General features: G+C 40.4%; 1 protein-coding gene across 2 annotated transcripts; it reads right to left on the bottom strand.

Moving 5' to 3' along the window:
• Nucleotides 1-4,394: 4,394 nt before the first annotated feature.
• Nucleotides 4,395-50,896, bottom strand: LOC149469250 (carboxypeptidase B-like). Of its 2 annotated transcripts, XM_089669548.1 has the most exons (12): nt 50,880-50,896; nt 27,477-27,515; nt 27,305-27,380; nt 20,278-20,402; nt 16,604-16,700; nt 16,422-16,523; nt 14,269-14,370; nt 12,308-12,418; nt 12,132-12,222; nt 10,613-10,815; nt 8,301-8,385; nt 4,395-4,755 (listed from the first exon to the last, which is right to left on the bottom strand). In XM_089669548.1, exons 3-12 carry the CDS (start codon nt 27,362-27,364, stop codon nt 4,571-4,573), a joined length of 1,161 nt encoding a protein of 386 aa, XP_089525674.1. In that variant the 5' UTR covers nt 27,365-27,380; nt 27,477-27,515; nt 50,880-50,896; the 3' UTR covers nt 4,395-4,570. The 2 variants fall into 2 exon arrangements, with proteins under 2 accessions (XP_089525674.1, XP_089525673.1); XM_089669547.1 differs by lacking the exon at nt 50,880-50,896 and having other exon boundaries at nt 27,477-27,571.
• Between the last annotated feature and the right edge of the window lie 1,704 nt (nt 50,897-52,600).

The following is a 52,600-nucleotide window of genomic DNA, read 5'->3' on the forward strand; positions in this document are numbered from 1 at the left end:
CCCCTAGCTTTGTTGGGTTTTCTTGGTTCGGCCCATCTGTGTCTTTGCCTACATTGTTCTGTAACAACTCATTAAAGGGTCTAGAAATTTTTGCTAAATTCTATATGAATCTTTGGTAGTAGGAACAGAACCCCAAGAAAGATCTCAACTCTGTAACAGTTCTTGGCCAGGAGATGACAGCCTGCAGCTTCTTAGGGTCAATTGCCACCCCTTCGGCTGAGACCACATGTCCCTGCAGCATTCAGTTAAGAACCCTAACGAGCTAATGACAGCCGTCTTCTCTTGATCATGGGGGGGGGGGGGGGGGTGAATTGCTATCTGATAATACTCACTCTTCAAGCCCAAAATGGTTTGCTCTGGACAAGCATTGAAGGGCATCTTTCAGAGTTCTGTAACTGATGTACATCCAAATAGACCCATTTTTCTTTCGCACAATGACTATGGGGAATGTAAAGGGGCTTTTGAATTCTCTGATTCCAGACTTCTTCATTTTTGCCAACTGTTCTCAAAGGTCTTTGAGGTCTTTTAAGGGTATCCTTCAAGCTCTCTCCCAGAAATGTTTATCTTTGCTGTTCCGAATTTGGGTGTTGTACACTCTGCACAACCCACATCAAACTCATTCTTAGAAAACATCTCTTCCCATTCAAACAGCTGCTTTTTTTACCCTCTCTTCCTACCGTTGAGTCAAGGTGGGATACTGGGCCTAGGATCCTCCTCAGTGGTCTCCACTGTCCCCCTCTACCTGTAGTGAGATGATGGGGGACAGGCCTACAAAGTGTTTTGGTAGGCCATTCGTCTTGGGTTTGGCCACTTGGACCTTTGCTAGCTTAATTGATTGTTGCAGTGACTTGTCAGTAGTTTCAGGGGAAGGTGGTGCATTGACTTTCCGTGTCCTCCTTCCTGACACGAGTGGCTCAGAGCTAGTCACAGGTAAAGGGCTGGGGGAATATGTGGAAGACCTTGTTTGGTATTTAAGTTTGGGATCTCCCAGATGTTTGGAGCTCTGATTCTTCTTTGGGCCCTTGGTTGGCTGCTTCACTGAGGGCACGCACCTGACGATCTCCGTGATTGCTGTGTCCTACGGACACAGATGATCCTGTGATGTGGTAAAAGGCCAATCACAGCAGCCTTTTACCACTTGATCAGCTGTGTACAATGACACAGCAGATCACCTGGTAAGTTCAGATGTCGGTTATCGGCTGCACTTTCCTCACGCTGTCACTGTACTGCCGATAACCGGCAATTGCCAGAGGACGTATCGGCACAGATCATCAGTGCCCTGATGATCCGTGCCCAGCAGTGCCAGCCACCAGTGCCACCCACCTGTGCCCAGCAGTGCCACTCACAAGTGCCCAGAAGTGCCACCCACCTGTGCCCATCAGTGCTGCCCATCAGTGCTGCCCAGCAATGCCACCCATCAGTGCCGCCTATCAGTGCCCATCATTGTTGAATATCAGTGCAGCATCATCAGTGTCGGCTCATCAGTGCTGCATATTAGTGCCCATCAGTGCTACCTATCAGTGCAGCCTCATCAACGCACATCAGTGAAGGAGAAAAATTACCTTTTTGCAAAATTGTACAATCGGAACTAAGAAAAACTTTTTTTTTTTTTTTTACTTTTTTTGCTCTTTTTTTGTTTATAGTGCAAAAAATAAAACACCCAGCTGCGAGTAAACAAGAATTTACCAGCAAAAGAAAGCTCTATTTGTGTGAAACAAATTATAAAATTTTCATATGGGTACAGAGTTGCATGACCACGCAATTGTCATTGAAAGTGTGACAGTGCTGAAAGCTGAAAATTGGCCTGGGCAGGAAGGGGGTATAAGTGCCCAGTAGGCAAGTGGTTAACAATACTCAAGTACAGTCCAGTGTAAGCTCTGCCCTTGTATTCAGAATATATGCTTTCTGTTCTGGCACTAGAGCCCTTGAACTTGTTTCTCACTCGGTAGGTCACCGACAGAAATAGAAGACAAGTCCACCTTGCTTTAACTCTTAACTTGCTGCATCACTGTTCATTCTCTGCTTGCCACTCCAGAGTGGCTGTCAGCACTTTCTCATTATGGGTATACTTTTGTCCTATCCCTATACTCAATGGAGAGCAGTTGAACCCCAAGACATTCTCCAGCTGGGGAATGCCAATCATTAAGGGACTACATGGCTGGAAGAAAGGTTCCACTGTGTCCTAAGGGTGCCAGACTTGAGTTCTCTCTTCACATAGGAGAATAGAAGATGGTGATAAAACTGGAGCGTTGTGGAAAAACTGGGCTTCTGGCTGAACAGAACTCTGCCACTTCTGGCCACAATTGGGAGAGACTGCTCATCACACATTTTGATGCCTGGCAGGATCAGACTGTACTATAGAGCACTCCCACCACTTGTAGGGAAGGAAAAGAGAGACTCATTCAGCAAGATTGAAAGAGAGAGATCACAGCAACTTCTATACCTGTCTGACTTTTACTGAATCAGAGAAAGTGTCCAGAGATGTCGGACGAGAAGGCCTGACTCAGAATCTCTGCTCTAATTCATCCCAAAGGTGTTCTAGTTCAGGACTCTGTGCAGGCCAGTCAAGTTTCTCCACCCCAAACTCGCTCATCCATGTTTTTATTGACCTTGCTTTGTGAACTGGTGCTCAGTAATGTTGGAACAGGAAGGGGCCATCCCAAAACTGTTCCAACAAAGTTGGGAGCTTGAAATTGTCCAAAATGTCTTGGTATGCTGACGCCTTAAGAGTTCCCTTCACTGGAACTAAGGGGCCAAGCCCAACCCCTGAAAAACAACCCCATACCATAATCCCCCCTCCAACAAACTATACACTTGGCACAATGCAGTCAGGCAAGTACCGTTTTGGCAACCGTCAAACCCAGACACATCCAGCAGATTGCCAGAAAGAGAAGCGTGCTTTTTCCCTCCAAAGAACACGTCTCTACTGCTCTAGAGTCCAGTGGTGGCGTGCTTTACACCACTGCATCCAATGCATTGCATTGCGCTTGGTGATGAAAGGCTTGGATGCAGCTGCTCAGCCATGGAAACCAATTCTATGAAGCACTCTATGCACTGTTGTTGTGCTAATCTGAAGGCCACACGAAGTTTGGAGGTCTTTAGCTAATGACTCTGCAGACAGTTGGTGACTGTGCGCTTCAGCATGCGCTGACCCTGCTCTGTCATTTTACATGGCCTACCACTTTGTGGCTGAGTTGCTGTTGTTCCCAGTTGCTTCCACTTTGTTATAAAACTACTAACAGTTAACTGTGGAATATTTAGTAGTAAGTAAATTTCACAGATGGACTTATTGCACAGGTGGCAACCTATCACGGTACCATGCTTGAATTCACTAAGCTCCTGAGAGCAACCCATTCTTTCACAAATGTTTGTAGAAGCAGTCTGCATGCCTAGGTGCTTGATTTTATACACCTGTGGCCATGGAGTTGATTGGAACACTTGAGTCCAATGATTTGGAGGGGTGTTCCAATACTTTTGACAGTATAGTGTATATGCATAATCCAAATCATCTGTGGGAGAGATTTCTTTGTAGAAAGCACATTCTTTGTATTGTGGCAAATCAGAAAGCACAACTTTTGGTTTTATGGGTTATAAATATAGATTGGGTTTGCTGTTATCATGGGTTCTCAGCAAATCTCTGGGATTTGTGAAGTTCACAAATTGGAAACGTTTGGCTGAAAGGTTTGCAGGCTCATGCATGAACTTATAATGCAGTGCATAACATATGCCTTAGTAAGATGAATCACAAGAGCCACAATTTTGAAGCAGTGGATAACTCACCCCTCTTTTCATAAAAGGGTGGTTTCACAGCAGACATTGTCAATGTGTGTGTTGGCTATTACAGAAAGCTGACATATTTGTTTAAGGGTGACATAAGGGATTTTTTTTAAATGTTGGTATTGGTACATGTCCCATGGTAGTGCTGAATCACTTTGCCTTTTGTTCAACAATACAAATGATCAAAACTGAATAACAAGATTCATCCACCCCTCACATAGCTTTCAATGGTATTTGCAGCAAAGTTTGCAAAACTGTTCACGAAATGAAAGTAGGCAGATTGGCTCATCTCTATTTATAGCTGTAGGTGATAATGTAGGCTATGTCTCCTATCCACAGTATACTTTAAAAATACATTTTTAGTGGGCAGAAATTAAAATGTACTGAATGTATACTTTAGTTTCCTTTATATTTATACTTTTCCTTGATGGTCTGCTTTAAAACAAGTGATTGCAATTTTGTCAGCTTTAATCATTTGTAGTTTTCATTTCAAAATAAGTGGACATTTGGAAAATGCTAACAATGTCAAATGCTTGACATCAGAACTATTCATACTGTGTATATAAAGTGTGTGTGGTTAATCAACAATATAAAATAAATGATCAAATATATCCATATTTGCACTAAATATCCTTTAATGTTATTTTCTTTCCTTATCAATAGATGTTACATTTATGTTATTCTTATCACTTTGCCTAGTCAAAAATGATTGGTATGAAATCTTTAGATAAAAATGGAGCTTTACAATTCTTATTGGCTGTATGGCATTTGGCCCCATTGGTAAGTTGTTTTTTTATGCGTTGTTCATTACGTAATTGGCAATGTATTTGACGGCAAGCATAGTTTCCTCGCAAGTGGGTTTGATCTGACTTTCGGGAAGAGCAAATCCATATCTTCCTTTGTCACGCAGCTCGAATGTGTAGGAATATTTCACACCAGCATCATAAGCCCAGTCATCGGAGCCTCCAGAAGCAGGGTCTGCAGCAAAAATACATTATTTTTTTAAAAGGTATTTATAATAGATATAGTTTAAAAAGTTGGTTCACCCAAAAGTCATATTTTAGTTATACCTTGATTCTAAAGCCAAATGAGCTAACTTGGAAACTTCAGGAGAAACATTTTTGAGCTGTAGTCCATGTCAATTTATCTGCCCCTCTGTCTATTTTACGGACTTCTTCATGTAAAAGAATAGAACAGTCCTTGCCTCCCTTAGTTCTCATCTCCTTTTTGCACCTTTTTGCACTGAATTCTATCCAAATCACAATAATGGCACAATTCAGAGCCATTATAGGCTCTATTCAATAATGGATCTATTTACAAGCATTATATTCTCCATAGTATAAAGTAAATAAAAAACAAGTAAGGGGATGTTGGGCTGAGTTTAAGCACAGAGATCTCAAATTAACCGAGATATATAAGAAACTGGTAAATGGTATAGTTCGGCGGCATCTATAAAAAGTCAAAATGTGAGTTATGGATGGATTCTTCCTTTCACAAATGTATTTTCAAAAAAATACTGTTTGTGTTGAATCAGAATAAACAGCCAGCTTCCAAAAAGATGTATTTTCATTTTGAAAAATAAGAGACTTTGAAGATTGCCAATGCATATTACCTTTCTGCAAAAGCTAATTAATTGGCTTTCTGGCTTCCATATTTGAGATGTATTTATTCAAAACATTCAAAGCAATTCACCCAATGAAAGTGCACATATATTTGTTCTTTGCTATTGGGTAAAAAATTATTATTAGGCTATTTTGTGTGCTAGCAGAATGTTTTCATTGTTTTAAAACAGAAAAAGTGCATTTGGTCACTAGATAGTGCTTAGCATCACAAGACTTTCTTATGACAATTAGCTCAATCTAGTATTATTATATGTATATAATTATACACAGAAAATACATAATTATATAATTACTATAAATGGGGCTGCACTTACTAGAAAGTAAAGTGCTACTATGTGCTTTAAAGTGCTATTTGTGTAATAAAAATTCATAGCTGTCACCACAAAATTCTATATAAATGTGTGACCAAAAACAAAATAACTAAAAACTTAACATAGATACTAGGGAAAAAATGTAAATCATAACATAGGGACATACAAGATTACAGTGTACACAAAGTGTACAAGTAGCAAGAGGACCAGGAGGTTGAAGCTTCCCAGGAATCCTCAGTAGAGAGGGAGATTGTCCCACAGGAAGTAAGGGAGCAATTGATTAAAGATAGAACCCTTGGTGGATAATGCAAAAACTAGGAAATATGACTGAAAAGAGAACTGGATCCCATTACCAACAGTATCATTGGGAACATGGAAGCCTGGAGATTAGAGGATGTCAAGGTCCTTCTAATTTTAGTATACTGACTTACAATCAGTCTATACCTTTAGGGGAAGTAACATCAGGGGCATACAACAGAGGATGCCCACACAGGAATAGATATACCTTCCCTACACGATCGATTAAGGGTCCCATCCAAGAGAGGGAATGGTGGAGGAGGGTACCCACCAAACTACAGACTACCCTATCAGCGAGGGGAGGGGAATGGAGAGTGGAAGGCTCCATACAGAATGGGATCCCCCGAGTTACTGAAACGTAGATGGGCTAGAAAGAAAGGATGTGGAGGTGGTAAGAAAAAGGAAAAGAGAATCCTACAGGAGGGGATTTTTAATTTGAGTAATGTCACATTCACAAAGGAAGAGATAAACATTTTACACCTAGGGTTAAATTTGCTCCAGGCAAGGTTTTTAACAAATTTGAAACATACATTGATTTGCAAAAATTTGTCAGCAAGCTTAATATTGAAAAACATTTTGCTCTGAATAAAGATGAACAGAATGATCTGGCTTCTAAGAATAAGTTGGTGCTTAAACCAAAACCAACCATATATGGCTGAGTATACAAGTATGGTGGAACATGATACCAAGCCATAGAAACTATCGAAATCGAAAAATGTATCCATGGTTTAGAAAAAAGAAAAGATAATGATATCCACCCTGTGGACAAAAGAGGGGGCATAGTAATATTGAGCAAAGAGGATTATGATCATGGAATGGAAAGGATTCTGGGAGATGGAAATACTTGCCAAAAATGTAAGTTAGACCCAAGTAAGAAATTTAAAGAGACATTTGGTAAATTGGTGAAAAAAGAGAAATATCCAAGGTGCTAAACAAGAAAGAAGCAAGATACCTAGTACCTAAGGCCCCACAAATCCCTATAATTTATCAGGTGCCCGAAGTCCACAAATAAAAATGCAAACTTCCTGGCCTATTGTAAGTGGGGTGGATTCCCTAAATACAAGGATTGGAGAAAATATGGATGTCTATTTGCATCCCTTAGTGAAAAAACGTCTCTTCGTATGTAAAAGATAGCAAAGATGTTATTACACAGTTAAAGGACTTGCCATTGAATGAGTGGTGTATTCTGGTGACCGTAGATATTGAATCATTATACTCTAACATAAAACAGGTAGGTGCCCTGGAGGCTGTAAAATTGACCTTAAGAGATCAAACTAATCTGGAAAGAGCACAGATGAAGTTTATTATGGAAGCCTTGCAAATGGCAATTTTAAACCAGATTAAAGGATTTAATATGGGGGCTAAATATGGATAATATTTTCTTTTAATAAATGGGAGGACATACCAGTATATAGCAAAAATTGGCCTCAACTGAAGGTGAACAAAAAGTAAATCAATGATATCTTGTTTATTTGGGAGGGCTCGTATGAAGAATTGGATGGATTCATGCAATATATTAATAATAAAAGTATGACATTCAATTCACTGAAAATAAACACACAGAGTATATTAGCTTATTAGATTTGGTTATTTCTAATCATGAAGGAACCTGCATACAAAGATCCATTTCAAGGACTCTGATAGAAATGGGTACATTCCCTCTAACATTTACCACCCTAAGTGGATCAGTGGCATACCCAGATGGCAGTATACTAGAATAAAACACATTTGTGATATGGAGGCAAATTATGATATCAAAACCTGGGTACTTACCAATAGGTTTTTAGATAAAGGCTATAACAGGAAATTGTTGGAAGATACTAGAAGAATGGTGGGTGAATTGGATAGAGAAGGGCTACTGGTAACTAAAGAGAGGGATACCAAAACTCTAGATGTGCTCTTTTCAAGATGTCATTGCTCCTCCTCCAATACTTCCATCTAGGATTTCTCCAGAGCCTCTCATATCCTTTGGAACTCCTTACCTCAACTTGTATGGCTATCTCCTACGCTATCTGCCTTTAAAGGATCCCTGAAAACTTATATTTAAGTGAAGCCTATCCAGCCTCTATCTAACAATTGGAATTGTATTTCTCGAACAACCCATCCCCACATAGTTATTCCCTTTTGTTTCACTTGTCCTTCCCTTTAGATTGCAAGCTCTCACAAGCAGCCCCCCAACCCTCTTGTCTTTTCATAAATTATATTGTAACTCTACCGTCTCCCTTTATTTGGTAAAGCACTGTGCAAACTGTTGACACTATATAAATTGTGTACAATAGTAATAATAACTCACAAATTGTAGATGCACCAGGACCATAAGTGTATTGAGTTCCATAGAGGGAAGTCAAAGCAGAAACGGCACCCTTGGCAACAGTATTCTGAAAGAACATGGAGGCACAAATGTATTAAAGAGAAGAATAAACATCCCTGTGAATGTTTCAGACTGTCATAGATACTGTTCTGGTGGTAAGTGTGATTTAAAATGGGTGTAATTTTAAATATTTGTATCATTGCTCAAACAACAGCCAACTGCCAAAATTATATTTATAACTTCTGTATAAATAAAATAAAGCTTTTGTTCACCTGCAACATGTTTGTGCTAGCTCAGTTTTTACAGTATAACAAGGATAGATAGTGAAAGAAAAAATATTATACGCTCCAACAAAGAACAGCCTATGTTCATGTATCTATAAATCCCATGCCCGGGGCGGAATTTATACTCTCTGCCTCACGGCCAGTCGAAATGTGTCACACCTTAACTGCCTTTGTGGGTTGATGAAAGAGAGGATGAAAGATTGCTCACCTACTCTGCATCAGTTCATTCAGAACCAATCTACTAGTAGAGTAGTGAAAACTATTTTATTGGCAGTTCTATCAGATCCTGAGTCATGGAGAGGCAATAGAAAGCACATAAATACCCTTCCGGTTCAATATCTGATGCCAACTAAGAGTTCAGTCCTGGGTTCAGTTCAGTCTGCTACTGAAAAGCGATCCAGTGGCTAATGAGCCACTTGGACCACTGTAATCAGAAAGCCAGCTGTCAGCTGAAAAAAAAAAAGATACCGGATTTAAAGCTGATATCTTCAGCCATGATCCTTGGAAACCACTTGAAAACCACAATGTTTATATATGTATCGTGGTCAAGTCAAGTGGTTAAACATTTGCTTTAGATATAAGTTAGTGTTCATGATCTGGCTACTTTTCTGTAATTTCATGCCCATATATTTATTTTACACTTTGGTATCTGCTATTTTGAAATAGTAATTTTACAATGGGGTTGATTTACTAAAACTGGAGCTTGCAAAATCTGGTGCAGTTGTGCATGGTAGGCAATCAGCTTCTAACTTCAGCTGTTCAATTAAGCTTTGACAAAAAACTGGAAGCTGATTGGTTTCTATTCAGAGCTGCACCAGATTGTGCACTTTCCAGCTTTACTAAGTCGAACCCAACGTCTCTGCATTTGTGCCTTTATTTTTATGTGTAAACCAAACTTATAAGGAAAACATTTAAGAATATGACACCTATACTAACAGCTGTGATGTGTAAAGTGGTTGCTATTGGGTTTATTTGCTAAAGTAAAAAAGGTTTTTTCACAGCTTTTTTTGCTGTTAGGTGGAAAATGTCACAAGTTCATCCAGTTCTACCAATAGAAAAAACAAATAAACAGAATAAATACATAGAAAACCACATATACAAAATTCTATACCCACTGTTGAAAAGAAAAACCCCTATATAAAGCATGGTCTAATTTGCTCCAGCAGGGGGAAATTAAATTCCTTCCTGATCCCCCAAAAGGTAATTGAATATTTCTTGGACTGACAATCCCTGGTATTTTTACTAATAAATTATTCCTCTGGGAAACTTCCCTTGCAAATGCAACTTCCCTTGCAAAGTGAACAATTTATTTGCCTTTAGCAAATCAATCCCAGTGTGTTCTAACGATATTCCATCAGGAGGCAAGCAGAACCATTGCTTGTTAACAAGCCAGGTAGGATAAGACAAGGAACGGGAAGATTGTTTTATGGTTTCCAGTGAAAAATATTTCCTCCAGGAACTCACATAGTTTCTAAAAGCAAACTTATTAAAATCATGATTTATCAGTAATTGGTAGACTTGCCTTTTATACACTTTCAAATATAATTTAACACAGTGTATTGGTAATGCACTGGGAATTATTTAATAAGGGAGTAGAGTATGTCATCTGATTCCTCCTGTATTGAATTGTATTATAACTGTACTGTCTTCCTTCATGTTGTAAAGCGCCGCGCAAACTGACGGCACTATGTAAATCCTGTATAGTAATAAAATTAATAATAATGTTCAGTTTGCAAAGTGTATTTTCACTTAGCTGAGGGAATGAGGTGAGGGTAAGCAAAAACTCAATTTGCAAAGAAAGACCAATCATGTGCAAGGAAAATTATAGTAATAATTGTACATAAAAAAAAACACATAATAAAAACAGGATTTTTGCTTGCATGTGATTAGGTGATTGGATTCAGCACAGCTCCACTTTATTCTCGAATTTATTTTGCTAAGTAAACAGCTTATTGTCTTTTTGTAAATCAACCCCACCATCTGGAAAACAATATGTGTTGACAAACTCACCAATTCATTGTGATCTTTAGCAAGAGATTTGGTATAAGAGTAAGGGAACAGCAGCATCTGGAGATAAGAGTGGATAGTCAGGTAAGCCTTGATGGAGCCAATGTTGGAACGTATAAAGTCAGCCAGAGCTTTAGTTTCTTTTTCAGATTCAGGAGCAGTACCGCAGTATGTGTCATCACAAGGGTTTTTAGAAGTTCCGGTTGCTTAAAAGGTAAGTATTAAACATAAAATCAGATTATAGCAGATGGGTTCATGAGTATGTAAAATGCACTAATGTATTCATTCAAAAACACTAATAGGATGTCTTTTAGACAATTTCATGTATCAAGCGCACAAGTGAATGGTATGTCATCCAGATTTGATATCTAACTGAACATAGCATCTCACTTCCTTAAATTAATAGCACATACATTTGCACAGCATTTCCAGTTACTAAATTCAAGCACTTTTTGATGGAATTCAGTGGAAGCTACAATCAGGGCTGCTGTTAGAAACTAACACCCCCCCCCCCCTGCAAAAAAACCCTCACAGCTTACTATTTATTTATTTCAGGTACTTATATAGTGCCGTCAATTTATGCAGCGCTTTACATATACGTATTGTACACTCACATCAGTCCCTAACCCTCAAGGGGTGTACCATCTAAGGTCCCTAACTCACTTTCATACATACTAGGATCAATTTAGACAGAAGCCAAGTAACCTACCAGCATGTCTTTGGAGTGTGGGAGGAAACCGGAATACCCGGAGGAAACCCACGCAGGCACAAGGAGAACATGCAATATGCTGAAATTAGGAATGAATGCGAGTGTTCAGTACTGATCGCTCACTGTGTTCATTCATGAAAGGAAGGGGCTGGTAAATGGGATGTATTTACTGGAACCTTTCCCCACTCTCCATCCTGAAGGATCCTATTGTCCTAGTGCAGCTGCCAGTGGAAAGGAAAGGAGGGAAGCTGACAGCACTGTGGGGGCCTGGGCAGCAGGGGAAAATGGGGAAATGTATGGTGCACAAGAAGGGTGATGTGGAGCAATTACTGGAACCGATCCCCTGTATGGCTCCCTCTGCAGCAGCTGAAAGCCGACAGGAAGGAGAGGAGAAGAAGTCAGCTGCTGCAGAAAGAGCCATACAGGGGATCGGTTCAAGTAATTGCCCCTCCGCTGTTCTGATCAACCTTCCTGCATACATCTGATTCACCCAGCTGCCTGGGCCCCCCTGCTGTCCTGGGCCCCCTACAGGAGGACTAGTGGTACCCCCTTATCCATGGCCCTGGCTGCAATAGTGTAATTTCACTGAGATGTCATTAGATAACTTGCATAGCTACATGTTAGACAATCTGCACATCTTCAGCTGTGGAGGAACTACACCCATATTATCAAAGCCTGTCGAGACTTACGAATATTCAAACACTGGGACATTCTTTATTTCCTATAGCTGGTCTACACACTTTACATGACTTTAAGAAATAATGCCATTTTAGGATGTTTTAAAATATTTTGGAAAAACATGAAGCCACTTACTGCACCATCCAGCATTGAAGTTTCTGTTTAGATCGGTTCCAAGGCAGGCAGAATTCTTGTTAACAGAGAGAGTCTTTCTCCACATGCGGTACTACGGTGAACATCATCATGGTTAGAGAGTTTAGCTACACTATAATATTAGCTCTTTTTGTCATTTGGTGTCACAGGCTACTTACTGTGGTCCAAGAATGCACATAACCATCAACATTCACGACAGGGAGAACATAGAAGTCCAGGTTGTTCAAGAGGTTGGTAAACTGAGCATCTCTGCCATAATTGTTAACTGCCTGAGATATGAAAAAAATTATTAATATAAGTTAACTATATCTCATACCATCTCTTTTATCCTCATTGAGGTTCAATGTCAGATCATATGACTGCATCATTTAATGTCTAAAATGTGTAAAAATTGTGAAGAAAACTTTCTAAACACAGGAGACTTTAGCCTATGGTATTGCCTAAAGTTCAAATTTACATCATCTATATACTGCAAGACTCTAACACAGACAGAGTGTATGTAAAAAGACTCTGTCACCAACTTGGTGAATGCCCCCCCCCCCCACATCCCTTAATAATAAAAATGTATGTAGCAGCTGAGGGAGGATAGAAGGGGAGTAGTATAGAATATCACTTGAGTGACAGCTCTGAGCCTGCTGAAATCACATCTATGGTGGTGGAACCCACTAGCTGTCTCAGGGCGTTTGAATGTCTACACAAGGGAGGCTTTTGCAGGTAAATAACATGCAGAAAATGCATTTAAGTGGTTCTAAAGGCAGAAGGTCTATTTTACCTTAATGCATTATTTGCATTAAGGGAAAAAACCTTCTGCAAGCACCTCCTCCCCCAACCTCCCCTCATACTTACCTGAGCCTGACCTTGATCCAGCGATGTGCATGAGAGCAGAGACTCTTTCAGTTCTCTCCCTCCTCATTGGTTCAGACACAGCAGCGGGAGCCATTGGTTCCCACTGCTGTCAATCGCAGTCAGCAAGGAGGGAGTGGGGGGAAGGGGGCCGAGCTGTGCTCTAGGTGTCTTATGGACATACAAAGCTGGTTTAGGAGCGAGCATGCACAAGTGGCTTGCTATGGTGGGCACTCGGTGGGGGGAGGGGCTGGAAGCGCTGGCAGGAGACCTGAGAAAGGGAGGATCGGGGCTGCACAGAGCAGGTAAGTATGACATGTTTGGGGGTTTTTTTGTTTTTTTTTACTTTATTCTTTGTAATCACTTTAAATGCACATAAAATCTTATGGGTAGATTTGTGTTTTCTGTTGACAGGTTCTTTTTAAATGGCAACAACTTATGAGGTGGATTAACTCTCACTCTTAATGGCACTCTATAAATTCTGCTTACTAATTTTCTGTCAATATTCAAAAATGTTTATATTTATTGAAAAAGTATTTATATAACTATAATCAAGTCTACATTAAAAGATAAGTTCACCTTCTTAAAAAAATAATAAATACACATCTTTTTGCAGGTAATAAAATGTGCATTTATTTTTTTTTACTTGGAGCCTGTAAAGCATTGCACCCGTAATCAGCAGATTTTAGGTACCATGCAGAACTTCTGCCGACTTGTCAGTATCTGTATGCTCGTACCTCGTACAGGCAATACAAATACACACTTACAGGTAGAGGCAATGAACTGCCAGGGCGCTCAATAGCAATAGTTTATTGAGAACTACAAGATGAGAGCCACAAAGGCTGTCAGTAGTTTCCAATTCAAAGAATTCACATTTAAAAAAAAATAATAGTGACAGCAAGAGGGGTGGGGGGTGGGGGGAAAAGATCCCACACTTGCTGTCACTAGAGGCAACAGAGTGGGCAGCGGCGAATATGTTACATGTTCCTCCTAAAATCAGGTGAAACATGTAACAAGTTCCCAAAGGTAAACTTGTTCTTTAAAGACCCATATGGCATATTTATAAAGCAGTAAAAGTGTTCGCCAAACATTCACTGTTGCTTAATCCACCCTGTGAATATATTTTAATATACAATAAATGACTCAACACCAGTGAATGTTTTCTAAATGTCATTGCATTATACTGTAGATATGCCCCCAAAAATACCAGCAGTTTGAAGCGTGATGATATACTCAGTATTCCCATTATAGCCTATCCTGTTGATTGTGTACTCACTTCCTTTACAAACCACTGACAGAAAGCAGGAGAGACCCATTCTCTAGCATGGAATCCACAGTCAATGAAGACCGCCTTCTTGTTTGTTCCACTTTTTCCAACCTTGAATATAAAACATTCATGTCACAAATTTGGAACCATATAAGGAACATAGAGCAGGGTCTTTCAATTATAGAAAATATGTAAAATATGAACAGACCACAAATCAAGTAAAATTTGTGTTGGCACATCATGGGGAGATCACAAAGAAATATGGTAAAAAATGCCCATTGTGTTGGCATGCTAAGGCTGGAAGCCGTACCCCACAATGAGAGATTGTCCTTCTACATTTCATTTTTAGCACATAAACTACACAGATATTGTAGGAAACCTTTGACTCCCGTCACTTGAGGAAACTGTATAGTGCATAGCCAGGGACATATCCTTTTTATAGGTAACATTATACTAGTGAAACGAAACGTCTGTGAAATGTATGAAAGGAGTACATGGTGGACTAAAAAGCAATGCTCACAGTACAAACGAAATACAGACTGTCTAAAATGGCTCTCTGTACTCACTACACCTTGTAATAAAACTTCCTTCTGTACATCTCAGTAAAGAGATTTTTCCATTCATGTGGAGTGGAGGAGGGTTTAAAAATCATCATAATCCTAATACACAGGCATGATAGGTGGTGAGATTCTCTGCAGAGCTGGTCAGTACTGTATGTGTATTTGGAAGCTCTGTACCTCTAGTACAGCTTTCACTAAATGTCGGACTGCAGTCCGAACCGTCAACCCCACATTCTGCTGAGTTTGATCCTCACTAAGCTTCGGTCTTCGGTTGTTAAGACCGCAAGTGTTATAGCAACCAATGATGTCATGTGTGCCTGCCCCCTGCAGCACACTTCTCCTCTGCCAGCTCCGGCCCCCTGCCTGCCTGCTTCTAATGGATTCTGATAAGCTATAGTGAGACTCTGATGGGGGAATCTGGTGTATAGGGGCACTCTGTATGGGGCACACCTGATGGATAGCGACACTCTGTATGGGGCACACCTGATGTTAGGGGACACTCTGATGGGGGACACCTCATGTAAGGGGACATTCTGATGGGGGACACCTCATGAAAGGGGGGACATTCTGATGGTGGACGCCTCATGTAAGGGGGGCCACTCTGATGGGGGACACTTCATGTAAGCCGGAACACGCTGATGGGGGACACCTCATGTAAGGGGACACTCTGATGGGGGAATCTGGTGTATAGGGGCACTCTGTATGGGGCACACCTGATGGATAGCGACACTCTGTATGGGGCACACCTGATGTTAGGGGACACTCTGATGGGGGACACCTCATGTAAGGGGACACTCTGGTGGGGGACACCTCATGTAAGGGGACATTCTGATGGGGGACACCTCATGAAAGGGGGGACATTCTGATGGGGGACACCTCATGTAAGGGGGGACACTCTGATGGGGGACACTTCATGTAAGCAGGGACACGCTGATGGGGGACACCTCATGTAAGGGGACACTCTGATGGGGGACACCTCATGTAAGGGGACACTCTGATGGGGGACATCTATTGTAAGGGGGGACACTCTGATGGGGGACACCTCATGTAAGGGGGGACATTCTGATGGAGGACACTTCATGTAAGGGACACTCTGATGGAGGACACTTCATATAAGGGGACACTCTGATGGGGGACACCTGATGTAAGGGGGTACACTGATGAGGAACACCTGATGTACAGGGCACTCTGAGGGAGACACCTTATGTAAGGTGGTTCTATTTTCTTTTACTTGAAATGTGGATGTGATTGGCCTACTTTTATGTTTTATTAAAGAGAGATTCAGACCTCGGGTGGAAGAGAATTTTAGCAACCTGACCTCCTTGAATTTTAATTCATTACCCCTGCTCCAGAGTGCCTTCTAAAGAAGTATGTAGAGCTACAGGCCAGAGAGAGTAAACAGCTCAGTGTTCCCCATAGCCATTCAAAAGAGGTGAGAAATTTCCGTTAGGCTTTAGGACAGCCAGGAATACACAATGCATAATCAGCCCTACTCTACTCCACTCCACCCAGGAGAAATGATTATTTCTTGTGAACTTGCAATATATTTAAATACTACCAGCTATAAAGGTGCACTGGTAACAATACCGACAGTGAAATTACCTTAAGTAAATACATAGGACGCCCCTGGTATGAGGTTCCAATCTGAGAGCGAGACACCAGAGATGGGTTCTGAGCGGCGATGTTAGCAGACCAGGCATTGATCTTTGGGATACACATATTTTAATTAGAGGGCATGAATACTTAATATACAATGCATAGCGAGCTACAGTAGACATACATACAGTATCAAGATCATTGTATTTTTCATAGCTGTGTACTGCACGAATGTTGCTATCGCGCTGCTTGTCCAGTGCCACCTGAAGGTCATCGATCATAATTCTGAAGAAAAAAGCAGATAACAAATGTTATACATTTTAGAAAAACATAGCTGTAGAAATCAGATGGTTAGTTAGCTGTCTGACCTGCCTTTGTTCCAATATGTCATTTATAGCGGTCTAACCATCCACTATACTTTGCCTACGTATGGATAAGTTCATCATTTTAGTCCTAGTGTTGTTTTAAATCAACCTTTACCTCAGCACTGCTTTGTATGCAGCCAGTCAGAGATGGAATCACTGGCTGTTTATGGTCCAGCTCAAGGCCAAGTAGTTAAGCCCTATTCACACCGGTTCAACATGTCATGCGATTTGACAGTTTCAAGTTGCACCCTTGTCATCGGAGTTGCACCAATTTTGAAAGTAGTTCCTGCACTACTTTTTGCAATTTCAGGTGCGACTGGCAAGTTGCACCTAAAGTCGCACTGACATGTGACTTTGAAATCATGTGACTTCAAGTGAGTCAGTGTGAACCAGGGCTAAATCAACTTCTGGGCTTTTGATCATGCTACAGTTGCTAAAAGATGGCAACGCACCCTGGTATTACAACAATGTTTCTGCATTCATGAAAAAATGCAATAATGTCTCTCTGATGGCACTGGATGTCCAATAAACTGCTAAGGTCATGTTAGAAGACACTAGGCTTATTCAAATAACTGCAATATTTAATTATTTTATGCAGATAACAGCAAAACATAGATCGCTATTATACTGTACATGATCTGAACAAGAAATTAAAAGTGTATGTCAAGTCAAAACTTTTTATTTTCTTTTAGGATAGAAAAAAAAAGATTAGGAACCCTGTTTTTACTCTATTTGGGGCTCCGTTAGAGCGATTTCCCTTCACTATCTATCATCTTACTAACCATCACAGCGACACTGATTAAAGTAAAATAGAATCTCTAACAGCACAACGTAATGAAGCGATAAGAAAATCTTTTTTACTTAGAGTATAGCAGGGCTTAAAAAACCCACTCGCCCACTCGCCAAATGCGAGAAGAAATTCCTCTGTGGCGAGCGGCGAGCAGCGAGCACAGATGAAGCTTGGAGCGACTGCACCTGCGCTCCAAGCCTCATTGTGAAGCCAAGTTCCGGTTTACAACTTATGGTTTCCGACTTCTGCAGCACGACCGCTGAGGGGATAGGTGCAGGAGAGGTCCGCTCTCCGCTGAGAGGAGACACCCTTTCCACTGCCACGGGGGACTCGGAGGGACTAGGAGTAAGTACTGTATACAACATGTACTATCACTATAATGGAGTATAGGGGAGCTGGGATATACATTACTCAGTAATGTATATCCCAGCTCCCCTGTACTCCATTATAGTGATATGACATGTGTACAGTATGTATATCCCAGCTCCCCTGTACTCCATTATAGTGATATGACATGTGTACAGTAATGTATATCCCAGCTCCCATGTACTCCATTATAGTGATATGACATGTATACAGTAATGTATATCCCAGCTCCCCTGTACTCCATTATAGTGATATGACATGTGTACAGTAATGTATATCCCAGCTCCCCTGTACTCCATTATAGTGATATGACATGTATACAATAATGTATATCCCAGCTCTCCTATACTCCATTATAGTGATACGACATGTATACAGTAATGTATATCCCAGCTCCCCTGTACTCCATTATAGTGATATGACATGTATACAATAATGTATATCCCAGCTCTCCTATACTCCATTATAGTGATATGACATGTATACAGTAATGTATATCCCAGCTCCCCTGTACTCCATTATAGTGATACGACATGTATACAGTAATGTATATCCCAGCTCCCCTGTACTCCATTATAGTGATAGGACATGTATACAGTAATGTATATCCCAGCTCCCCTGTACTCCATTATAGTGATATGACGTGTACACAGTAATGTATATCCCAGCTCCCCTGTACTCCATTATAGTGATATGTCGTGTACACAGTAATGTATATCCCAGCTCCCCTGTACTCCATTATAGTGATATGTCGTGTACACAGTAATGTATATCCCAGCTCCCCTGTACTCCATTATAGTGATATGACATGTATACAGTAATGTATATCCCAGCTCCCCTGTACTCCATTATAGTGATATGACATGTACACAGTAATGTATATCCCAGCTCCCCTGTACTCCATTATAGTGATATGTCATGTACACAGTAATGTATATCCCAGCTCCCCTGTACTCCATTATAGTGATATGACATGTGCACAGTAATGTATATCCCAGCTCCCCTGTACTCCATTATAGTGATATGTCGTGTACACAGTAATGTATATCCCAGCTCCCCTGTACTCCATTATAGTGATATGACATGTATACAGTAATGTATATCCCAGCTCCCCTGTACTCCATTATAGTGATATGACGTGTATACAATAATGTATATCCCAGCTCCCCTGTACTCCATTATAGTGATATGACATGTATACAATAATGTATATCCCAGCTCCCATGTACTCCATTATAGTGATATGACATGTATACAATAATGTATATCCCAGCTCCCATGTACTCCATTATAGTGATATGACATGTATACAGTAATGTATATCCCAGCTCCCCTGTACTCCATTATAGTGATATGACATGTATACAGTAATGTATATTCCAGCTCCCCTGTACTCCATTATAGTGATATGACATGTATACAGTAATGTATATCCCAGCTCCCCTGTACTCCATTATAGTGATGACATGTATACAGTAATGTATATCCCAGCTCCCCTGGGAGTGGGGTTGGGGGCGGACTGGGTAAGGTTGGGTGGGGCAACTGGTGGAGAGTAAGTTTTGTGACTGGCTGGTAGGTCTGGACTCAAAATTGTAACCCCTGAAGTATAGTAATTGTTACAATCCCTGTCAGTTTTTTAAATTTATGTTTGTGTTCCTGTTGCAGATTTTCCTTCAATTCCTTTCTGATGAAACCTTTGTCACTGGAATAAAAAGAGCTACTGTACTTTGAAAAAGTATTCATACCCCTTGAAATTTTCCACATTTTGTCATGTTACAACCAAAAATGTAAATGTTTTTAATTGGTATTTTATGTTAGACCAACACAAAGTGAAACATAATTGTGAAGTGGAAGCAAAATGTAAATTTCTCTAACAGAGCACCAGACTGCAGTAAATAACAGAAGGGATAATCCTCCCACTCTAACCAAAATCCCCCGAAAAGTTTTGGCCAGAGAATACTGCATAAGTGTCAACCATTCATGAAAGCACGTTCAATGCAATTCAGCATATTTGAAATAAAAACTGGTATAAATGGTACCATTGCATCGATCTATGTCTGAACACCCCCAACTTGATCCCATCTTGATGCTTCACACATAATTTACACAAAACAAAAAAGGGAAAATCTCCCCTTTAATTGAATGGCTAACATAGAGCCTTACTACTTAGTGTCATTCTGTAAAAATTGCATGTTAAATGTATGCTGCATTCTTATAGAAAATACTGAAAAAAATGTATATCTGAAAGATATCAAGGACATTGACTACCTTCTTTACCTAACTTCTATTCAGCATATTGTTTTCTCCAGAGGTTGTCATTTAACTTTAAAGTTCAACTTACTCAAAGGAAATTCCACTCTGCTCAAGCATGGCCTGAACATCATAGACCACATGGCGCTCAGCACGGAAGTCGACACGTCTGCCTGGTTCTACAAGATCCACAGAGTCGGGAGCCCAAAAGTCAAGCTGTTATGTAAAATGAAAATAATAAACCTTGATATATTCCAAGTAAACATTTCTACTTTCAATAAAAGTATTATTAAAAGTACAGTGATTATGGAACTAATGAAATACAGAACAGTGATGGTGGTATCTTTAAATCAAAATGAGGCTTGTTTGTTGACATGAACCCTCTATTGTTAAACATAGGGACAAGCTGCCATAAAATCCTCACGTTTGCATTACATAAACAGACTTTTTAGGGATGCTACCAGTATAAGCTCATTTATACTTCAGAGATTGCCACAAGTAGACAATCTCTGCTACACACTGCAGTTATATTAGTCAAAAAGCAATATTTTAAACATCATTTGTCAGTTTTATTGAGGTTATTATATCCTATAAATAAATATAATAATCCAGACATAGCTACTTTAAGTGAATTTAGTTTCAGATCAGGAAGGAAAGGTTAGAACATGGATAGGCAAGTTTGGAACTCCAGCTGTTGTTGAACTACAAATCTCATGAGTCATTGCAAGACTGACAGCCATAGGCATGACTCCCAGAGGCAGAGCCATTCTAGGATTTGTAGTTTCACCACAGCTGGAGCGCTGAAATGGTCTTTCCTTGTGTTAGAATGTCTTTCCTCTCTACTACTATAACACAACTACCTTAATCTAAATTAGGCAATGGCTTAGCTCATTCATAAAAATAAAGCAATATAATGCTGGGAAGATGAATGTAGGAAGGTATTAGGTGGGGTGAGAAAAATGGCATGGTTGCTATACAAATATTTTGTCAAATAATGGATAGGAATGTTTCATAATATGCATGCAAAGTACTAAATACTGCATGTTCTTTTCAGATGTGACCACTGACCAATTCAGTCCATTCTAAGATATAACATTATATTTCTTTATCCAAAACAGATGTTATACACAATGCCAGGGGCATTGTTGGCATACCCTTTATTGATGTTAATCTCCTAAATGCAATACAAGGGACTCTGTTTAAATTGTTAAAGTGCCATTCCATATAATGCACTCATCTCAAGTGTTACTTAGTACATTGTGACACTACGTTCTGGTTTAAAAGTATGTCAAGTATGTATTTGTAGCACCCTCATTAGATAGCTAGGGGGAGCTAAGTTAATTATTTTTCAGTAGGAGGCTGAATAGCAGCTGGGAGAAATAGTTAGAGGGGTAAAATTTTGGTCAGGGCTGGGAGGCTCTGCAGATAAGCACTCTGGAACTTCCCCCTGATCTAGACTTGGAGAGGTCTCTAGAATTCAGAGGGTGGGAGTGAGGAGGAACTGTTCTGCACTCTCAAGGGATCCTGGCCAATCCCCAAGCAGGAGGCTTGGCATGGGGTCAGGATAGCCCTTAAGAGTGGTTGAGCCTACTCAGCAACAAGGAGAGTTTGGGTGGAAGATGGAGTAAGCAGGATGGTGTGTGGAGCCTGGGAAGGGTCTAGGAGAAGGGCCTACCTAAAGGTGGAGAAGCTAGAAGGAAGGATCTCTCAGCCTCATCGTCATCTGAGAGAGGGCAGCCTGGGAAGCAGGGAGGGATCCAGCTCAGCATAAGGCCTGAAAGCAGCCACCAACCCACAAGTTTGCAGGAGAGACTAAGTGAGTAATCCCAAACCCCCTGAGCCAGATAAGGGGAGAGGGCATTTGGATGGGAAACCTGACTAGCCCCCATCTGGGACTGCTGATCTTCAGAGGCAAATTCCGGGTCCTCTTGCCCACGGATTCCCTCAGGTAGCTGGTTGGAGAGGAGATTTCATCTGGGGTCTGAGGCCGGATAGCTCTCCAAGAAGAGAAAACTTGTACATAGTTCCAGGACGTTGTCCTCAGTTCAACGGTTCCTTGGGCATCCCATGTATCCCTCATCCCCATCCAAGTTTCAATCCCCTAATAAAATCCAAAAAACCAAGTTCAAGGACTGTTTACTCTCTCTGGAGTGCAAGGCTGGAAGGAAATGCGTGTTTCCTGGCTGTGGAGGACTATAGGGGGCTCAAAACTCTATTGACTCTTAAGGGGGTAGTGCTACATATTCTTAACTCAGAAACACATCTTCTATTGCTCTCAGCCCCCTTTAAATCTCCAAATTATTATTTTTTTGCTGCTGTGATTTAATTTCCTGTTACTGGGTGACTTACTTCTTTTTCTATGGTCACAATGTATGTAGGAACTTTGCCAGCCTCTTTTGCTCACTCCGGAGATTGACTATAAACAATTGGATGTCCAGCATGCATAAAGCAGTGCGCATGACCCCAACTAGAGTGATAATAATAAAATGTAATCATTCCCCTTCACATTCTCCTAATCCCTAATGTTTCATAAAATCATAGGAAGCAGCAGGTCTTTGTCATTAATGATTTGCTTACTTTGGAACAAATGGTATATAGGAAAGTGTTAATGGAACAGTAAGCATGCAAAACAATCATATGAGAAATTATAAGCACAATGCATTTCTACTGTATTACCAAATGATTTGAGTTTTCTTTTCCGCTATGCAAGGACAGAGACACTTGAAGTGTGTTTATTATTCAGATAAAAAGAACAAAATGTACATCTACAATACAAGATTTAAAATGCTGTCACAAATAATATTCTATGCCTGAAAATGAATCCTTAGACAAATTTGAAATGCATTTACAACACAGCACTCATAATATTTTATAAACACCTCAAAATGTTTTACATAAAATAGTGTTAAAGTAGAACTATAGGCAAAACATTTTTTTGGATAGAGTAAAGGAGGGTTATCACCCGTCAGATTTTTTTCACCATCTGTGTCCCACTGATATACCTTCACTTCCTGTCCCATAGCCAAACAAGAAGTGAGCGTAAATCCCTGCAATTTAAGGGAATCCCTTGGGGAACCCAAGGTTACCAGTCCCCATTGGAAGATTTCTCTTTTACGTTTCTGGGGACAACCTAAAATTTGGGTTTTCCTTTTACTTTCCCTTTCAATGATAATGGAAAACATGACAAATAGAGACAGTAGATCTCCCAAATGGGGGCACAGACGGGAATAAAAACAGGTGTTCTAATCCATCTCCACTCTATCCAAAACTGAAAAAAAAATTGTCTTTAGTTGCACTTTAAACTCTCAATGTAACTGTGCTCTTTGCATTAATCTCCATCCAGCTAGTAGCTAATACATTTTTATTTTCTCTTATTATGTCCCAAAGTCACACACCAGAGACTACAAGTCCCATAATTCCTTGTGCATTGTCCATGATGCGCATGCGTTGGCCAAGCACAGTACCAGAGTGCTTATACTGTGCATACGCTGGCTGAATACGGTACCAGGGTGCTTATACTGCAAATACACTGGCCAAACATATGCATTTCAGGCACTTTCCAGTGTGTGAAGATTCATTCCTGACCAGGGGTGTGCAAGTCGGGGTGATTCCAGGAAGACCCTGCAAGGCAAAGGAGCCACCCTGAAAGGTGGAAATGCCACACACCAGACTTTTGAAGGCTCATTATGCTGCAAAGACTGCAACAAACAGTGGACAGGAAACAATGATAATGTAAGATATGCTGTATTCTTTTTTAAATGGAGGGTTTAAGAACATGTTAATAAGTTAGTACTGAATGATTCATGTGTAATTACATCCGAAGGTTTTTTTTCTCTGAGCTCTAGAAAGAAAGGCAAAGGATTAGAATCTCTGCCAGTCTTTATTGTCCAGTGGTTCTCATTGGGGGGATTTTCCCTCACTTGCTGTTCTGGTGACCACTTCCCTTGGGTATTTTCTACAACAGGGATGCAAACAGCAATAAAGAGAACCTGATGAGGTTTGAATGCTTTACCACTCTGCAAAAAAAATTATTGCTTGTATGTTTCTTTCTTTGTGGGATTGGTGTCACTGGCACAGTAAAAACTCATTCACACATGTGTTCTGTGTGTTAATACTCGCTTTGCTGTGTGTTATCTTGCAATAAGGCAGCCTGTTATTCTTGAATGGGCTGCTAACGCACTGCAATAGACCCCAAAACACACATTATCTACAGCAGAGCACCACAACGCATGGTACTGTGTTGTCCCCTAATATGTAGTGCGTTGGGTGCAATTCAAAATGAATGGCCCCACAAAGCACTGCAGTAGAATATGTGATAGGTCATCAGCTCATCCCCCACAGTTATTACCTTTTGTATCACTTTTAGACTGTAAGGTCTAACAAGCAGGGCCCTCTGAATCCTTCTGTATTAAACTGTATTGTAACTGTATTGTTTGCTCTCATGTTGTAAAGCACTCCGCAAACTGTAGGCGCTATGTAAATCATGAATAAAATAAATGTAGGTTTTCTTATTTTAAAATGAGGTGCAATGAGAAGCACAATCACATTTATCAATGTATCTAATACAATATTTACTGGGTGAATGGACTAGCTGTTAGGGGCTAGTCACAAGTATAGTAAAAAAATTATAGAATAGTCTACATTTTTCATTTATGCTTATTCTGCTATACACAACATGTTGGGTTCTTAAAGAATCAAAGAACAAGAAACTGCGCTTATGTGATAGAAAATATTGTGCTCTTATATTAACATTAAGCAGCAGGCTCTGCTATGAGATATTTTTCATAGACTATTAGCAATGGTAGTAAATAGAACCGTGCTATGCTCTAGCAAAATGTAAGTGTCAAAAATTGCATTTCAAACCATAAACATTTTTGTACTCATTACTATATAATACAAATGCCAAAAATTACATAAAGTCGATAATGTGAATTAGTATTTCCAAGTGTTCATTTGGTTACAAGTGAAAGTCCATAAATATTCAGCTCAATTCAATAATGAAGTGAAGGCCACTACCTGGATAATATGAATGCATGCTTACTGGCTGTAAGTGGCCTTCTGATTAAAGAAAGATTGCAAAAGCTCTCATGTGTCAACTGTGATAGGGATCCCTAAGGATGTTCTCCAAGTGGAACTGGTCCACATATCTCCTCCACACTCACATAAAAATATAAGGACAAAGCACGCCCATGGGCGGACTGACCATTTGGAAACTGCCCGAGGGCCCAGGGTCAGTAGGGGGCCCCATGAGATGCCCCTGGTACCTTTTTCATAGGCTTTTTTGAGTTTTTGGCAAGGACACAGGGGCTCTATGATCCCCTATTGCCCAGGGGCCCCATGAGTTGTCAGTCCACCCCCGAGCACGCCCATACTGTAAAATCTTCTTATACCATTTATTAAGGATTAAAATCATACTAATAGTGTTCAAATAGAAGTTGCGCAATATAAAACATTGCTAGCAGGAAAAATACACATACTGCCCACTCTTACGGGAATGGTATGCGTGCTGACCAACCTTCATGCTGACGTTATCGTGTTCCTACGTTCCCGGAAGAACAGGCGGTATGTGTATTTTGCCAGCTACGAGTGTTTTATATTGCGCAACTTCTATTTGAACACTGTAAGTGTGATTTAATCCTTAATAAATAGTATAGGAAGGTTTTACACTATGGGAGTGCTTTGTTCTTAGCGTGAAGATTTATGAATTATCATTGGGAGTGACCGGTTCCTTTTGGAGAACATCCTTAGCAATCCCTATCACAGTTAACGCATGAGAGCTTCTGCAACCTTTCTGTAATCAGAAGGCCACTTACAATCAGTAAGCGTGCATTCCTAATATCCAGGTGGTGGTCTTCACTTCACTACAGAATTGAGTTAAATGGTGGTAGACTTTCACTTATAACAAAATGAACGCTTGGAAATACCTATTCACATTATGGACTTTATGTAATTTTTGGCATTTTTATTATGTAGCAATGAGCACAATTATGTTTATGGTTTGAAATGCAATTTTTTGCCACCTAAAATTTGCTAGAGCATAGTGCGGCTCGATTTACTACCACTGTTGGCTTTTTAGAAATACACAATATTAAGAAAATGCAAGACATTATTGGTATTCTTGTGACTCATATTTTCCTTCACTAACAATGACAGATATGAAACAAATATTACTGTATATGATGCTTGCTGTGATATACCATTCTGTTTTTTAGCCTAGAAAACATTTTATTCTATAATGAACAATGGGCCATTGAGATTTCTTACTACTGTCTGCAGAGTTTAGCCTAATGGAAAATAAACGCCATTTTATAAACTGATCTGCTTTTTGTATCCTCAGGCCTGCTGTAATTATCTGATATACTATATATATATATAAATTCCATATACTTAGATATCCATAAACAATAGTCAACCATAAGGTTCTGGGATAAATGATTCTTAAAGTGTACCTGGGGAAAAAAACCTGTAAATCCCAACATGCTTTTTTATTGTTGCTCTGACCTGTCCCCTCACTGGTCTTATAACTGATCTATTGCTGTGATGGCTGGATATCCCTAGTGATGATTGCTTGACCTAAATGGATAGTCAGTGATATGTTGTTCCATTTTTGTACATAGCTGGATTTCATAGCAGCAGTTCGCAGAAAAGTGCAACCACTGGCAGCAGAAACTTGCAACTTAAAAAAAGAACATGATGTCCTATTACAGCAGATAAAGCCTGACATCCACATATCTTTAGATAGCGGTTATCTTGCAAAGTAATGGAATATAGAACGACAGCATATAAAATAGTTTTCAAAAGTCTCACCTTTTGAGGACCAGTTCCTCTTGTACAAAATACTGTATATATACCATTTAACGTCCAAAAGTGCTTAGATTTGAACAAAATGTTAATCCTTAGTTCAAATTCTAAGGTATTATATTGGCATTTTCAAACTATATACAAAAATAGTGCATAATGATCTCCAGCTCTCTGACTATTATCGCCAGGAGAATGGCAAGAATATCCGTTGCCTAAATATTTTGTACAAAATATAGCCCCTCGTTTTCAACTCAGAAAGTTGGAACGCATAAATAAATGTTCCGTTGGCTTGGAGGTAAATCAAATAAACAACATACCTTTGTGTGTTCGGCCAGGGATTTAATAAACTGTACTTGTGCATATGTTTGTGGAAACATACGAAATACTTTTTCCCTGAAACATACATAAATGTAAAAAACACACATAAAAAACTAATAAGAGTATTTTCATTGACTTAAATTATTACTATATAATGTATTTCTTTCTTACCCATGAAAGCTCCGGGGCTGAGCAGACACTGCTGCAATACTTGCGAGGATGAGTATGGTCCACATGATGAAAGGAAAGTAAAGGAAAGGAAAGAATGAACTGCATCTATTGTTTATATAGGTTGGTCAAGTTGTTTTTCTAGTATATGATTTGCTAAAAAAAAACTGTATGCCTGTCTGTCTGTATGATTAATTACAGCTGTGGCCTTGCTCTATTAACTAATGACGTATTTTTCATACACCTGTGTTTTAATATATCATATTCAATACAGTGGAAATTGCTTTTTTAAACTGTTACCCAGAACGATTACTGAATAATTACTCTATACACTTAATTTTCCCTTATTTTTGTAATGATTAATTTTGCACAAGTGTGCTGTTTTACTACTAAAACGTAAAGGTTGATTTACTAAAGGCAAATACAGTGCCCTGAAAAAGTATTCATACCCCTTTAAATTTTCTAAATATTTTGTCATGTTATAACCAAAAATGTAAATGTATTTTATTGGGATTTTATGTGATAGATCAACACAAAGTGACACATAATTATTGAAGTGGAAGGAAAATTATAAATGGCTTTCAAAATGTTTTACAAATAAATATCTGAAAAGTGTGGCGTGCATTTGTATTCAGCCCCCTTTACTCTGATACCCCTAACTAAAATCTAGTGGAACCAATTGCCTTCAGAAGTCACCTAATTTGTAAATAGATTCCACCTGTGTGCAATTTAATATCAGTATAAATGCAGCTGTTCTGTGAAGCCCTCAGGGGTTTGTTAGAGAACATTAGTGAACAAACAGCATCATAAAGGCCAACAAACATACCAGACAGGTCAGGGATAAAACTGTGGAGACGTTTAAAGCAGGGTTAGGTTATAAAAAACTATCCCAACCTTTGAACATCTCACGGAACACCTTTCAATGCATCATCCAAAAATGGAAGGAGTATGGCACAACTGCAAACCTACCAAGACATGGCCGTCCACCTAAACTGACAGGCTGGGCAAGGAGAGAATTAATCAGAGAAGCAGCCAAGAGGCCCATGGTAAGTCTGGAGGAGCTGCAGAGATCCACAGCTCAGGTGGGAGAATCTGTCCACAGGACAACTATTAATTGTGCACTCCACAAATCTGGCATTTATGGAAGAGTGGCAAGAAGAAAGCCATTGTTGAAAGAAAGCAATAAAAAGTCCCATTTGCCGTTTGCGAGAAGCCATGTGGGGGACACAGCAAACATGGGGAAGAAGGTTCTCTGGTCAGATGAGACCAAAATTGAACTTTTTGGCCTAAAAGCAAAACGCTATGTGTGGCGGAAAACTAACACTGTTCATCACCCTGAACACACCATCCCTACCGTGAAACATGGTGGTGGCAGCATCGTGTTGTGGGGATGCTTTTATTCAGCAGGGACAGGAAAGCTGGTCAGAGTTGATGAGAAGATGGATGGAGCCAAATACAGGTTAATCATAGAATAAAACCTGTTAAAGTCTGAAAAAGACTTGAGACTGGGACAAAGGTTCACTCTCCAGCAGGACAATGACCCTAAACATACGGCCAGAGCTACAATGGAATGGTTTAGATCAAAGCATATTCATGTGTTAGAATAGCCCAGTCAAAGTCCAGTCCTAAATCCAATTGAGAATCTGTGGTAAGACTTGAAAATTGCTGTTCACAGATGCTCTCCATCCAATCTGACAGAGCTTGGGCTATTTTACAAAGAAGAACAGGCAACAATTTCACTCTCTAGATGTGCAAAGCTGGTAGAGACATCCCCAAAAAGACCACAAATACACGCCACACTTTTCAGATATTTATTTGTAAAAAATTTTGAAAAACATTTATCATTTTCCTTCCACTTCACAATTATGTGCCACTTTGTGTTGGTCTATCACATAAAATCCCAATAAAATACATTTACGTTTTTGGTTGCAACATGACTGTATGCTGTTAACTTGTAAGGGAATTTGCCCCAGGCCTTGATGAATGCGCTGAAATATTACTATGCAAATAATACACAATTATGTACAACGAAAATAAAAAAACTGCATTTTTGTTTGCAGATGATTGAATGATGGAAGTCTGCAGGGTTGCACCTCATTCTCTGAGCTCTGGGGAAAATTCCCTTGCAAAGTGCAACTTAACATGCAAAATGAACAGCCTATTTGCCTCTAGTAAAGCAACCCCTATGAATGAAATGTATAATCCTCCCAGCAAACAATATTAATTACTACATAAATTAACCTCTTTAGGTTAGCTCTTTAGAGTTCATCTATTTTAAGGAAAGTTATCATCACAATATAGACATGAGCATATTTTACTAAAATTTTCTAAACAGTTATTTTGACCCATTGCTTAGGTTTGCCATCTGATTATTTGTTTTAAATCACACTTTTCACCAATGAGAGATTTTAGACGACAGGAAACATTTCATCTTGCATTCACACACAGATGTCAATTGAGTCCTGTGTTAGAAATTAGTTATGATGCCAAACAAGGCAAGATGGCAGAGGAGTTGCTGAATAAAACAGACACAAATGTATCTAAAGTTATGACAAAAAATAAGTGGACACCTAACCACCACTACTACACTATGGCCAAAAATAAGTGGGAACCCCTCCAAATGATTAAGTCCAATTATAAACAGGGAAGAGTACTGTCTTTTATATCTTAATGCACTCCCTGTGTAGTTGTATCTCCCTCCCCACCTCCCTATATAGTCATATCTTGATCCAGCACTGTGCCTGTCTGTAGCAGTGAAGGTCTCTGTCTCTCTCCTCACTCACCACAGAGGCAGCAGTGACAGCCATTGGCTTGTGTTACTGCTGTCAATCAAATCATGTGAGGAGAAGGTAGGACTAAGCCATTCTGTGCATGTATATGGACACACATAGCAAGGCTCGTGAGCCCACCTGTAAGTGTTCACCCATAGCATACAGCTTGCCATGTGGGCACACATACGGAAGAGGAGGAGCCAAGAGCACAATCGGGGGGACCCCAGAAGAGCAGGTTTGTGGCTGCTCTTTGCAATAGAATTGCAAAGAGCAGGTAAGTGTAATATGTTTATTATTTTAGGAAAATAATTAAGCCTTTACAACCACTTTAAGTAATCAGTGGTCTATATGTGGAGGTCCAACATGGCCTCTGCGGAGTCAGACGTATAGCTCTGTAATGTCATTCACCCAGGTAATCCTCTGTTGTCATCATCAGCAAACCTGCTCTGAGAAATTCCATTCAACTATCGCTGGAGTGCATGCACGTAAATGGGAATTGGTTGCAAAGAGACTGCAGAAGAACACCAACAATGAAATGCAATGAAAGGTGAAACGTAATATAAAAATGGCAATTATTTATGATACATAGGGGTTGGTTTACTAAAACCAAAGAGTGCAAAATCCAGTGCAGCTCTGCATAGAGACCAGTCAGTTTCCAGGATTTTCTGTCAGAGCTTAATTGAACAAGTTGAAGTTAGAAGCTGAATGGCTACCATGCACAGCTGCACCAGATTCTGAGTGCTCCAGTATATTTTTTTTGCTGTTTATTTACTTTAACAGAAAAGGAAATCTGCACTACACAGTACAGGAGAACATAGAAAGTCATTAATTCATGAAAAAAATCTAACACATCTAATTATTCATCAAACATACTGCTGCGTAAAATATTGCCATACTTTTTTTTTTTATAAGACCTTTCTTGGGATGATAGCCAAAACTACAAAGGCAATCAGAATAAGACTTGGAGCACATATCCTGCTGCAAGAGTCTACTAATTTCTTTTTGTATGGCAAAGCTCCTTTGATTTTGTAGTGTAGGTGTCTGGACAAATCCAAAAAAGCTTTTTTTGGCCCCAACTCTGCAAAGTTACTCTGGTCAAGCAATGTTTCTTCTGCTCCACTTCCCTTACAATTATATTGGTCAGTGGAGCTGCCCATCATGGTTCCAAAAGGAAATGATTGGAGGTGAGAGAAAATGGGCATGTTTGGAAGCATTGGGACTCAAATAGAATTGCATTTGGGCAGACCATGGGCATTAAAAGCTTCTACAGGTACCTCTACGTCAACATTTTATTTTTATTGATCAAATGGTAGAGTCACTTCAAGTATATATTGACCACAAGAAAGGTAAAAAATCAGCGTATCTCCTCTCATTGATCATGTATTAGAAAATGAAACTCTTAGGAGGAATCTTTCTTTCTTTATTTCATAAATAGGTTAAGTAGTACTGTAGCAGGAGTAGGGATGTGTGAGGGAGCGAGGAGCCAGACACACAAGGAGGTGCAATTAAAGGTAGGTTTATTAATATAAAAATAAGACAAGAGTCTATGCAAGTCCAACAGCGGAAATCGTAGCCAAAGCCGGGGTCAAGAGCCAGGAAGAATTGTCGCCAGAGCCGGGATCAGGAACCAGGAAGAATTGTCGCCAGAGCCGGGATCAGGAGCCAGGAAGAATGGTCACCAGAGCCGGGGTCAGAAGCCAGGAGGAGTCTTAGCCAAAGCCGAGTCAGTATCCAGGAAAGCAATGAGTAGCTAAACAGGAGCTTGCTGTTGTGCAACAGACAGGACACAAATGCAATGGACAGCTACAAACAGCAGACTTATATGTGATAAGCCGCCACCTCCTGGGGGAGGAGCCGCAGAGGGCTGAAAGCATAAAGGATCCCACAATGCTTTGCAGACACCTAAGATGGATGCCAGCACATGGAGCAGCACAAGGTCTGAGGAAAGGTAGGACCCTGACAGGATGGCATAAAACCTCTTTTTTTAGATAGCCCATGAGGCTTGTAAAACTATTAGTTATGAAGTGGGTGACTCAAAATGACTATATATCTTTATACTTTTTTCCCATAACACAATTTCAGGTTCACATGGTTTATTTAGCAACATATGAGAAATTAGACTCCACTATTCAATATTTATTTTTGGTCAGTGACAGAACTTTACCAGTTCTGACAGAAAGATGCTAATAATACATATGAAGTGCTTCCCTCTTACATGTGCAATATGCAGATTTGTACACTGTCACATTTGGAATGTCATTATTATACTTTTTATTTCATGACAGCATCTTTTACAGGACTAAGGAATAGCTCACAGATGCTTAATTTTCATAGTACTATATAAGTAACCAGATGCGTACATTTAAGTTTTTCTCATAGGAACATTTCCATGCACATCACGTGACAATGTTGTAAAGTTTAATGTGTAGAAGTCTGACTCATAAGTTCCTTCAAAACTATGTAATGTGTTGAATGCTCCATGTGTAATAGGTCAAAGTCCATTTAATATTCTGCCATTTCACCCAGCCCTGGGAAGTCTCAGCTACTTCTATAATTAGTAATAACAATACAACCCACACAAACAAGTCCTCACTGCCATAAAGAGAAAGGGCAGCACATGCAGTGAGGACTTGTTTGTGTGGGTTGACAATTATGCCCTGACTGGCAGATGGGCCAGTTGAACACAGATATAAGGAGTACATGACTTCTTTTGAAGTACTGGATTCTATCTGGGATAACATCTGTTTATACTAAAGCGGAGTTCCACTCGAAAGCAGAAGCTCCACTTATTTGCCTCCCCCTCCTCCACTGCCATATTTGGCACCTGTTGGGGGGGGGAGTGGATACCTGTTTTTGACAGGTATACGCTCCCACTTCCAGCTCAGTTCTGCGCAGCGAATTGAGCCGGAAGTTTGGCCCCCTCCTTCTTCCCGCAGTCTCCTGGGAACCTTCACAGGTCCCAGAAGACTGCCGGACCAATGAAAATGCGCAGTGCAACTCGCGCATGTGCAGTGGGCACCTGACTGTGAGGCTGCAAGCTTTCACAGCCTGGTGCCCACAGTTGTGATGTTGGTGCAGGGGAGAGAAAAAGCAGAGAAGGGATGGGCCAGGTGATTACATCGCTGGACCTTAGGACAGGTGAGTGTGTGTTTCTTAAAAGTCAGCAGCTACAGTTTCTGTAGCTGCTGACTTTTAATAAACACAAAACTGGAACTCAGATTTAAGATTTGACTTTGGTGATACCCATCGTCATTTGCAACTGAATATGGTGGTGTGTTTGTGAAAATGTCAGTATCTGAAGTACTGCCAGCTTTTGGACACCTTATTTAAGCACTGCTGTGTCTTCTAAGGATTATATGACTGGGCCTGCTTGTAGCTGGCCAGCTAAGACCGGTCCTAGGTTGCTAATATGGTTCACATATATGTGTATACCAAACCTGCCAATAACCTCAGTACAGTGTATATGTGCATATGTTAAAGCCAAAAGCAGAATCATTGCTGTAATTTATGTCTCTAAATGTTATATAACATTTATATATTCATTGTGTTAGCAGAAGCAGAAAAGGAAAATATACCTTTAAGAGTCAGTACATAAGTAAGCCAATCACAGCTATCCTCACACTGCACAGAGCCTTAACCAATGCCATCCAGTTTCACATTTGTGCCTGTGTAAAACCCTGCTAGATCTTTCTAGAGCCACTTGCTCACCAGACAGAAGAGGAAACAGACAGAGTTCCAGTCAGAGATAAGTTCTATGGAAGCGGAGAAGGCCAAGTAGGTATTTAATGCACTTATATGTTCCTCTATTGCTTAACAGTGCAAGTAGATCTGTATGTAAAATCTGTTATATGTGTTTACTTATAGTTCCACCGAAATAAGCCATTGTAATACGAAGCAAAAAAAGCCACTGTAATACGAAGCAAAAAAAGCCACTGTAATACATAAAGTAATCACAATATGCAACCGTAATCCATAATCCACAATATGTCTACCGTTTTATGTTATCTGACAAGATTGAACTGTTGAATCTCCTTATTTCTTTGTGATTTTCATTCACCACGTGTTTGTACATGAACTGTCCGCTGCACAAGCACCGGTGTTATATGAAGAAGATTAAAGTTATTAAAGAAGTTAACTAAAGTATTCAGTGTGCTCTTTAAACCTACTGCATCCATTAGAGGACTTACAGAGTAAAGTTAGTCTAATCCAGTGCTTCTCAAATAGGGGGGGCGCGAGGCTCCATCAAGGGTTGGCGCCTACAGGGGTGGGCAGAGGGCTGCTGTCTCTTACCTGGCTCCCACAATGATCCATCCAGGAAGTGCTGCTCATTCCGTCACTCCGGCCACTCCCTCACTCCTGCCACTCGGCTCCGCCTCCTCACCGGTGATTGGCCGCCAGAACTGTAGCTCAGGAAAGGTACACAGGTGGCCAATCACGGGCGAGGAGGCGGAGCCGAGCGGACCCGTGAAAATCGAGTGAGGGAAAAGCCGGTAAGTGTGCAGTGCAGAGGTGCTGCTGCAACCACATATGCTGGCTGCAGCAGCACCATACTGCAACAGGGGTCAGCAAGTGTCATTGATGTCTGTGGGAGGAATAGTGCCGCATCATTGGTGTCACTGATACTAATGATGGGGCATTATTCCTCCCACTGACACCAACGATGGGGCACTACTCCTCCCACTGACACCAATGGTGGGGCACTATTCCTCCCACTGATACTAATAATGGGGCATTATTCCTCCCACTGACACCAACGATGGGGCACTATTCCTCCCACTGACACCAACGATGGGGCACTATTCCTCCCACTGACACCAATGATGGGGCACTATTCCTCCCACTGATACCAATGATGGGGCACTATTCCTCCCACTGACACCAATGATGGGGCACTATTCCTCCCACTGATACCAATGATGGGATACTATTCCTCCCACTGATACCAATGATGGGGCACTATTCCTCCCACTGATACCAATGATGGGGCACTATTCCTCCCACTGACACCAATGATGGGGCACTATTCCTCCCACTGATACCAATGATGGGGCACTATTCCTCCCACTGATACCAATGATGGGGTACTATTCCTCCCACTGATACTAATGATGGGGCACTATTCCTACTTATAACAATTTTATAGACAAATGATACTATTTACAGTCGCGCGAGGGGGCGCAAAATGTTTTCTTCTTCCTAGGGGGGGCATGACAGAAAATAATTGAGAAGCACTGGTCTAATCAAACAAAAGAAACAGCAATTGTATAATTTTTCTAATGCCACAGCGCACAAGGCACTACATAGTGCTGCGCCTGCCACACTGCTTCCCTCCCATCTAAAATCTCTTCCATACCTCCACGCGTCTTCAAGGGAGATGACTGCATTTTGGTACACTCTGTATTGTTTTTATCTGTAATGGATATCTATCTTTTAGGAGTCTAATGTTTTAAAGAAGCGGTGTTTACAGCAAAAAGCGGTAAATGTATTTAATAAAATTTGATATGTGGTTTTATATTTAACATATATCTGTGTAGTTGGTTTTGATATACGCATATTGGCAGGTCACCTTTAAATACCCTTTTTCTTTTTTTTTATGCTGTTTTACTATTGTGGGTTGGTGAATCCCGATATAATTATATTATACATTCCACTGCCATCATATTGGCCTCACCTCTATTACTTGCTAGCTATTCATTAATAGAAATACCTATGAGTTCTTAAATGTCCAACATCCTGTCACACCATTTATTCCTTACCTAAAGTACAGAAGAATTTGCACAACTCTCCCAGATGACCCATAATTTCGGGCACTGCATGTATTTCTGAAAATGCTGGTAGGTTAATAGATGATTATCTTAGACCCTACCATCATACATACAGGACACTAGGGATCTCCTTAGAATCATGGAAGATATGATCATACCTATTGGTTATATATTGTAACAATCAACGTCAAAGATATATAGCTCCACCCCCCTCTCTTTAGGTGTGGCTACTATTGCAGAATTTTTAAAGGATTAATTCATGTGAATTTGTTTTGGAACTTTTGTAATACATTCTCTCCTGGAATGTGTTCATTTTTAACGTCTCCCACTACCTCCAGGTACATCGGGTGGCAATGAACCTGTGCCATATTTTGTCATGGAACAGGAACATCAATAATGTTTTTATGATATGGGCGGGGTAATGTGAAGGTGTCAACATGTTCATGGATCAGATTGATTGCAATGAATTTAATCTTAAATTCATCTTGACATGAGATCAATCCAGACTGAAGTTATCCCTGAAGGCCATCTTATATCAGATATATACCACAAAGCCTCTGCAGCAAACACAATTCTCCATGCAACTAGTGCACATCCCAGAGACCACTGAAGGAAGGTATACCTTATGGTCAATATCTCAGAATTAAAATTACTTTTTGGTCCAAGCAAAATGTTTACAGAATCAGTTGCTGCAGAGGGTTTACAGCAAAAAATGTTTAAAAAGGGCCTTTAAGAAAGCAAAATGAAGATTCCATGAATTGCTCATTCATGCGCATAAAAAACCTGATGTCATGAATACCACACGTTTTATCACTCGCTTTTCTCAACATCATGAGCGGATGGTGGATATTCTTCATCAACACTGGCATTTACTAAGAGAGGACCCTTTGGTAGCCAAATATGTAGGAGAGAGACCCCAGATTATTTTCAGATGGGCCAGGTCACTGCATGATTATTTAATGCACAGCCATTTTAAGAAGAAAGTTCCCTCTAATCTTTCAGTTACATGACGGAAAAGAACCTTTGTATGTGGTAGGTGTAATTTCTGTGATTGGATTTTCACAGCAATTAGCATTTCTCTTCCAAATGGAAAATCTTGGATTTAACATTAACTGTTAGACTGCAGGTGTGGTATATTACATGCAATGCTCATGTAAGCCATTTTATGTGGGCAAGACAAAAAGGCCTTTCTGGAAACGGATCAGGGACCATATTTATCTGATCTGGAATGGTAAAATGGTGACTTCAGTAACATGTCATGTGGGTCTATACCACCACTCTGAATATCATTAAAATGTTTTGCCATTGAGCATGTTGAGAGTTCTTCAAGAGGCGGGATATAAACAAACCTTCTCCAGTTGGAGACTAAGTGGATTTTCCATCTGGAGGCAACAAAACCACTGGGCATCTGTCAAGGAAATTGTATGCACGGTCATGTACGATATGCGCATGAACTCAATAGAACTTCCAGAGTGAGACCTGGACATGCTCTACCTTGCGTACATGCGTGTGCACGTGCACACATGCAGTAGTGTGAGAAAGCATGGGTAATTGGTGCCCACTTTCCTATGTAAAGCTGCACATGTAATGAAAGGATTGCTGAGTGGTCGTCAGCTTCTGCTGCCTGTGACCTGATCCCATGCTTGTTCTTGTATCTACCCAGCCTGCTTGACTTTGCTTGTTCCTGATACATTTTTGCTGACTCTGGCTTGTGATCCAGCTCTGCCTTCTGTCTGCTCCAGTACCTTCTCTGCTCCCCCGTTTTAAACTCTGGCTTGGCTTTGACTCCGCCTCTGATCCTGATTCTGTACCTCTGCTGCCCAGCTGCTACCAACTTCTGCCTACCTAACTACCCAATATTCTGCATCTGCCTGCTTGCCAGTTTGCTTGCTGCATGCTCTTCTGCACCTGCTGCTGTGTCTCTGAATCTGTCAGTCCACCAGTCTGCTTGCTGTTCTGCACCCGCTGTGTTTCTGCTTCTGCCAGTCCACCAGCCTGCCTGTTGCTTGGCACCTGCTGCAACTGCCTTCCATCCAGGATCTCTGACTTGGCACCCTTACCACTACGTGCCCTGTTATGTCCAGTCACTATCTTCAGGAGAAACAGGACAGGAGGTGTAAGGGGAAGCCTTACCCTCAGCTCAGCCTTGACCAGGTTCATTGTCAATGAAAACATTAGTTTCAAACTTTTCTTGGAACTTTTGTCCTGTCTGTATACTGAGTGGTCTTCTATCCACAAAATTTGCCCATTATGACATTTGAATTGTATGTTTTTTGTTGTTTATGTTTTGCTTATTTATTGTTGTAATATGGTCATCCCTGGGATGTGATGATATGTATGTGTAGAGGGTGTTTTGCTTTGACCTTTTGGGGTTGGCCCAACATGTTTTGCATTTATTTATTTATGTTACTTATATGTCTGTATTTTGTATTTCTCTCTTCCTTATTTGCAGCTATATTTGATTTGTGAATTTGACCTATTGGCATTTATATTTTATAATGCACTATGGTATATGTATCTATCTATATTGAGATATGTACGTCTTCTGAGCTGCAGTTTTAGAGTGCGGTTATTTTACTGTTCCTTTAGGTGGAGCTATACATTTTTGGTTGATTATGTCAGATGATGTCTTCTGGGTAGGCTTTTTGCGAGGTGGGGTGGATGTCTCTTGTACCTTCCTCTGTGGCATCCTCAGGGAGTGGGGTTTCAGCCTACCCTGGGCTCTCCTTTAAGCATGTGCGGCTTGAGGAGTGCAGGGGTGGAATGGCCCTTTGCCCATGGGTGACTACGATGGTTGAGCAGTCAATGTCCCTGCCATCACTGTGTGTGTTCCCCCATGCTTTGCCTCTGTGCTTCCTAGTCTGGGCTGCTGGGTGTTTCCCGTTTGTTCCATTGTTGTCTCTCCCCCCTCTTGAAATCACTCCCATTGGGGTCTCCACCAGTATAAGGAAGTATTTCTTTCAGCTGGGGATATTTCCTAACATTACTTCTGTGAGTAATTGTAACATCTCTATTAGAGATGAGCGAATTATTCAAAAATTCGATTCGGCTGATTCGCCGAATTTCAGGAAGAAATTCGATTCGATGCGAATTAATTCGCTACGAATTTAACTTATAAAAAGGGTTTCTAGGCTTCAGAGAGCCTTTAAATTAGTGCAGAACACTGTACCTTTAATTTAAATGCCCTTGGAGATGAGGAAGGAGAAGGAGAAGGAGAAGGATGAGAAGAAGGAGAAGAAGAAGGATGAGAAGAAGGAGAAGGAGAAGGATGAGAAGAAGGAAAAGGATGAGAAGAAGGAGAAGGATGAGAAGAAGGAGAAGGATGAGAAGAAGGAGAAGGAGAAGGAGAAGGATGAGAAGAAGGAGAAGGATGAGAAGATGGAGAAGGAGAAGGATGAGAAGATGGAGAAGGAGAAGGATGAGAAGAAGGAGAAGGAGAAGGATGAGAAGAAGGAGAAGGAGAAGGATGAGAAGAAGGAGAAGGATGAGAAGAAGGAGAAGGAGAAGGATGAGAAGAAGGAGAAGGAGAAGGATGAGAAGAAGGAGAAGGAGAAGGATGAGAAGAAGGAGAAGGAGAAGGATGAGAAGAAGGAGAAGGAGAAGGATGAGAAGAAGGAGAAGGATGAGAAGAAGGAGAAGGATGAGAAGAAGGAGAAGGATGAGAAGAAGGATGAGAAGAAGGATGAGAAGAAGCATGAGAAGAAGGAGAAGGATGAGAAGAAGGATGAGAAGAAGGAGAAGGATGAGAAGAAGAAGGATGAGAAGAAGGAGAAGGATGAGAAGAAGAAGAAGGATGAGAAGAAGGAGAAGGATGAGAAGAAGGAGAAGGATGAGAAGAAGGAGAAGGATGAGAAGAAGAAGAAGGATGAGAAGAAGAAGAAGGATGAGAAGAAGGAGAATTCCAAGCCGGCAAAAAGTGTATCTGCAGAGCTCCGCTATTTCTTAGGCTATTTCTGACAGTTCTGTGACATTCACTCCATACAGCGGTTTCAACCGCTGTATGGAGTGAATGTCACAGAACTGTCAGAAATAGGCTATTTCTGACAGTTCTGTGACATTCACTCCATACAGCGGTTGAAACATTGTATCTATTTGTTTCCATAAATGGATCCATTTATGGAAACAAATAGATACAATATTTCAACCGCTGTATGGAGTGAATGTCACAGAACTGTCAGAAATAGCCTATTTCTGACAGTTCTGTGACATTCACTCCATACAGCGGTTGAAACCGCTGTATGGAGTGAATGTCACAGAACTGTCAGAAATAGCGGAGCTCTGCAGATACACTTAGCGGAGCTCTGCAGATACACTTTTTGCCGGCTTGGAATTCTTCTTATTTTCATCCTACTTCTTCTTCTTCTTCTTCTTCTTCTTCATCCTCATCCTCATCCTCTTCTTCTTCTTCTGAGGATGAGGATGAAGAAGAAGAAGAAGAAGAAGTAGGATGAAAATAAGATTAATTCCAAGCCGGCAAAAAGTGTATCTGCAGAGCTCCTCTAAGTGTATCTGCAGAATAGAGGAGCTCTGCAGATACACTTTTTGCCGGCTTGGAATTATTCTTATTTTCATCCTACTTCTTCTTCTTCATCCTCATCCTCAGAAGAAGAAGAAGAGGATGAGGATGAAGAGGAAGAAGAAGAAGAAGAAGAAGTAGGATGAAAATAAGAATAATTCCAAGCCGGCAAAAAGTGTATCTGCAGAGCTCCTCTATTCTGCAGATACACTTAGAGGAGCTCTGCAGATATACTTTTTGCCGGCTTGGAATTATTCTTATTTTCATCCTACTTCTTCTTCTTCTTCTTCTTCATCCTCATCCTCATCCTCTTCTTCTTCTTCTGAGGATGAGGATGAAGAAGAAGAAGAAGAAGAAGTAGGATGAAAATAAGATTAATTCCAAGCCGGCAAAAAGTGTATCTGCAGAGCTCCTCTAAGTGTATCTGCAGAATAGAGGAGCTCTGCAGATACACTTTTTGCCGGCTTGGAATTATTCTTATTTTCATCCTACTTCTTCTTCTTCTTCTTCTTCTTCATCCTCATCCTCAGAAGAAGAAGAAGAGGATGAGGATGAGGATGAAGAGGAAGAAGAAGAAGAAGAAGAAGAAGAAGAAGAAGTAGGATGAAAATAAGAATAATTCCAAGCCGGCAAAAAGTGTATCTGCAGAGCTCCTCTATTCTGCAGATACACTTAGAGGAGCTCTGCAGATACACTTTTTGCCGGCTTGGAATTAATCTTATTTTCATCCTACTTCTTCTTCTTCTTCTTCATCCTCATCCTCTTCTTCTTCTTCTGAGGATGAGGATGAAGAAGAAGAAGAAGAAGTAGGATGAAAATAAGATTAATTCCAAGCCGGCAAAAAGTGTATCTGCAGAGCTCCTCTAAGTGTATCTGCAGAATAGAGGAGCTCTGCAGATACACTTTTTGCCGGCTTGGAATTATTCTTATTTTCATCCTACTTCTTCTTCTTCATCCTCATCCTCAGAAGAAGAAGAAGAGGATGAGGATGAAGAGGAAGAAGAAATAGGATGAAAATAAGAATAATTCCAAGCCGGCAAAAAGTGTATCTGCAGAGCTCCTCTATTCTGCAGATACACTTAGAGGAGCTCTGCAGATACACTTTTTGCCGGCTTGGAATTATTCTTATTTTCATCCTACTTCTTCTTCTTCTTCTTCTTCATCCTCATCCTCATCCTCTTCTTCTTCTTCTGAGGATGAGGATGAAGAAGAAGAAGAAGTAGGATGAAAATAAGAATTCCAAACCGGCAAAAAGTGTATCTGCAGAGTTCCTCTATTTCTGACAGTTCTCTGACAGTTCCTTCACATGTACAGCGGTTGAAACATCTGTTTCCGAATAAAAACATCTGTATCCTAAATGGAAACAAATAGATACAATGTTTCAACCGCTGTACATGTGTTCCTTCTGTCAGAGAACTGTCAGAAATAGCGGAGCTCTCTGCAGGGACACTTTTGCCGGCTGATCGGGAAAAATCCGATTCGCGCACCCGAAGTAGGCAAATATTCGGATTCGACGCGAATCGAATTTTTCCTGAAATTCGTATCGAATTCCGGTTCGCCTGGTTCGATTCGCTCATCTCTAATCTCTATGAAGCATACTTTTTAGCTGTAGTTTAATTTGTATGTTTATGTATTGCCTTGCAGTATTACGTATATATGATATGATGTATTGTTTTCTGTTTATGATCTGTACCCCTTGAACTCCTGAAGAAGGTCACTCCGCGAAGGACATAGCATCTTCTTTTACTTCCTATTTAGTTGGTTATTTTGTCACTTATGCATTTTGTCAGTTAATTAAGGGAAGGTGCATGGGGTTGCTGCATTGTTTGAACATGGAGGCAATTCAATTTGGCAATGTTTTTATTATGGGGATTTGACCCCGATTGTTTTAATATTATTATATAATAAACATTAGTGATTTTATGTGTGTGTAATTTTTCCTGAGGGTGGATTTACTAGCACCTGTCCCTTTTACTCTTATTTTTGTTTGTTATAATGCTTTCTTTGGGGATGTGGTGATGAAGTATTCATTGTACAAACTATCTTTCTTTGTAAGAAGACATGAACTAAGACGAATGCAATGTCTAAAAAACTGGACACCTGAAAATTGAACCTCTGGTATAAAGTGTATAGTGAAAAGATGACAACTATTAGATATAAACATACTAAACCTGGAAAAACTCTGAAATCAAAGAAAAAATGTTCTTCAAATTTAGCTGAGTGAACTTTTTACTTTGAAGCAGTTTCAGAAATATTTTGTACTATGTCGTATTTGCACAAAATTATTTAGGAAGACATGCTGTTGAGCTGAAAGTGATAACTGAGGGTATGACTCTAATGTATTTTATAACTGAACAAATTATTCCATGACTGCAGTAGATAACTCTATCTTTATAGGTGTCTTTCATTAGGAGACCGAACCAAGATTACACAGTGCTTCTTCTGGCCATTTAAGAAAAGACCTTCTTCCCCTGGACCCTATGATTCATTTTGAAGGCCTTTTGGTTACCCATTTTTAAGTTTTTATGATGTAATGTATAAAGATGCAAAGATAGATGTACAGTTGTTTCAGAGATGTTGCAGAGGTAAACCAAGTAATGCATGTTCTGTACAAATCCTGAATAAAATGGCAACATTAGCCACAATTACGCATCTGCCATATTACTCCGTAAATCACTTCCTGTTTGACCTTCTGTGATGAAGCAAAGTGCAGAAATCTGAAACATTTTGGGGTCACATACAGGGGTGGACTGACAACTCATGGGGCCCCTGGGCAATAGAGGATCATGGGGCCCCTGTGTCCTTGCCTAAACTCAAAAAAGCCTATGAAAAAGGTACCAGGGGCATCTCATGGGGCCCCCTACTGACCCTGGGCTCTTGGGCAGTGCCCAAGTTTCCAAATGGTCAGTCCACCCCTGGTCACATATCTCTTGCCTAAGAACATGGGAGTCTGTAGATTTACAAGTGTTTACGCTCTGCAGTATATTCTTCATTTGTTAAACTGCAGCAGTAAACTTGACTAGAGTATTAAAGATGGCTTTTCTCGATTCTCCCCTTACCATTTATAAATAACTACGTCTGACCACAAGCTGGAGTTAAATGGCCACAACAGCCTTTATTGACAAAATCTAAATAATCTAAATAACAGACTAGTAACATGGTAAACACAGTCTAAATGGAGCCGCCAGGTTCTAGTGGGCATCAAAAGAATACCTGCACCCAACTTAATTAGGTCTTCAGCCGCCATACCGCTGACTCACAGACAATGTCACAGATAAAAACATATAAGCTACTGGGAGACAAATCTCAGATGGTTCTCTAGAGTAAATTTGTGCCCCATACTACCTACTAGAACCTTGTACCCCGCTTTCTGCCATGACAAAGAACCTCAACAACCACCAGATGGCTCACTAACAAAGGAAAAACCAATAACCAAATGGGGATAGAAGAATGAGGGGTGCAAGAAGTTTTCCCCAACTCAGCTTCCCTTCGACTGAGGACTTCCTGGGACCCCTTAGCTGACCACCCCATGCAGCTCCACCAATTCCTAGCCTGGGAATCAATCAAGTAAGTCCCCGCAACATATATTTTCTTTCAAACTAAGCTGAAATCCCTCCTAGACTCAAACACCCTTAACTCCTGTCATGCTGGCCCTCTGTCTATGTTTTTTTTCTCCTTTACTCTGGGCCTCACTATACATGAGGTAGTTGTGTTTTTCATGGCTGGAGCTTGTAGGCATATAAACTTTGGCAAAATATAAACACAGAAAAAAATTATGGGCTTAGTGCAAAAGAGGTAACGCAGCAACCTATATTGTGGACATAAGGAAATACAAAAATAGTAATCTAAAAGGTGGTCAAAACCATTATCTCTGTAGTGATCAATACAAAGTTATATATGTGAAAAATAAAATTAATTGATTAATATATGTTGCGCTCCTAAATACTTCTCAATAAATAATTAAATTATTACCATTAAATTAATTCAAATTATGATACAAATAACTAATAAAAGTGTATAAATACCAAAAAATATTTAAATAGATAATTTCAACTAATCAATCTCCTCCAAATAAATATCAAAATAATTCCACATAAAATACTCCTCTAAAAAAATATTTTGCCAAGTGCTTATAAATCATCTATTAGTGACATGATGTACTTACTAATACCCTCAATTTCATTTATATTCATAATACCCTTATTTAATATAACAAAAATAATAAACCAACTAATAACACTCAACTAAAACGCATTTAAATGATCCCCATAAATAAAAATAACCAAATGCTCATAAATAATTAGTAGTGATTAGTATGAATCCAAATATCATCAAAATAATAGTCCCATTGAATAAACAATTGTTTTGTATATAGTGACTTGGTGCTTCTTGTTCTTCAATTTGTGACTTTTGTGAATCCTTCAAATAGTGAAGATGTGCGCTCACCTCCTTTGATGCCTGCAATTAGGCTATACACGCTTTCGGTTCACTTTCCCTGGAACCTGGACATATACTTTTGCTGGTAAAATTGGGAGATTCTTCCTTTAGGAGTAATGGATGTATCCTCTGGTGGCTGATTATCCCCTCCGGGATTACACACTCCTTTTGTTATCTCAGACCTCCTAATTATCCTCTCCTTGTGTTACTCCGCATGCAGGAAGAAATAGGAGACGCTTTTTGGATGCCATGGATGTTTATCAGTTTCCAGGCAGAAAGAACAGTATAAATGCAGGCAGGGCACAGGACAAAGCACTAGGGACAAAATGTATGTGAAATGGTTTCATACAGTAATGTAATACTATCAGATTTTAGTGTATTGAGTGAATGTCACATTTTTACATTTTTAAAATTCCCACCGGTTCCGCCCCCATATGTACCGACATTCGCAGGGAACGGAACCCGGAAGACGGATGCCGGCATTGGCTGGAGGACATGGCCTGGGACGCTGCAGGGGAGACATTGTGGGACCGCAGGACAAGGTAAGTGCTCAAGGGATCCCAGAGCAAAGCTGCAGTGTAATCCCGAGTGTAGCTCAGGGTTACAGCATCTGGTACTGAGTTAACCCTGAGAATACCGCCAGGGGGGCTAAAGTATAATGAAATGAAAAACTTGTTTTTTTCAGTTTTGGATAGAGTGGATATGGATTAGAACAACTGTCAGGTTTTTTATTGCAGTCTTTGTCCCCGTTAGAGAGATTCACCCTCTCTGTTTGTCCTATTTACCATTATTGGCAAAAGTGAAAGTAAAAGAAGCCCAAATTTTGGGTTGTCCCCGGAAAACTAATAGAGTGGACACTAGTTCTGGTGTCCTGGGGGTCCAGAATGAATTTGCTTCATTTACAGAGATTTTCCCACTTCCTGTCTTGGCTATGGGACAATAAGCAAAGGTAAATCTTCCCAATTGGATACGGAAGGCAAAAAATAAACTGACATGGGTTATAGCCTTCCCTTATTTTATCCAAAATAAAAAAAAAAAGGTTTTGCCTATAGTTCTACTTTAAGGCATTCCCTGATTCCCTATAATGATACAAGTGGGCTATCAACACAAGAGCAATGGACTGAAAAATGTATATGACCCTTTTATTCCTCTGCAGGGCTCCACAATGACCATTGATCTCTACTATACAGTATAAGGGGTTCCATGAACAGAGCCTTGTGTTGACTCACATTGTGTGAAAACAATTGTCTTAACGGACCCTTAATGTTGCAAATAATACATTGGAAAAAAATGACTCATCTAACAAATTTACTAAACTATTAGCCAAATAGCATCAGATAATGTGAAAAAATAGTTGGCTGGTAGATAAAAACTTTCTTGAGTAGCCTAGTTCTTGTTTATATTCTGGTTAATGTGGAGGACTGTCTCCATCTAGTGTTCAACATGCTCATTGCTCACTATAGCTGATCACATTTCCTTTTACTCACAGGAAGCATAATATACTATATGCGTATAATCTTTCAATAGTTCAATGATTCTTACAGAATATAGCTAGTAATAGTTCTGTAAGGATACTATAATCCATCTTGTTTATCTTTTTAAAGAGAGAATATATATATATATAAAATCACATTTTTTTAATGCAGGGGTTACAAATCCCTTTTTCTGGATATGCAGATAACTAAAGGAAGGTTTTTAGAATATTGAAATATATGACAGCAGGAATACAGGGATATACATTTTAAATTCACATAACAATTTTAAGCAAATGGTACAATAATAAAAATAAAAAGAAACTCACTCAGGATGCACCCCGCTGATACATAGAACAGTCATTCTTTTTATCAAGAATTTTATTATCTTGACAGAACAGTTACTGTAAACTGTTATCTATTTACTTCTGCAGAGATACCACTGAGATCAGTATAATATTTGTAGCAATATTTAAATACGACATTATACTGGTGTCATGGGTCATTTCTAATTTCACTGTAAATATTGATTACTGGCCCACTATGAGCTGCCAAATTTCTTACCACCAACCGTCTGTCTGACTGTAACCGTACTCCCTGAATTCTTACTGTTGGTTAGGCTCAGTGACTGTATTGGGGAGATGTGGCCTCAAGGTTGTGAGCAGTCAAGTTATTTTCATGATCGAGTTGCAGTTGTAAAACCTAAGTGGGTAGTCAGAAAGCTATCCTTGCTGAGAGATGAGCTGAGCATACCTGGCTTTGATTTGAGCACAGGTGTAGAGAACATGACTAATGTTTGGGTGCAGAATCCAAACCCCATGGAAGTCAACACAGGTCAAATGTTAAAAAACAGTAATGGCTATTTTCAAGGCTAATAGGCAAGGAATTATCAAACAAATGTCATGGGGGGCTGACCACTGTTATGGGGAACATATACCAGAGCAGGAAAAAATGTTTACATTACATTTGGCTGGGAGCAGTGATTTTGAGTGATGCTTAAAGCATGGGTGCTCAACCCGTGCCCTTCAGCTGTTGCATAACAAATTCCCATGATGCATTGCAAGGCAATTGACAGTTACAAGCATGATATCCAAAGGCAGAGGCATGATAGGACTTGTAGTTCTGTGACAGTTGGAAGGCCACAGATTGAGAACCCATGTCTTAAAGTGAAACATTGAAAAAGCTAAACTCCATCAAATAACATGATTGGGGGATACTCTGACCCTGTCTGTGAAGTAGCACTTGTGTGTGATGCATGCAGCAAAATCAACTTTTACAAAGGAAAACGTGTGTTTATACTGCAGACCAAATGACAGCTTTCATCTGCTTCATTCAGGTGCTTATATAAAGCAGTCAATTCTATTTGTAAAAGAGCAGCCAGGGATTCCATTCATCTACACTAGAAATTTATCCTAGGTATGGGTTTAGCAAATGTGTTAATAGGGGACCTCCTCACACAAAAAATGGCACAGGGTTCCTCCTCTATTTCATACCAGGCACTTTAGCTCTGGTATAATTTTTAAGGGAGATCCCATAAAAAAACTAAAATAAAAGATTCCTCATAAAACTCCATGCTAGATCTTTATCTGAACATGCAGTCTTCCAGGCCAGGAAATGGGGGGGATGAGCATGCGCCCCCTCCTGAACCCTTCCAGGTCACATGCCTTCGATATGGGGGGTACACCTTGTCTCCATGTTGATGATGACAATGGCCTCTTCCCCACAACCCTGTCCTTGGGGTTGTGGCAATCTGTGGGTGGGAGGGAAAAAAAATTTTCTGTTGAATTTGACCACATAAAAATGTAAGAGATGAGGCATAGTGTTTTTTTCTGAAATTTTTTTAATTTGTCTGCAATCAAACAGTACAAATCTGCCAAAATATGAAGTGTAGAAACAAAAGTGTATTTATTAGATTTTATTTATAAAGCTTTTTTCTCACACTGTGACATGTCAACAAAGGCCCTATCTTTAAAAATATTTTAAAAGACCCAAAACATTGCACCACTTTGAACAGAAAAAAGTCTGAAGTGTTAGACTGTGAATGTGTTGAACATTTGTAATGAATATTTTTATATATTCCCCCCCCCCCCCCGCTTTATGCTTTGCTGGTGGTTTTTTTTTGCCTTCCTGTGGATCAATTGTGGCCATTGGATTGAGTGTATATAGGTGTTCTATTAGTTTGTTTTTCTATTGGTTGAACTAGACTGATTTGTGTCTTTTTTGGACCTGACTAACTTTGTAACTATGTACACCATAGGTGTGTGCAGCCTATTGCCACAGAGTGTGCACCCCAAAGCTCAAACAAATAGTGCACATGGTATATACACATGGGGCAGCTCAATGGCTAAGCAGTTAGCACTTACACCTAGCAGGACTAAGGTCATTGGCGCAAATCTCAACCACGGCACTAACTGCCTGCAGTTTGCATGTTGTCCCTGTGCCTGCGTGGGTTTTCTCTGGGTACCCCAGTTTCCTCCCACACTCTAAAGACATGCTGGTAGGTTAATTGGCTCCTGTCTAAATTGTCAATAGTATGTTTCAAAAATGGTGAAGATACAGCGAGCACTAACAACAAAGTAAAAATGTCACAAGCTGCATATGCACCAACGTAGGAAACCTAGTGAACATCAATAAATATAGAAACGGTGTGCCCTCACCTGGAGTTTTTGACCTCACAACTAAGTTTGGTCAAAAATAGCTTGCGTCCTCTAGGTGCACATATAGTGATGGTATAACATCTATTGAGATCTTCCTTCCGTGTTGGTTAAGCTCCTTCTTGTAACTCCTTCTTCTCCACTCAGCATACATGTAGAATATATACAGGCAGACCAATAGTGCTTTATTATTTAAAAACACTAATTTTATTCAAATATAAATAAGCAACTCACATGATACAGGTGCTCCATTGCACCCAATAACATATGCAGGAATTGTAGATACAGGTGCTCCATTGCACCCAATAACATACGCAGGAATTGTAGATACAGGCGCTCCATTGCACCCAATAACATACGCAGAAATAGTAGATACAGGCGCTTCATTGCACCCAATAACATACGCAGAAATTGTAGATACAGGCGCTCCATTGCACCCAATAACATACGCAGAAATAGTAGATACAGGCACTTCATTGCACCCAATAACATACGCAGGAATTGTAGATACAGGCGCTCCGTTGCACCCAATAACATACGCAGGAATTGTAGATACAGGCGCTCCATTGCACCCAATGACATACGCAGGAATTGTAGATACAGGCGCTCCATTGCACCCAATAACATACGCAGGAATTTTAGATACAGGTGCTCCATTGCACCCAATAACATACGCATGAATTGTAGATACAGGTGCTCCATTGCACCCAATAACATACGCATGAATTGTAAACAGCTGACACCGTCTGGCTATGAAAAGCTCCCTTTGTGTTTCCCTCCACGATTTCTCTTTGGAGTGAGTCAACTGACTGCAAGCGCTGTGACGTCACCAAGCCCCTCCCCTCCTTGGTCTGCCTATGTATTTCCTACATGTATGCTAAGTGGAGGAGAAGGAGTTACAAGAAGCAGCTTAACCAACACGGAAGGAAGATCTCGATAGGTGTTATATCATTACTACATGTGCACCTAAGGGATGCAGACTATTTTTGACCAAACTTAGCTGTGAGGTCAGAAATTCCAGGTGAGGGCACAGCTGGTGTTATTGATGGTGGAGGTGCACCGTGTATGAAAAAAGAAGATATGGAATATTGATGGAAAGATTTTTATACGGAAGAATCATGAACAGTGATTGACTGAACTATTCCACTGTATTTTGGCACATTTAAGTATTTTTTCATTAATTCAGTTATATTGGGGAAATTATTTTATGTCACGTTTGAGTGGTTCTAATGACGTTATGAGAAAAGTGCGGCACTGCTATTGTATGAGTATGAGTTTGATACTTTAGATTGTACGCTCCTTGAGGGTTAGGGACTGATGTCAATGCACAATATAAGTAAAGCGCTGCATAAATTGATGACGCTATATAAGTACCTATGATAAATAAAGTATATGCACACACAACAGCACGTTTTATGGAAAAGTCAGCCTGACCTAACAACTTGCAGCCTCCCATCTCCTGGCACGCTGGGACTTGTAGTGTCCCACCAGCTCACAGACACATGAGGTGGTCATGCAGAAGAGAAGGAAGCTGTGCCTGTGTGTTACTGAGCAGTTAATGAGTAGGGAGGTTTAGCAGAGAGTGTGGGAGATCTCAGACATTGGCCTTTTTCCAGGAATAGCAGACAGTGCAGATGTCTTCACACACAAAAAATAACCTCTAACATCTTCTAAAACACAGGAGCCCCAGATAGAGGGAGTAACGCCTCTCTTCCTTCCTGTGTGTATGGAGGGCACTTGGCATCCCCCACTAAGGTAAGCCATTCACTATATGCGTTCAGCCCAGCTTACCTGCTCCTGGTAAGATGAAGTCTGTCCTGCACTGCAGGCTCCCTCTTCCACCCTCTTCAGCTGCCAGCACCTCCTGTTGTAAAGTCAGACAAGGCACACAGAGGAGGGGGCAGGTACAGTGCTGTTCCCATTGGCTGAGGAGGCAGCAGAAAGGTGAAGCAAAGCCACTGTAGCCTCAGAATTTGTACAGACAGTGCACGGTTGGCAACCCTGGTGACTAGGGTGTGCCCAGGCACACCTATGATGTACACCTATATTAGGGTTACTTTATACTAAAGAAAAAAAAATATTGTTGTAGTCTAGTTATTTTTTCAATGATGCTATAAAATACTTTATACTATTACTTTTTGCATTAAAACACCACATACTTAGTCACTTTCTGGGAACATGGTAGTGCCCAGAAACAAGGGAGCTTATTTTGTCTCTCAATGGCTAAAAACTGCCATGTCAGTTTTTTTGCCCTGTACTACATCTGCAGTGGTTTAGGGGAAGACCCCAGAAACTATTCAAAAATTACTCTATTTAGAAGAGTAAACCCTTCGAGGTTTTTGGCAAGAGGTATTAAATGAACAATGCACTTGACAGCAAATGTAAGGAATGGACTTGCCAGTAATGGTGGGACTCACCTGCCTTGTGGGCTGCAGTACCAGGGCTGGCCAGCGGGTGCTCTCAGCAATCAGAGACTTAACCCTGCAGTCAGCCAAATACCTGAAGCTGATTACGGAGGTGTATTTAAGGGATGGCCAGACCTGCAGTCTGGGCCTTGGTGTGTGGTTTTCTATGGGCCCCTGTATCTTGTTACCTGCATTCCTGTTCCTGTTCCTGCCTGACTGACTCGTTGCTGACCCTGCCTGATCCTGACCTCTGCTGACTTCTCCTGTTTGATCCCTGGCTTGTGACCCCGACCATTCCCTGCCTGACCCCCTGTACCTACCTGCCCGTTAGTTGCTGTACCCGGCTTGTGACCTGACTACTCTCTGCCTGCTCCTCCTGTTCCTACCTGCCCGATTGTTATTGACCCGGCCTGCCTGACTACGCTTGCATTGTATGTATTGTTATCTGTGGGTGGCTTGGTTTGGTTCGTTTGCACTTTGTTTATGTTTTAGTATTGCACTGCGTTTTGTATTGTTAGTATTAATAAATTATATTGTTTATAACATCTGAAGCCTGCATTTCCCTGCGTCAGTTCACATACCTCTGGTCATACCCGGAGCCCTGACAGCAAAATTAAGAAAAAAATGCATAATTACATAATAAATACATAAAAAAGTGCATTCAACAAGATGTTCAACTACCTCTTCCGTGCACAAGGATACCATATAAGTATGCCTTAGTCCACTGGTGAGAATATGGCAAGGCACAGCAGGGAGTCAATTCTGGCTGGCATTGACCTAAAACTGCCATATCAGTGTTTTGACACTGTACTTCATTTAGGGTGAATCAGAAGCGGTAGGACTCTTTTCTGGCAATATTTCAGTACCGCGCATTGTCTTTTAGGTTTTGTAGTCTACAGAGGGTACTTTGAGTACTGAGAAGGCACTGTAAGTACTGAGAGTCCACTGTGAGTACTGAAGACACTGTGAATATTGAAGGGCACTGTGAGTATAGAGGGGTACTTTGGGTATGGATGGGACACTGTAGGAGTCCTGTGAGTAATGAGGGGCACTGCGAGTACTGAAGACACTGTGAATATTGATGGGTATGGATTTTTGGGGGACTTC

Source organism: Staurois parvus, unplaced genomic scaffold, assembly GCF_062004578.1.
Source record: "Staurois parvus isolate SC_StPar_1 unplaced genomic scaffold, SC_StPar_1.0 ptg000078l, whole genome shotgun sequence".
NCBI classification, from domain to species: Eukaryota; Metazoa; Chordata; class Amphibia; order Anura; family Ranidae; genus Staurois; species Staurois parvus.

Excerpts from the sequence above, each read along its gene's own strand:
- LOC149469250 (XM_089669547.1), bottom strand. The coding sequence starts at position 27,541 with ATGTGGACCATACTCATCCTCGCAAGTATTGCAGCAGTGTCTGCTCAG. Across the intron at positions 27,381-27,476 it reads CAGCCCCGGAGCTTTCATGG|GGAAAAAGTATTTCGTATGT; the intron begins GTAAGAAAGAAA and ends TGTATGTTTCAG. Across the intron at positions 12,419-14,268 it reads GTCAGTGGTTTGTAAAGGAA|GCAGTTAACAATTATGGCAG; the intron begins GTGAGTACACAA and ends TTCATATCTCAG.